This window comes from Eucyclogobius newberryi, unplaced genomic scaffold (genome assembly GCF_026437365.1).
Source record: "Eucyclogobius newberryi isolate DKJ021-1_F unplaced genomic scaffold, fEucNew1.0.hap1 SCAF_1, whole genome shotgun sequence".
Classification (NCBI taxonomy): domain Eukaryota; kingdom Metazoa; phylum Chordata; class Actinopteri; order Gobiiformes; family Gobiidae; genus Eucyclogobius; species Eucyclogobius newberryi.
This window is the reverse complement of record NW_027315723.1, coordinates 26,552,605-26,624,693: the sequence shown is the minus strand read 5'-3', so window position 1 is coordinate 26,624,693 and position 72,089 is coordinate 26,552,605. Positions and strand designations below refer to the sequence as shown.

General features: G+C 40.9%; 3 protein-coding genes across 7 annotated transcripts; 1 reads left to right on the top strand and 2 right to left on the bottom strand.

The window, feature by feature from the left end:
* Positions 1–26,916: 26,916 nt before the first annotated feature.
* On the bottom strand, positions 26,917–33,649 carry aldh8a1 (aldehyde dehydrogenase 8 family, member A1). Its single transcript, XM_072441898.1, has 7 exons — positions 33,407–33,649; positions 30,320–30,467; positions 29,534–29,689; positions 29,309–29,458; positions 28,260–28,516; positions 27,981–28,142; positions 26,917–27,534 (listed from the first exon to the last, which is right to left on the bottom strand). Exons 1-7 carry the CDS (start codon positions 33,551–33,553, stop codon positions 27,082–27,084), a joined length of 1,473 nt encoding a protein of 490 aa, XP_072297999.1. The 5' UTR covers positions 33,554–33,649; the 3' UTR covers positions 26,917–27,081.
* Positions 33,650–35,524: 1,875 nt separating this feature from the next.
* hbs1l (HBS1-like translational GTPase) lies at positions 35,525–52,583 on the bottom strand. 3 transcript variants are annotated; one of them, XM_072441868.1, is made up of 18 exons: positions 52,281–52,513; positions 51,789–51,854; positions 51,576–51,710; positions 50,848–51,090; positions 42,746–42,851; positions 42,429–42,664; positions 41,795–41,960; positions 41,129–41,246; positions 40,642–40,788; positions 39,924–39,998; positions 39,725–39,842; positions 39,449–39,517; positions 39,279–39,383; positions 37,231–37,321; positions 37,051–37,159; positions 36,288–36,388; positions 36,073–36,217; positions 35,525–35,580 (listed from the first exon to the last, which is right to left on the bottom strand). In XM_072441868.1, exons 1-18 carry the CDS (start codon positions 52,321–52,323, stop codon positions 35,569–35,571), a joined length of 2,085 nt encoding a protein of 694 aa, XP_072297969.1. In that variant the 5' UTR covers positions 52,324–52,513; the 3' UTR covers positions 35,525–35,568. The 3 variants fall into 3 exon arrangements, with proteins under 3 accessions (XP_072297969.1, XP_072297988.1, XP_072297978.1); XM_072441887.1 differs by lacking the exons at positions 50,848–51,090; positions 51,576–51,710; positions 51,789–51,854; positions 52,281–52,513 and adding an exon at positions 49,018–49,314; XM_072441877.1 differs by lacking the exons at positions 35,525–35,580; positions 36,073–36,217; positions 36,288–36,388; ... (8 more) ...; positions 41,795–41,960; positions 42,429–42,664 and adding an exon at positions 49,018–50,329 and having other exon boundaries at positions 52,281–52,583.
* Positions 52,584–57,509: 4,926 nt separating this feature from the next.
* On the top strand, positions 57,510–64,763 carry myb (v-myb avian myeloblastosis viral oncogene homolog). Of its 3 annotated transcripts, none has more exons than XM_072441848.1 (16): positions 57,510–57,633; positions 59,333–59,450; positions 59,633–59,704; positions 59,800–59,892; positions 60,441–60,661; positions 60,806–61,034; positions 61,116–61,184; positions 61,263–61,367; positions 61,669–61,905; positions 62,020–62,160; positions 62,380–62,498; positions 62,580–62,664; positions 62,743–62,838; positions 62,983–63,081; positions 63,409–63,492; positions 63,585–64,763. In XM_072441848.1, exons 1-16 carry the CDS (start codon positions 57,611–57,613, stop codon positions 63,690–63,692), a joined length of 1,899 nt encoding a protein of 632 aa, XP_072297949.1. In that variant the 5' UTR covers positions 57,510–57,610; the 3' UTR covers positions 63,693–64,763. The 3 variants fall into 3 exon arrangements, with proteins under 3 accessions (XP_072297949.1, XP_072297957.1, XP_072297938.1); XM_072441837.1 differs by having other exon boundaries at positions 57,593–57,633; positions 63,588–64,763; XM_072441856.1 differs by lacking the exon at positions 62,020–62,160.
* Positions 64,764–72,089: the final 7,326 nt, after the last annotated feature.

The following is a 72,089-nucleotide window of genomic DNA, read 5'->3' as shown; positions in this document are numbered from 1 at the left end:
CTGTGTCGTGCTGTGTCGTGCGGTGTCGTGCTGTGTCGTGCTGTGTCGTGCTGTGTCGTGCGGTGTCGTGCGGTGTCGTGCGGTGTCGTGCGGTGTCGTGCTGTGTCGTGCGGTGTCGTGCTGTGTCGTGCGGTGTCGTGCTGTGTCGTGCGGTGTCGTGCTGTGTCGTGCTGTGTCGTGCTGTGTCGTGCGGTGTCGTGCGGTGTCGTGCGGTGTCGTGCGGTGTCGTGCTGTGTCGTGCGGTGTCGTGCTGTGTCGTGCGGTGTCGTGCGGTGTCGTGCGGTGTCGTGCTGTGTCGTGCGGTGTCGTGCGGTGTCGTGCTGTGTCGTGCGGTGTCGTGCTGTGTCGTGCGGGGTCGTGCGGTGTCGTGCTGTGTCGTGCGGTGTCGTGCGGTGTCGTGCTGTGTCGTGCGGTGTCGTGCTGTGTCGTGCGGTGTCGTGCGGTGTCGTGCGGTGTCGTGCGGTGTCGTGCGGGGTCGTGCGGTGTCGTGCGGTGTCGTGCTGTGTCGTGCGGTGTCGTGCTGTGTCGTGCGGTGTCGTGCGGTGTCGTGCTGTGTCGTGCGGTGTCGTGCTGTGTCGTGCTGTGTCGTGCGGTGTCGTGCTGTGTCGTGCGGTGTCGTGCGGTGTCGTGCGGTGTCGTGCTGTGTCGTGCGGTGTCGTGCGGTGTCGTGCGGGGTCGTGCGGTGTCGTGCTGTGTCGTGCGGTGTCGTGCTGTGTCGTGCGGTGTCGTGCTGTGTCGTGCGGTGTCGTGCGGTGTTGTGCGGTGTCGTGCGGTGTCGTGCGGGGTCGTGCGGTGTCGTGCGGTGTCGTGCTGTGTCGTGCGGTGTCGTGCTGTGTCGTGCGGTATCGTGCGGTGTCGTGCTGTGTCGTGCGGTGTCGTGCGGTGTCGTGCTGTGTCTTGCGGTCTTGTGCGGTCTCGTGTGTGACAGGGGGTCTCAGGTGTGGGCTGCGGGCGAACCATGACTCAACATGAGCCAAAGCTGCTTCTTGGAAAAATAAAAACAAAAAAAGAGAGAACTCCTGGAAGCAGAACAAACATTTTAGGCAATAAATAAAATCTCTGATGACAAACGATAACCAGATTTTACACACAGCTCCCTAAACCTCTATCTTCTGCTTTTGTTAAATTGTGCCATGAATAAATCTGCTTTAAATCTTTCTCATTAAATGCACTTTTCGAGCTGGAGAGGTGTCGTACTTGTGAACGCAGGGGTTTTATTTCCTCTTATGAATACAAACATGTTGGAAGTGTTTGTGCAACTCATTATTTTAATTGTTTTTGCCCCGTTAAAAGGGAAATATTTCGACTGTGTTCCGTTTGACGCTTTCCAAACCGCGTGGTGCCCGGGCATAAACAGAGCATGCTTCCTCTCGCCTTAGTTATGTGTCTCCTGCTGCGTTTTATTCCGACTCCTATTCACAAAAACACCATCACAACAACAACTGGCCATAAAAACCAGGCTGCGTTCTCATTGGCCAATCCGAAAACTGCCCAAGCCAATCAGCTTGCGGGACGGGCTCGTGCGCTGGCGATGTGGGGAAACTACTTAGCGACTGGAAGGACACAAAATGATCACGGCGAGGAGAGACCGAGGACATGCGCTGCATTCGAAATGGTGAATGTGTGGCTGGATTTTGTCACACCACTAATGAGACAAAAGTTAGCGGCGCATAATGAAGTTTACACAGAAGACTTGGTACAATCGACAAAAGGATAGAAGTAAATCCTGCCTTGGCAACTGTCAGTCGCGCCTGGGCTACTGAATGTAATGTGCGGTGAGAGAACAGTAACAATTTTATCAACGTTGCGCCATGTATTCTATTTTAACAGAGCAATTAGTATTGGTAATTATCACCAATTAGAGAAGGGGAAAAAAAGCACATGCACTCACTATAAGAGCTGTGTTTTCTATTTTCTCACCACCGGTAATTCTGTGTAATTCAAAGCCTAAATTGTGTGCTCAGAGTATTCTCATGTGTATTCTGAGTCGCACCAAACTAAATGAGAACCAGAATACAGTTACTCTAAATTAGTGTCAAAGTTCAGAACATGAATTCAGTTCCTTCCCAACACTGATCATAAGCAGATTATATTCTTTTGGATCTTGTTCATTTGTATCATTAGCCATAATTGAAGTGTGTATTATTAATTAACTGATCAGATTTTTTTCTTTTCAGCCCTTGTCCGAAGTGTGGCTTCCAGCGTACATGTAATTAGTTTCTCTGGGTTGAGTTTTCCGTTGAAGATATAAAATACATTCATTAATCAGCGCTTGAGTGTTCCATTAAAAGACAGGAGGGTCGAGAACGAGAAAAGGATAACAGTGAATTGAGAGTAAGGCTATCAAAAAGACTTGTGGGGGCAGGTATTATTAATGCTATCAATATGTTACAATACGTTATATCAACAACCTTAAAAAGTAATTTTAATGTTTTAAGAAATTTAGATGTAAGAATTCAACTGAACAGCTTGTTTGGTTGTGTCCATTTGTCCGTATGAGCGTCAGAATCACAGTCTTGTGCTGAAGGCTGCACTAACCTCACTGTTACAGCGCTGTTAAATCACTGTTACATCACTATTACATCACTATTACAGCACTGTTAAATCACTGTTACATCACTATTACATCACTATTACATCACTGTTACATCACTGTTACAGCACTGTTACAGCACTGTTACAGCACTGTTACATCACTGTGACAGCACTGTTACAGCACTGTTACATCACTGTTACATCACTGTTACAGCACTGTTACAGCACTGTTACAGCACTGTTACAGCACTGTTACATCACTGTTACATCACTGTTACATCACTATTACAGCACTGTTACACAGCACTGTTACACAGCACTGTTACACAGCACTGTTACACAGCACTGTTACAGCACTGTTACACAGCACTGTTACAGCACTGTTACAGCACTGTTACACAGCACTGTTACATCACTGTTACAGCACTGTTACATCACTGTTACATCACTATTACATCACTATTACATCACTGTTACAGCACTGTTACAGCACTGTTACACAGCACTGTTACATCACTGTTACAGCACTGTTACAGCACTGTTACATCACTATTACATCACTATTACATCACTGTTACATCACTATTACATCACTGTTACATCACTGTTACATCACTATTACATCACTGTTACATCACTGTTTCATCACTATTACATCACTGTTACATCACTGTTACAGCACTGTTACACAGCACTGTTACATCACTGTTACAGCACTGTTACATCACTGTTACATCACTGTTACATCACTGTTACACAGCACTGTTACAGCACTGTTACACATCACTGTTACAGCACTGTGACAGCACTGTTACAGCACTGTTACAGCACTGTTACAGCACTGTTAAATCACTGTTACAGCACTGTTACATCACTGTTACAGCACTGTTACAGCACTGTTACATCACTGTTACATCACTATTACATCACTGTTACATCACTGTTACAGCATTGTTACACAGCACTGTTACATCACTGTTACAGCACTGTTACATCACTGTTACATCACTATTACATCACTATTACATCACTGTTACAGCACTGTTACACAGCACTGTTACATCACTGTTACAGCACTGTTACAGCACTGTTACATCACTGTTACACATCACTGTTACATCACTGTTACATCACTGTTACACAGCACTGTTACATCACTGTTACATCACTATTACATCACTGTTACATCACTATTACATCACTGTTACAGCACTATTACATCACTGTTACATCACTGTTACAGCACTGTTACACAGCACTGTTACATCACTGTTACATCACTGTTACACAGCACTGTTACATCACTGTTACATCACTATTACATCACTGTTACATCACTATTACATCACTGTTACAGCACTATTACATCACTGTTACATCACTGTTACAGCACTGTTACACAGCACTGTTACATCACTGTTACAGCACTGTTACATCACTGTTACATCACTATTACATCACTATTACATCACTGTTACATCACTATTACATCACTGTTACAGCACTGTTACAGCACTGTTACACAGCACTGTTACTGTTACAGCACTGTTACATCACTGTTACATCACTGTTACAGCACTGTTACATCACTGTTACAGCACTGTTACAGCACTGTTACAGCACTGTTACACAGCACTGTTACTGTTACAGCACTGTTACATCACTGTTACATCACTGTTACAGCACTGTTACAGCACTGGGACAGCACTGTTACATCACTGTTACAGCACTGTTACAGCACTGTTACAGCACTGTTACAGCACTGTTACATCACTGTGATGGGTCAGACAGAGGCTGACACAGAGAACAACACAATACATCCTGCAGACCAGTAGGGTTAGGCCAAAAACTCCAACGTCGATCGACACCAAACAGATCTGCGCAGCCATTGCTTGTCCTGAACACACCTACTGTCTATGATGTAAATACAAAATTCACTTTTTCTTCAAATGAGCCAAACCACAAAAATATAGCAGCTTTATAACATACAATAATGAAAGAACAAAATACTGAAGGTCTTTTGCAAGTCTGTGAAATCCTTGAAATGGAGATAAGAGGACAGGCTGAGGCGGCAGATGAGTCTGCTGCTGCTGAGGGGGCGGGGCAGAAAAGCTTGAGCGATGGTTCGTTGGACACAAGTTGTCATTGGATGTCTGGCAGGTGATTAGGGTTTTCTTTTTTCCCCATAATCAGACACATTTGTTTGGACATGCCTGTTCCTGATTGGCTAATCCACCTATCAATCACGCTCATCTGAACTCACAGAGAGGAAAACAGAGGCCAGACCTTTATCAATCTGTATATAAAAAACAGAGATATCATTCTGGACTTCCCTTCTCTTCTGTCTCTTCTCCTTCTGCTTTAGCCACTCCACCAGTTTTGAGGTCAGGAGCGTATATTGTTTGTGTGTGTGAGTGTATTAGTATTTGTTTAATGCATGTACCACAGGCAAGGTAACAAGGAAAGTGGAAACAGCTAAATACCTACATCGAGTAAGGCAAGTCCTCAGAAGCAGCTCAATGGCAAGTCCCGGGCAATAAACAGCTACGCCCTGCCAGTGATCAGACCCTGCAGGAATAATAAGTTGGCCAAAAGAAGAGTTAAAGACCACAGTTAAGAAACAAGAGCTCCTGACCATGCACGGAGAGTTCCACCGCAAATCCAGCACCCTGAGACTGTACACTAGCTGCAAGGAAGGAGGGACAAGTGAGTGTGAGAGCCACTATCCAGGACCAAACATCCAAGATTCATAAGTACATCAAGGCTCATGCAGATGACGTGCTCAGTGAATGTCTCAGACAATGGGGAACAGAGGATGACTGTGCAAAGAGGGCCCTGAGACAATCCAGCACATAACATTATTTTTTAAACTCTGTCTCTCACAGTGGAACTGCACCTATGATGAAAATTTCAGACCCATCCATAAGTTCTCCCAAAGTGGGAGAACTTGCAAATTCACGGGGTGTTCAAATATTTACTTTCCTCACTCTATATCCACCACATTGGATTGTTCACACAGTGTTCAGCCTGCCTTTAACCGTGTGGTCTCAGAGCAGGTTCAGCCACATTCCTTCAGCCTGTTGGATCGTTTGATACATCTCCTCTGTCTAAAGATGCTGATTCTGCTGTTGCGCTGACTCAAATGTCAAGAGCTGTCAGATCTGCAGATTGGGGCACAGCACTGGGCTTTTGAGTCAACTCTCCTGGCCCTGGACTCCTCTATTTATCTCACATTAGACAAACCAGCCGAGAAAACATAAACATAAAGGTAGAAAGCATGATTTTGTCTAATGTCTCAAAGCGGAATGATCAGTCATCTTTAAAAGCGTTTGAGGGCACCTCCACTTGCTCGTCTCCACAAGTTTCCTAGAAATGTTCAAAAGACAAGTATCTAAAACAGACACACACACACACACACACACACACACACGCTTATAAACTCAAAGAATTTGGATATATGAATGCAAATTGAAGAACAAGTTTAAACCGCAGTCGTTTAAAGAGGGCATATTACGCAATATTATATTATATATATTATGATTGATTCCTGAATGTTTGAGTATGGTAGGGTTCAAGTACAAGTAGGGTTCAAAAATGTTTTTCAAACATAAATACATGTAAATGACAATTTGCTTGTTTTGTCGAAACGTCAGTACAAAGAGGCGGAGCTTATCAGCGCTGCAGTTATGAACAGGAAGTCAATGGACTTGATTTTGCAATTTTGAATAGACAATGAACGAAAGGAAAAATGGTGATCTGCTTTTGTTGGAAGGTTTTAGACTCATCGTAAACACAAGGGGCGGAAAAACATAATATGTCTCCTTTAAAATAAATATAGTTCTGTTTCTCATGTTTTATGACTGTAATAATTACGCACGGCCACTTTAAACTACTTGATTGAAACCAAAAAGGAAGTTTTATCAAGTTCTTCCATCAACAGAATCATTGTCTCTCTGTTTGGGAAGACTTATGCATCATTTATTTGCAGATCTATTGTTTCAAGAAAACAATTTATAATAGAGAGTTGTACAGTGTGTTGAGGAGCGGCTTCCCTCCTGGAGCCGGGCTGTCTGTGCAGAAGTCAGTGGGACCAGGGCTGAAACACTGGGATGGTCTCAGGAAAAGACACTGCACACAAACGCTCTGACTGGACCGGGCTATTTAAAGAGCTCTCTCCTCGCCGCAGCGTTATCATGCTGGTCCCGTGCTAGCGCTGGGTCTAATCTACATCGGGTGAGTCACATCATGCTGCAGGATTTCTGGCCAGTTGAAACAGTTTCCCGGATGACACTATCTCTGGTTAACAATAGCATGGAGGTCATTAGTTATACGTGATTAAGATTGAGTGGTGTAAATGAATTAACCTAATGTCCCAAATTAAAAGATTAAACATTGCAGGTCACACAGATCATAGGCCTTGCATTTATATATTGAGCCTTGCATTTATATTTTGAGAAAACATGAAGGTTATTCTTTTAGATATCTTGTCATAATGTCATTATAATGGTATCTGATTGTCAAGAGAAAGTGTATTTTCTTTATCGTTGGTTATTTGACTTGTTACAATACTCGATTCTTACTTTTGTTGTCTTTTTACTTTGTTTCTTATATAATAAAGCCTCTGAGTGTGCAAAAAAGAGCTAAATAAGTTTGATGTATTATTATTACTATTACGAGCAGTGAAACATATAGAATGTTTGATAAAAATTATAAATTGTGTATAAAATCATACAAAACCACGCATTGCTGTGAATAATGGAATAATATTAATGGTGTGACATTGTTCAAGAAATTAAGAATGATATATGTGTGTATAAAAATGTGTATTAACTTTTAAACTATTGATAAAAATAAAAACGGTGTTGTAAATATTGTAAAAAGGTGCAGAAAACACAGTCTGCTCTGCTCCTTTCCATTCTTTTCTGTTTAACTTCATGATACTTTTGTTTGTCCGTTCTGTTTTATGTATTAAATAAATAAACATACCACTGTACAATTACACAAAAGAGCTGAATGTCCTTGTCTTTGCATTTTTATTCATGTAAATGTGTTGTATTCCTCCCAGGACAGCGTACACCTTCTAGCCGGTGCTGTGATGCCTCCATAATGAGCTTCATACTGTACCCACACTCTCAGAACAGGAAGTCCAGTTTTCCGATGACAGGAAGCAGCCCTCACCATGGAGACAGCAGTCTGCACTGGTGTCCCGCAGGTCAAGCCCCGCCGCTCGCCGACACACGCAACGCCATGAAGAAGAGCTGGCTTTAAAAGACATGAGAGGTCTGAAATAAAGGAGAAGAGGAAGCAGGCGATGCACTGATCCGTTTAGTGTTTATTCAGACCATAACCTGGAGCAGACTTTCTCTCAGACTTTAAATAGACAGACCAAACAGCAGGTCAGTGCTGGACCGTGACAAGGTGCTGACCCCCATCTGCTTGTCTTTTCATCTCCGCGCCCCTTTTAATCTGCTCTTGTTGTTATCACTTCTGCAAAGCATTCTGGGATTACTCATACTGAAGAAGAACAGCGCAGTGAAATCAAAGGTTAGGACAGAAATGACCTCTTTGCTTTTCATAAGTGCGGAAAGAAGGGACTGTACATGTGCTGATGGTAAAAGATGAACAAAAGTTTGCCAATACACATTTCTTACACTTGACATATGTGAAAAAAGGTTGTTAAAATGTCATCCGATAAAAGGAGGGATATAATTAAATGGATGAGTGGCAGTTCCTCTTCCCTTCTCCACACACCTACAATATGACTGCACTCCTGACTAAATATTCAAATGTACTGCACCGCTCCATATTCTATGCACAAGGCAACGCACACAAAAGCAAAAAGTTACTTTTCTCTGCTGGTGACCTATTTAAGAATAAATGACTGCAGGCAGAAATTCTACATTTGAATGCAGCCAGATATCTCTGTGAATGTGTTTCTTCATTTACCAACTCACACTTACAGAAATGAACATGGCAAATACACTTTATTTGTGTCACGATGAGGGATTTGTTGCATTGAACCATTCAAAAACAGCAGGAGAACAGAAACATGCATTCAAAATCAAGACAAATAACTATTAAAATACTATTAATACTATGTTATAAAATCGAACACAACATTGTGCAAGTAGAACAAAAATATAAGGCTACGTCACTATTATGTACAACAAGTGGCTCTAACTGTACAGTGCATGAGACAAATCAATCTTATCAATATCTAGTTGTTTTATGAAACTTCAGGGAACACTCAGCAGTACTTATTGTTTACTATCTACTAACTACTTGATTATGGATTATAGGATTTTAAGAGATTATTACTTTTGGCATCAATAGTTCAGTTGTATCATCTGGACTTGTTTCAACGTTTAAACACTTTTTTCAATCTGCGAATCGAGTCAATTCACAGATTGAGAACGACCCTCGGATGTCGAAACGAGTCCAGATGATACAACGGAATCTTTTTCCACAATGGAACACTCCTGGACCAATGAGGGATTACATCAACATGTTTGGCATCAATAAGTGAATAAGTGGCTGTGGCAATAGTTAAATCAGGGGTGTCCAAACCTTTTGACCACATATTTACACACATTAAATGCAGAAGGCCACAGACCAGGGGTTAATACAGTATATCATTTAGAAAAATATATGTTTTGCTGAAATGTAAAGAGGTTTAACTATGCCACTGCAACTTTATTCATCTTTGAACCTTTATATATCGTTATCACATCAAATTTTCTATGGGCCGCATTTGGCCCCCGAGTGATAATTTGAACATGCCTGAATGAAATGGACTATGAATATGTTTATGTACAGTGCAGAATTTGGACAGAAATAATGTAGTATATTGTAGTATTATGTATAACAAATGGCTGTGGTTATGTACATCTGTAAAACATAAATGTAGCAGTTGTTTTAATAAACTTCTTAAGCCGTACTTACTACGTACAAGAACTATTTCTGATATTGTTTGCAGTATAACTTTGCATGTATGATTTCAATGATTGATGATGGGTAATAGAAACTTCATACTTTTGGCATAACCAAAAGAAAGGATTTCTGTATAATTTTGATGTTTGGACATTTTCTTATCCATCAATACAAAGTCCCGTATCTTTATGAGAGGCCAAATAATATACTTTAGTCATTTCAAGTATTTCGTCTTATTTTCATCGCAAACAACACATCAATCCATTTCTATTCGATTTCCCCTGCACCAGATCCACTCACAGATCCGGCCTGAACGCCTCGTAGTAACCTCAGTCCCATTTGTCCACATTAAGAAGGGCGTCGACCAATCACTTCCTACAATGTGTTCCAATGTTTATACTCAGGCTCCACGCTGCCTCCTGTCCTCTCTCCTGTCTCCTGTCTCCTGCCCCTGTCTCCTGCCTCCTGTGCTGTCTCCTGCCCCTGTCTCCTGCCTCCTGCCCCTGCCTCCTGCCTCCTGTCCTGTCTCCTGTCTCCTGCCCCTGTCTCCTGCCTCCTGTGCTGTCTCCTGCCCCTGTCTCCTGCCTCCTGCCCCTGCCTCCTGCCTCCTGTCCTGTCTCCTGCCCCTGCCTCCTGCCCCTGCCTCCTGCCCCTGCCTCCTGCCCTGCCTCCTGCCCTGCCTCCTTCCCCTGCCTCCTTCCCTTGCCTCCATCCCTTGCCTCCTGCCCTGCCTCCTGCCCTGCCTCCTGCCCTGCCTCCTGCCCTGTCTCCTTCCCTTGCCTCCTGCCCTGCCTCTTGCCCTGCCTCCTTCCCTTGCCTCCTTCCCTTGCCTCTTGCCCTGCCTCCTGCCCTGCCTCCTTCCCTTGTCTCCTGCCCTGCCTCCTGCCCTGCCTCCTGCCCTGCCTCCTGCCCTGCCTCCTGCCCTGCCTCCTGCCCTGCCTCACGCCCCCTTCTGAAAACCAAACATCAAAATCAATGTACAGCTGCCCCAGCAGCCTCCTCCTTCAGCGAGATGACGCCACCAGACTAGTGTGTGACGTCAAAACACAGTCAGAAGTTGATCATTTATTGGGGGATCCAAAAAACAATGTACCCTCAAGGACAAGCGCACGCCCATAAGAGGGGAATGGACTCACACACACGCACCTTTGAAGGTAAAAGCAACGGTTCAGAGGAGGACAAACTTTGCACAGGGTTTTGTTATTGAGCAGGACGTGCCGATGAGACAAGGCAAAGGCGAGGTTTATTGATTCCACTTTTTAATGGTTAATATGTGATGGAAATCAAGTTACAAATAATGATATGAGTGATGAGGGTAACTATAGGCCAGTTAGGTACGTTTATGGCAACTGGTTTTACTAAGACGCATTAATCATGCAAGATAATTAAGATTTTGCTTAAAGTGTCTTATTTTTAGGTTCATAATTTCAATTCCTGACTTCCAACTGCTTTTTTATGTTTAATTCATGTTTAAAAATGTGTTTCTTGTAAATTTGCACAACTTCCTGTAATTTCCAACTTTTTTTTTCTTTTCATATTTTCTCCACAAATTGATTGGTGCAAAGCGATCTATATTTACAGCCAGCTTTATACCACAAAATAACGTAAAAACTAGAAAGTCATATGAATCTGTCATGCACGCTTTAAGATTAAATTCCCCTGTTATTGCACAGTTTGAGTCTTACATTGGCCCATATTTCTCCCGCTTTTTATTCCAGGCAAATATTCAGATTTTACATTAGACACGAGAAATACGGCTTCTTTTTTTTAATTTACATTCACAAAAACACAAAAACACAGGGCATGACACGCAACAAAGTCAAAAGTTAAAAGGAAAAGAGGCTGAGAGGGTGTAAAATGTTCAACTTATTGTTCGTTGAGTCAAGTATGGAGAATAATCGCATCATACTGTTTGTATAAGAGGCAAGGCAAGTTTATTTGTAGAGCACCATTCATACACAAGTAATTCAAAGTGTTCTAAACAATGACATGTAGACCCTGTGTTGTCGGAGTGTTCAAAGTTACAGACTGGAGCCAAACAAAGTGTACATCACACACTTTCAATATTTAAGTGACATAGGATCTAAATGCTAATGGTTTTAAGTCTTAAGAACAAAAATAAGCGTTAGTATTGAATTTCCAGGATAGAAACTAGTATGATTTACGGCAAAAATAAAAAAAAATAGCCTCAAAATTGTGTTGGAGCTTCACAAAATAACATTTGTTGGTAAAATATGTTATAGATCAATTGATAATATTAAAAAATATTGTTATGTTCACATTTATGCAACGTGTTTGTCCAGTAAAACATAAAAATCTGACACAAACAAACATAAAGAGTCTCATAATCTCCTATTAAATCAAATAAATCATGTAAAATCAATGGGATCATGGCTCTGATATCACTCGCATGTATCTCAGGTGTTTTCCTTCATCTCAATCTCTCCACTGACATCACATTCTGTTCCACTTCCTTTGTTTACACCCTTTCCAACGTATCTGATTGTAAGCACATGTTAGTGATTTAAATGTTTAAATGGATGCTAAAGTGTGAGTACATCCCCGGGACTAATTTGGATGTCGGACACGTGCTGTGCAGAGTGGCATTCATTATTCAGTTTGTCTTTTCCGTCTCCTCTCGCGTCCCGGGCGGCTGCTGTTGCATCCTGATGGCTTCATCCCGGGAGGCTTCACTGCGGGTGACTTCAGGCCATGTTGTGCTCGCTCTGTCTCTCCTTTTATTTAATGCCACAGTTGGTTTGGGTAAAGCGTGACTGGCACCAGAGGACGAGCTTCCTCCGCAAATACGGAATTATGCAACACTCTCTGCCAATATGTTCGCTCACTTCAAAACCTGGTGCCAAGTCATCCAATTAGTGCTTCAGCAGAGGGAAATCAGCCGAGGTGGCACATGTTATCAATTATTTTTAGAGCAGCTCAAGTCTGAAGTATGACACGAGGACTTCAAAGTGATTTAGGCAGACAAATATATGATCTGCAAAGGAAAAGTAATACAAACATTATACAGTCCAGTGTAAGATAAAAAACTGTGCTTGATAGATGTTGGATGTACAATTTAACAGATATATAGTGTACCTACTGATTTAATAAAGGATTGGTTGAAACTAAATGAAAAGACTTCCAAAATGGAAGATTTAGATTTTGTTAAAGGTACAGTATGAGGTCTATTATTTGAGATGGTGTAAACATTATAATAACAGTAAACATAGATATTATAATGATGTTTAATTGGTGGTTTAACCTGCTCTTTTCCTCCCTGTATCACATTTTAATACCACAATAATGATATGATGATGATGCTGTACGCGGACTCTCCATGTGACTGTATGGGGCAAGGCTTGGTCCGTTAGCATCCATTGAGCTGTTCCTCGTGATCAGTGTTTAGTGTCTTTAAGAAACTATTACAGCATGAGCTATACTCTAAATAGAAAATATAATGATCTACAGTAAATGCATCATTATAATGCAAAAGTGTGTAAAGTGTCAGTGAGTCTGAGCTCGATTGTTAATGCATGACATGTTTGATCACTGCAGAAAGAAAGACGAAACCTCAAGCACAAAAGAAGATGTTATTCACAAGTAAGAAACCACACACATATGTTTATATTCTTGTATTTGTAAACGGTGTGTAATGTCTTTTGAATTTGTATTCAAGAATATACAAAAATAGATAAACATGCACAAAATGTACTTAAACGTAATTGTAAAATTAAACTTAAACGTATTTAATGTACTTGGACGATTTTTCGGCGATTTGAGAACGCAGGCAGAAGTGCGCATGCGCACTCCCCCGTGCGGACTGATACAACACACACGTGCGTTTGTTTATTAGCGCAACGGAGCGCATCACATCGCTCGTCTCCCGTAGATTTTTGTCCACTTCTGCGTCAGCTCGAACTGTCTTTCTCCGTCTTCATTTTGCCCCGTACACTGAGGGAACTATATTATGATAGATCCATGCGCTTAGGCACGCGAAACGTGGGGACGAACCGCACGCGGCTGCAGGTGAGCGGTAGGTGCGTTTTATGATTGATACGTGGCAGGACAAATGATTTATCCACGCCACGAGGAAATATGACTTAGATTTGTGCCAAAAAAATCGTCCATTCAACCTTTAGGTCTGTGCCCTTCTTTGTCCCTCTACAACACTGTCAGATGAACGCTGACGTACGTCTAATCAAAGGGAACACATAGGATATTTTTACTGAACCTTTGGGGACATTTATGGGCAGAGTCGCAACTCAAGGCCGAGTGTGGGTGAAGAATCCCCGGAAAGTGTGTCTTTGTCACTGCAACAAGTCAGGAAACTCTGAGAAACAAAACATATTGTTACAGAGAACTGAACAAATGTGTGTACGTGCGTGCGTGCGTGTGTGTGTGTGTAGGTGCGCGGGGGTCAATGCTCTTCTCACAGCTCTAAATCAAACATTAAATAATAGTTATGAAATATTTAGAGCACGAGTGGATCAAAGGTTGTCAGAATGAAAGTAAAGTTAAACGGCTTCTGTGTTATTCATAATTCATAAGAGCTGACGCAAGTAGCCTCATTTGAGCTGTTGTTATACACTGTATGTGCCATACGTGAGTGTTGGCCTTGGACAGGGACCGGATGTTAATTCAAACAGACAAAAGTGGACGCAGAAGTCTCATGTGAAGCTTTTACCCACTTTGTGTGCTCGAGGCGGTGTGTCCGCGGCCGACCAATGACAGGGCAGGATCGGGCACAAGCCCCCAAAACAGCCAAACGATGGCTCAGGTGAAAAGACAGACGCACGTACACAAAGAGACAACAATATGCACACTCATATTTGAAAACAACCATGATTTGCACTTTAGATCAGGAGCTGAAACTGTGAATGAAACCAGACTAGTGCAAGGCTAAAGTAATAAGACTGCGAATCAAATCAAATGGTTCACATTTTGACTTCAACTTCACCAACCTTTTTCCTGATTCAGTTTTCTCTTCTGCAAAGTAAGATAGACACTTTGGATAGAAGTAAAATACAAATTATGGCCAAATGATCATGTGTGATTACAGTGTACTTTCCTGTTTCCTGTGTCATATTTACAGTGCAAATGACAGGAAGGCCTCAAACTGATCCCTGCATTTCATCACAAATACAAAGACAATTCATACACAACGGACACAATTTTGAACTTTTTCATCATCATTTTGTAACAAATACTTGAATGATATATTAATAGATTAAACTATTACATGAGGGTATAAAGGTAATATTTCTGCACTTGTGTGATTCATTTTAACAGCATTTCACATTTGTCTGATCAAACCTCAACTAAAATGTTTAAAGACATGTTTTAACTCATTGATGTTGGATTCTGTTGAATATTGTCATTGAGATATTCATTTTGTCAATATTACCCAACACTACATGTGATTTTTGATGCAAAATATTACAGTACATGTGAGTCTGTATGTAAGTCTGCGCTGATGGAAACGAGCAAAAGATCATTTAAGGTGAAGGGAAAAATAAAGAACATAATATAGCCCCATGACATTTGACAACGCAACAATACTGAAGGTTTTGAGTTCAAGTCCTGACTTTTAGCAAACAAAAATATTCATATAAAAAGTCTAGAAACATTCAGAAATGGATTGAATAAAAAAAATTTCACTCTTGAATAAAAAATCTGCACACAAAAAAATGTCTTTCAATTTCCCCCCTCTTTTATCTTTTGAACGTTTTTTAATTCAAATGTACACAATACATAATAACGGGGGAAAAGAGCTTGTTATTTTAAGTACACTTAAAGCACTTCTTCCACCGCTGAAGCTGTCATAAGTTTGTGTTCACACTTGAAGCTGTATCGTATCTCCTCAAAATACTTCTATGGAAAGTACTCTCAGATTAGAGCCTTGGATATTTACATTTCAGTGAGTCCAGACGTCTCCGACAGACGCTTTATTGAACAGAAAGTATAGCAAGTATAGCTTTAACAGTGGATACTTTTTACTTCACTACATTTGAGAGTACAGTATCCGTACTTTCTGCTAGAACTAGAAAGTACTTTCCATATAGGGCTGCAACTAACGATTATTTTACTAATCAAATAGTCTAGTGATTATTATTTTGTATTAATTTGTTGGTTATTTAGACCCTGAAAGACCAGTAAATATGAGATTTTTACTAAATTGGATCCAGAAAAGCTGAAGTGATGCCACTTCAGGACGTGCAGATGGACGATTTTTTATTGTGATCAATCGATTAACTTGTTTCACCCCAACTTTCCATATGGTTTGAGGGATTATTTATAGCATGCTTCTGGTGACATTCTACCAAAAGTCCAAGTCCCAAATACGAGCAAACAAAAATGATGTACAATTCACTAGAAAAACAATAATTTGATTTGAACAATGAATTATTACTAATCATTTAACAGTTCTCAAAATCTGTTGTTGCTGCTATTCATTTGCTTCTGTGTCTGTGCTTTAAGTTAAGTAACAACATTTAGCAATACTTCCACTGACCATCCCCTTTTTAACACGTCTCTGCTGCTCATTGACCTCATTTGTAAAATAAAGTGTGTCTCTGTGAACTCAGCTTAAAGGTCACACCTGTCCCGCCTCTTCCTGGTCCCTCCACAAACTGGGCCAAACTGACAACACCGTACAGTCTATGTCAATCATCCTGGTGCAATATTTTCTGTCCATACAACAGCTGTAAATAATAGTGTTATTTCTATTAAGAGCGTAAGAGTTTAATTTAGTTAGAGTTTTTTTTTCATAAATCATCCTTTTTTTAATTTATTATTATACTTGAGCTGTTTCTCGACTTAATCTGTGTTGCAACATTGGAATTTCCCCATTGTGGGACAAATAAAGCTTATCTTATCTTATCTTACGTGAATTCTACTTGTGCCAGGCTTTAGTTTCTTACACTGACACAGTTTATCCTCCGTGTGAGTGCTGAGCGGAAGAGTGTGGCCTCACTACATGTGCAGTATTTGTTTGCAAAGGCCTGTTAGGTAACCAAAGAAAGTAGGTCCTTCTTTCAACACACTAAGCTTTGTGTCCTTTGGGTGGCACTGGCAAGAGCGATCAGGAGAAAAGCTTTTCATATATCGACCATTTAGAATGAGAAGGTTCTAACTGTGTTCAGGAGATATTTAGGCTGAACGTTTTGACCACATGTGTCGCAAAAGCATAAAAGCGGTGCATTTATTCGATACGTGGTGATAAAGGAAACCGTGAGAAGGATCAAAATGGAGAAAAATATCAACACATTGTTATGTGTCATTTGCAGATAGAACCAGATCTGTTTGTCAATCAGAATGTCTCAAAATACTTATACTAACGTGGAGATTTATCTGAAATTAAGTCTGAAATGCCCTTTTTATCGATAAGTAATGAAATACATAAATTCTGTTAACGTCCCAAAGCATTTGAATGTGATTGTTCTGAACCTTATAACACTTAGAAATGAACATTGTTGCTCATAAAATCCTCAAAACTGCACCAAACTCTATGAAATTTGAATGCAGAGGTGACCCAGGAACAAGAATATGTAAATAACTCTTTAGGTCACTTTAGGTGAACATATATTGCACACAATTTCAGATGTTGGTTTGGGCGGCATTACTTTATTTACTTTGTTAATACATTTACTTTATTTTGTTTACATTTGAAACATATTTTGTGTGTAAGATTGGAAGGACAAAATAATAAATGATCCACAAAATTTGGTACTTTCATTGCATAGATGACAAAAATGAGAGAAACGATATCTGAAGGAGCATTATTGTCAACATTAAGCTTTTAGTCACTGGAAAGTTTAGACTGGGAAGAGGAACTAAAACTCTCACTCAAGCTGGAGTAAAATTATGAAGTTAATCTTTAATAATAAACAAATGAGCTGGTTTGCTTGGGCCATCTGAGTTTCTTAATGTAAGTATTAAAACCACATTGATCTGATTTGACATTGTTTGCTCCTGCATCAGTGACTCATTATTCTCAAAGCAGTGTGTTATCCTTTAGGTTGGTCTGCAAGAACTGATAGCAATAGTGTAGTTGTTATCACAGTTAAAGGTGCAGTGTGTAACTTTCGGGGCGTAAAGTCTGTCTTCTTGTCTCAATAGAAATGATTTTTGTCTTGTCTGAAATTATCTGACCTCCATTTTTGGTGTTTTATTGCTCGGAAAGACCTTAAAATACTGATTTGTAACCTGGCCTGGTGGAGTTCACTGCTTTTCTCAATAGATACGTTTAAAGGAGTCAAATTGTGCGTTTTCAGGTACTTTTCAGTATTAAACTATTACATAAGTAGGTAATTGTTTTACATTGTATTCATTGTAATCCTCAGTGTTGCTATAAAATGGCTTAACAAACATTATAGATCTAAAAGCAGTATAGTATAGACTTCCTTTTCTAAACTGCCTCTTTAAAGTGACATTTCTGACTATGCGGCCATTTTGAATCTACATGTGTCACTCAGAGTCTTCATTTTTCAAATACCATAATCACAAGTTGATTTTGCATAATATGTCACCTTTAAACAGGCGGCTCAAAAAGGCAAGGCAACTTTATTTGTAGAGCACAATTCGTACAAAAGCAATTCATATGCACAGCTAAGTCTAGATTTGAACATTGTCAGAGTAGAACCTGTCTCACATCTTCAGGAAGACTGTTCCACATTTTAGCTGCATAAAACTGAACTGCAGATTCCCCATGTTTAGTCCTGACTCTGGCACCAGCAGGAGGCCGGTCCATGTTTAGTCCTGACTCTGGCACCAGCAGGAGGCCGGTCCATGTTTAGTCCTGAGTCTGGCACCAGCAGGAGGCCGGTCCATGTTTAGTCCTGACTCTGGCACCAGCAGGAGGCCGGTCCATGTTTAGTCCTGAGTCTGGCACCAGCAGGAGGCCGGTCCATGTTTAGTCCTGACTCTGGCACCAGCAGGAGGCCGGCCCATGTTTAGTCCTGACTCTGGCACCAGCAGGAGGCCGGTCCATGTTTAGTCCTGACTCTGGCACCAGCAGGAGGCCGGTCCATGTTTAGTCCTGACTCTGGCACCAGCAGGAGGCCGGTCCATGTTTAGTCCTGACTCTGGCACCAGCAGGAGGCCGGTCCATGTTTAGTCCTGACTCTGGCACCAGCAGGAGGCCGGTCCATGTTTAGTCCTGACTCTGGCACCAGCAGGAGGCCGGTCCATGTTAAGTCCTGACTCTGGCACCAGCAGGAGGCCGGTCCATGTTTAGTCCTGACTCTGGCACCAGCAGGAGGCCTGTCCATGTTTAGTCCTGACTCTGGGCACCAGCAGGAGGCCGGTCCATGTTTAGTCCTGACTCTGGCACCAGCAGGAGGCCGGTCCATGTTTAGTCCTGACTCTGGCACCAGCAGGAGGCCGGTCCCTGAGGTCCTCAGAGTCCGAGATGGTTCATATGGCACTAACATGTCCAAGATGTACTTTGGTGCTAGGCCATGGAGAGACTTGTACACAAGCAGAGCTGCTTTAAAGTCTATTCTCTGAGCCACAGGGGCCAGTGCAGAGACCTGAGAACAGGACTAATGTGATGGATTTGGTTCTCCAAATCTGGTTTAGACACTACTGATTTTGGCAATGTTTTTAGATGGTAAAAAGCTGCTGATGTTATTGATTTGACGTGGCTATTAAAGTTCAAGTCAGAGTCCATTATTACCCCCAGATTTCTAACTTGGTTTGTAGGTTTTAGAGCGAGACTCTGGAGGTGACCGCTAACACTTTCTCTTTGTTTCTGTGGCCAAAAACGATTATTTCAGTCTTGTCTGAGTTCAGCTGGAGAAAGTTGTTTTCCATCCACAAACTGATCTGTTGGATGCAGTGACAGAGTGAATCTACTGGTCCATAGTCACCTGCCGATAGTGAAACATAGATCTGAGTGTCGTCTGCATAATTGTGATAGGACACATTTTCACTGCGTATCAACTGACCCAACGGCAGCATGTAGAGGTTGAACAGAAGGGGTCCCAGAACTGACCCTTGTGGCACTCCACAGGTCAGGGTCATGTGTTCTGAGACACAGCTACCAATTTCAACAAAGTACTTCCTGTCTTCCAGATAGGACCTTAACCAGTTTAGGGCAGTGCCAGTGATGCCCACCCAGTCCTCTAGTCTCTGTAAGAGGATCCCATGATCGACAGTGTCAAAAGCAGCACTCAGATCTAACAGAATTAAGACTGAGGCTTTGCACGTGTCAATGTTCAGGAGGATGTCATTTGTCACCTTGACAAGAGCAGTCTCAGTGCTGTGATGAGGTCTAAAACCTGACTGGAAAACATCAAATGAGTTGTTTATTGAGAATAAATCTGTGAGCTGTTGGTAAAAACATAAAAACAGCACTCAAAAGTTACAAAGTACACCTTCAAGTGTGTGATTTTAAACTGTGACACTAACAAGCTCTTTCTGTCTGAAGTGAAGAGAGAGAGTAGGAAAAAGATTCAGTTGTGGTCATCTGAACTCCTGGACAAATGAGGGATTACACCAACATGAAGAGAGAGAGTATTTATCCAAGCATGACCCATTGGGTTTGGTTGAAGTGGTGTGACCCAGGTCTACGTGACATAAAACTGCAGGTTTCACCCCCTAAAAACAGAGGCGGAAAGTGTACTTTACTTGAGCACATTCACAGTGGATACTTTTTACTTCTTGCCCCAAGGTTTTGAGTTACAATGGAATTAAAAAAAAAAAAAAAAATCATAAAAATTAATCAATTTTAGTTATTTCTATTCACTAAGAATTCACTCAATTCTGTATCAAAATCACTACATTTGACTCCAAAATCAGCATGAAATGTTCTGTAAAAGTACATTTTAGCACAAGTACATTGACGCTTAGTAGATTATTTCATGTGATACTTTTACTTCAGTATATTTTGGCAGTAAATAAATGTGTCCTTACTGTTTGCACACGCTGCCATTACGCCCTGATTCTTCTCTATTTATTATGTGAGGAATTGTCAGGAAGTGAATAAACGCAGACCATATAAGTCTTCCGGTACTTTATATATATCGCACAAAAAACTGACAAATGGATGCAGTAAAACAGACAAATGTGAAATGAGATTCTCTGCAGTTATCACACAACAGATGGGTTAAAAACGTCATGATTTATGTCCTTGCCCAAATATATAATCAGGGAAACACTTGCACGCTGCATAATTAACACTTTGGTACAAATAAACAGCTGCTGCAGTTTATAATAGCATGAGCTTGTTGTAATTCAGAGCTGTAAAAGCATAAAGTTATTGTTAAATGTAGTTATCTAGTTAGGCCTATTTGTTCGTTCTGGTCAGTGAACAGAAGCACACGGTGACATTATGTGATTTAAACTAGATGTACCATTGACTGTAATTAATCACTGTAAAGTCTGACTCTCCCATGATGATATAACTGACTGTAATGTTTGTACTGGAAAGAAATGTGTACATTTTATGACATTTGTCTGTTTCTGTCAGTTTTACAGTTGTTTATACAGTTTAAACCTGAAATTATATTCTTATTAAAATCTACATATTGTTTTTTAAAATGATATGAAACAGTTTTTTATTATTATCTATTTATCATTTATTATATGATTTTATGTTTTATTTTTTATTATGATTTTCTGTAAAAAAAAAGTAGTGGGCAAAAAAAGTTTTATTTTAGTTTTTATTTAGTTTAACAAACCATTATTTCAAAGGTTTACAGAAGTTTTACAGATATATATGAATGTAAAGTAATAATTGTTTAAAAAATACAGTGTAAGTGTAGTGTAGTCTTTATTTTTTGCAGTTTTGTCAAAAAAAATGTCTTTGCTGCAAATCCAACTGTTTTTTAATTTAAATGTACAGACTTATACTGTAAATTGTACTTTTGCACAGAGGATGTTTCTGTTCAGTGTTGTAGCTTTCTTTCATTCCTGAGCTGCATGTACAGATACACATCAGCAAATACAAAAAAGAGTAAGCATAAGAGCCACGGGACGACGACAAGCTGCTGTTAAATACATTTATTGCATCATAGGGTCAGAATACTTTATATTTACTGTCCTCAAATCTCCATTGGTTTAACATTCATTGAGGTTTGACTCAACACAATCTTTACAGGTCAAACACAATAATGTCTTTTATCAGTGATTCTGACGCAACCGGAGCAGCTTCAGGGCCCACCTTCTTCTTTTAGTATAATAAAACATTTTGTAGTGCATAATATCTTGTTTAAAATGTTTTCCTCATTGTTCTGTGGATTCATTCATTGGTCATAAGGATTAATATAAAAAAAAACATGTATAAACTATGAAATGTAATAGTTAAGAAGCAGCTTCTTCTCATGTTACATTATTCAAATTTATTTAACATTTATGTTTGTATTTTATCTGGAAATGCCTGATTCTTTTGCTTCATAACGCCATGTGAACGGTGTCAATACAGAAATGGACAGCGACCGAAATCCACTTATAGGTTTATTATTTGAATGAATTACAACAAAAGCTAATGAGAGTCATGTATCACAGTTGTTTCATTTTGAGTTCCAGTGGAAATCATCAGCTGTAAGCACTTTCACGCTGATCTTCTCATACATATTTGCTGTATTTCAGTTTACTTAACCTGTATGAACTCAGCACTTTCTCAGGGCTCCACTCTCCAGGGGCTTATCCAGCAAAAAGTGAGAGAAAAATGGGCAAGTGCAGTGGAAAATTCCCTTCCCATGAGCCAGAGACCTTGAGGCAAGTGAAGAAAGTTTTAACAAATTAAAAAGGCTCAATAAAGGCAAATATATCACTGCGCAATATAGGGCCGTGTTCAAATTAGGGTCAAACTAAGGACAAGTGTTGAAATACTGGAGTTAAACTGAGGACAAGAGGGCAATTCGAGTTCAAACTAAACTTGTGTAAAACGTGCTACGTGTGGATTATGTTTCCAGGGCCCCAACAATAAAACATGCAACATTACGTTCTTACATTGAACTATTTATTCCTCATTGGAACATTTATGCAGTATTGTGTGTCACACCCATTAAAGCCAGCACAACTCATATTGTAGCAGAAACGTAGCAAATAGTGGTGGAAGAAGTACTTTTATTTGTTAAAGTAAATAACCGTATTTTCCGGACTTTTTTCATAGTTGGCACGACTTATACTTATATTTATACTTATATATACTTATACTCCGGAGTGACTTTTATGAGATATTTTTTGTTATTTTCACACTTGCAACTGCATTTCATACTCCAGTGCAACTTATGTTTTTTTCTTCTCTATTATGCATTTTTTTGGCTGGTGCGACTTATACTCCAGAAAATACGGTATATCTTATCAAGTATTTCACACTTCACACAGATACATGTCTGGATTGTTGTACAGAAATGACAGTATGGTAATTGTCTTGTGTCTATTATATAAAACTTAATGTGGAATTGTAACTAAATGTGAACGTAAGGACAAAACACAAACGTCCTAAAACCCTCAAACTTCTGCCTCACTTCTGAAAGTCTCTAAAGACAAAAAGGTTCAGCACGTTTGGACCCGACCGCTCACATCAAGTTGTCTTTTTACAGATCACAAACTTACTGTGGAAAGTGCGTAACAATCTAATTCGTACACTTGCTTTCTAAATGAGGCCCCAGGTCATCTTCATTCTGTGTGTAAACCAGGACTTGAACTCAACACCTTTTGGCAGAATGTCACAATGAACATGACTAAAGATAAACCCAATTCAGCAGGTCTCAAAACAGTAAGAATAAACATACACTTTTCAGTCCAGGTTCAAAATGTAGTGCAGAAAGTACACGCGCTCGCTCTCAGTGAAATGTAACTGAGCAAAGTACAGATATCTAAAATGTTACTTTCACTTGTGTTTTGTTATAACAGGAGTATTTAGTGACGTCCACCAAACAGAAGGTGTTTTAAGGGTTTAAGATGTACTTTTGATCTCAATAAAGACAGTGTTTTGATTTGTTGTCCTTCTCTTGTAGTGTTGATCTCCAGAAGCTTATATTCCGCACTGACACTTGAGTGAACTCTTGTCTTCAGAGTCTCGTAGCTCCATGAAAGGGTCTTTTCCTTTGAAAGACCCAAATCTGTCCTGCCGAAACTGGGAGTGACCGCGTCAAAAAACAGCTAACTTACTTTGTCCCTTTCCCCCCCTCCTCCCATCTTACATTGGGAGACCCCCTCCTCACCCCTCGGCACCGGGCGGGACCCGTTTCGCCCACGCGCCATGTGGTAGGAAGGCAGCAGAGTGCAATCAGGCAGACTTGGCACAATAACCGCGGCCGCAGCCAAAACACAGTGGGCGGGAGAGACGCACGAGCTCAGTGGTAAATGTCACACAGCCCCCGGCGCCAGGGAACGTGATCGCAGCCACTCCGGCAGGACGTCCCATCACCGACGCGCTCAGGCCAACGCCACAGTGACGCCCAACGCCAGTCACGTTCACATGTTTGGGAGAAGGTGACGAGAGGCGAGCCGGGGCCAAGTGACGCATTCAGAAACGTCAGAATTATGGAAACAAATATGCATCAATTGGGCAAAAGTGGCATCAAGGTTTCTCCAAAATGTATCCAAAATGTCCAAAATGTAGTAAAAACAATGTGAATGTAGTGGGTCCCGGTGTCTTTTTGTGTTGTATTGAATTTGTGTTTATGACTAAAACTTCAAACTCCATTTCAGTTGTGAAGAAAATGCTCAATACTAATTTATCGAAATGTAGATAATGTTGTGAATGTTTGAAAGAGTTAATCTGATTGTCGAGTAAATTGTTTATAGGTTAAGAAAATCCCACGAAAAGAGCTGTTTAAAAAGGCCGTGGCTGGAGAGCCGCGGCGCGGTCAAATTACAGCGCAGTTTCAGGGACCGCTGCATTTTCCTTATAGCCCGTTATAGCCTCATGGCTAACCCTAACCTTAACCCTAACCCTAACCCTAACCTTAACCCTAACCCTAACCCTAACCCTTAACCCTAACCCTAACCCTAACCCTAACCTTAACCCTAACCCTAACCCTTAACCCTAACCCTAACCCTAACCCTAACCCTAACCTTAACCCTAACCTTAACCTTAACCCTAACCTTAACCCTAACCCTAACCCTAACCTTAACCCTAACCCTAACCCTAACCTTAACCTTAACCCTAACCTTAACCCTAACCTTAACCTTAACCCTAACCTTAACCTTAACCTTAACCCTAACCTTAACCCTAACCCTAACCCTATCCTTAACCCTAACCCTAACCCTAACCTTAACCTTAACCCTAACCCTAACCTTAACCCTAACCCTAACCCTAACCCTAACCTTAACCCTAACCTTAACCTTAACCTTAACCCTAACCTTAACCCTAATCCTAACCTTAACCCTAACCTTAACCCTAACCCTAACCCTAACCTTAACCCTAACCCTAACCTTAACCCTAACCCTAACCTTAACCCTAACCTTAACCTTAACCCTAACCTTAACCCTAACCCTAACCCTAACCCTAACCCTAACCTTAACCCTAACCCTAACCTTAACCTTAACCTTAACCCTAACCTTAACCCTAACCCTAACCCTAACCCTAACCTTAACCCTAACCCTAACCTTAACCCTAACCCTAACCTTAACCCTAACCCTAACCTTAACCTTAACCCTAACCTTAACCCTAACCTTAACCCTAACCTTAACCCTAACCCTAACCCTAACCCTAACCTTAACCCTAACCCTAACCTTAACCCTAACCCTAACCTTAACCCTAACCCTAACCTTAACCTTAACCTTAACCCTAACCCTAACCCTAACCTTAACCCTAACCTTAACCCTAACCTTAACCCGGCGTGGTCTAAAACGGCGCTAAAACGCGGTCAAATAGCGGCGCAGTTTCAGGAGCCGCGACGCGCGGCCGGCACAAAAATAACATGGCAATTTTGGCCGCGTGCCGCGGCTCTGCAGACACTCCCGTTTAAAAATACAAATGAAACTCATATTGTAAACTTTAAAATGAGGGTATAATGTGATATTTATGCACTTTTGTGAACTATGTGACTGAAATTTCACATTTGTCTGATAATTAAACCTCAGCTAAGACTTTTTAACACATTTCTGTTGGATTAAATGGATTTCTGTTGTCGGGATGCTCAAAAAAAAAAAAAACATACAAAGTAATAGTAGGTTCTTTGTTTTTACCATTGCAAAAGGGAAAGGTCCAGTTTTGTCCTTCTTATGCTTTTTTTACCTGCCTAATTTAGCATCTAGTTTTGATTCCAGTTTTAGTATTGATTCGTACTTTAGTTTGTGTGTAATCTGAAGGTCGTGACTCAGTGATGTTGTTATCCACAGACAACGCATGTTTGTTATGTCTGTCAGTGTTCATCTCCTGATCGCATCACCTTCTTCTGATAACATTCACCTCAGTTCTCCACTATCGACATCTTGTTCCCGAGGGAGCAGCGAAACCACATGCAAGTACCGTAATGCATGTCAAATAAAACTGCCATCGTCGGATTCCAAATGTTTTCAAGCTGAAATGATCACTGTAAAATGGACATGATCTTTTTTGTATACCGTATTTTCTGCACTATAAGGATTATAAGGCGCACTGTCAATTAATGGTCTATTTTTGATCATTTTTCGTGTATAAGGCGCATTAAGTGAAACAAAACGTGTACCACAAAAAATCACGTCGAGGTCAGTAAAGCACGACCAGCACTAATCCATATATAAAGCAAACTGGATTATAAGACACACTGTCGTTTTTTGAGAAAATTAAAGGCTTTTAAGTGCGCCTTATAGTGCGGAAAATACGGTAAATATATTGGTTGCGTTTGATAATCATATTGAAAGGCAGAGGTGGGTAGAGTAGCCAAAATATGAACTTAAGTAACATTAGACTCAAGCAGAAGTTTAAAAAAAAAGTAGTGGCCCGAATAAATAGTCAAGAGTAAAAAAGTATTGAAAAAATAAATACTTGGGTAGTGAATAAGACAAAATAACCACATTCAAAATAGGATTAATGATTAGAGTTAATGTAATCCGACAAGAAAAACATGGACAAAAAATCATATCTGGAGATAAGGTTTAAAAGTTTGAAGCATTTAATGTTGTTTAGATAAAGCTTTTGTCACTTAGACTTACTCACAGTGGGAAGTGGGGCTCAAGTAAGAGTACTGATACTTCAAATGAAATATTACTCAAAAAATTACTCAAGTCAGTGTAAAGTAGATTTAGTGATCACTGCCCACATCTTTTCCAATGGTAACCCTCCTTGTAGTAAAATGCTTCCGTATCATAAAAATAACAACATTTCCATTAAGTTTGAAAGAATTTACCGGTATTTATTATTGAAGTTGTGTATTATAGTCAGGTTTCTCCCTTCACATCAGACAGTTGAAGTAAACTAGGCCGCTCCAACATCGTCCAGTGTGAGCGCTTTAACGATCTCCTGAACGCTGAAACTACTTTGAACCGATAAAGTTTTGAACACTTTATATAACTTCAGTTTATTGGATACAATGAGCACTAGAAAGCGCAGGGAGAAAATCCAGCTCAATGTTTACAACTGGGATTACATTATTAGCCCGCGGCACATTTCTGAGCATGTGTTTGAGCCTCAGTTGGTTTGTAATTTACACTATGATGCAAGAGGCATTTAGCTCGTCAGTGCTTAATGGTGACACTCTTGATCTCGGTGAAAAAGTGATAGGAGTCTTTGCCCCCCTCACGTCCCACCCCAGAGCTCTTCATGCCCCCGAAAGGCAGATTCAGATCACGCACCAGCCAGCAGTTGGTCCACACGAGCCCCGCCTGCAGCCTCTTCGCCATGCGGTGCACCTTACCCACGTCCCGGGACCAGACTGTGGCTGCCAGCCCGTAGCGCACCCCGTTGCCCTTGGCGACAGCTTCCTCCTCCGTGTCGAAGGGACTGACGCAGGTGACCGGGCCGAAGATTTCCTCCTGCATCACCGCGGAGGAGTCGGACAGGCCCGAAATGACAGTGGCCGGCATGAAGTAGCCGTTAGCGTTAGCCGGAGGCAGGTCCAGAGCGTCCACGCCCTCGCCGCAGTGCACCACGCCCCCTTCAGACTTAGCCAGAGCCACGAAACTGCGAACCTGCAACAGCATGTGCAACACATTTATTGCGTCGTTACAGTCAGCTTTACAACAGCTGAGTCTGGCCATGTTCAGACCAAAGAATCTATGAGTGAATACAATATGACACTCACTGATCGACCACAGCCCCAATTGTACATTTAAAGTCCAAATAATTACTTTACACACAGGTTACACTTGCAACCAACACTATATTATGCTTCTGACATGATTGATCTATTTTAGGATGTTTTGGGGATTCATTATTGTTATAAAAGCAAGCTGTTTTTGTTTTTTCCCACTTGGCCTTTGTGTCCAGTGACTCATCACATGGTGAATGAATCCACAATATCTGGAGGAGGCACGACTCGCCGATGATTCACTCCAATCCAGATATTTTAATGAAAATATCACTCGTTTTTTTGCTGGGTTAGCCAAGTAATTATGACAAAAATGAAGTATGAAACCTTCTCCAGGTGTTCTTTGCTGATCAATGCTCCGTTGTTGTTGCTGGGGTCAGATGGGGCACCCGTCTTCCACTTTCTTGCAGCAGCCACAAACTTCTCCAGAAAAGTTTTGAATATGCTTCTTTCAACATAAATTCTACTGGTGCACAAGCAGATTTCACCCTGAAAACAGAATGAAACAGAGGTATAACATGTCCATCTTGTGTTCCAGTATGTGGTGTGTGTTCAGAGCGCCCTCATGTGGACATTCAAACTACTGCACCAGGATGATTGTCACACCTGATTGGAGAAACTGGAGCGGATAGTGGTCTCGATGCACTGCTCCAGGTCTGCGTCAGCAAAGATAATGGCCGGGTTTTTTCCTCCGAGCTCCAGAGAGAGTTTCTTACAGTAGGGGGCGCTGCGCTCTGTGATTCTCTGAGCCGTCAGTGTGGAGCCGGTGAAGGAGACCAAAGGAACGTCTGGATGACCCACCAGAGCATTGCCCGCTCTGGGGCCGGTGCCAAAAACCATGTTCACCACTCCAGGAGGCACGCCTGGACACAGAGCAAGGCACTGGCTGATTACTCTAGGAGCAACTGCTTGTCTCCATGGAGATGTTATGTCCCAGGAATGTTCCACAGCATGGCATTAAACTTACCTATCTATTTAGAAAACAAACACTTTCTTACCTCTCCACAGATCGGATCTGTAACAAGGCCTCATGGTTTTGCCTGTTAGTCTCCATGAACATAAGTTTAACTGTAACATCTTCATGGAGACATGCCAGTGGTGGACCAAAAAAGTTGCGTAATAGAAGAATCATGTATTATTTTGCATCTTTGCACTTTATAGACATAAGCAGGTGCTACTACTGCAAATAGTGCTGTTTGAAAAACCTTATTTAACCTGGAAAGTCCCATTCAAATGGGATTTCCCTTAATTTTTTAAGGGAGTCATAACATTTAGACTATCACAAAAATATGTTCCCTAAAAACACTTACAAACCATAAATCCCATTTCCCATAAACTGAACTATTGAAATCAATTATTTTTGTTTCGTGACCTTCTGCAAGTTATTCCATGCTGAGGGAGCAGAATATTGACATATTATAAGATCAGAAGTAAACTGAATGCATTTGAGAATGAATGTAGCTGGAGCTATGATTAGTTGGTATACACTGCCCCCTGCTGCCTGTGACTTTCATATTTTTGTTAAAAACAAAAAAAACAAAAAAACACAACAATAAATTAAATATATAAGTTCAATGGATACAGTACCAAAGTAAATTATTAAGCTGCACAAACACCTAAAAGTGTTGCTATGTTAGGTTTGGGCCCGTCCTTACCAGCCTTTTGCATGAGCTTGCACATCATCCAGGCCGTCACGGACGTCATCTCGCTGGGTTTGGCCACCACAGTGTTTCCCGTGGCGATGGCAGGAGCGATCTTCCAGGTGAGAAGGTACAAGGGCAGGTTCCAGGGGCTGATCAGACCCGCTGCCAGAACACAACACCACTAAGGACCAGCATAAGAGCCTTTACACCACCATAGACAGCGTGGTTTATTCTCACCCACACCCACAGGACAGCGGATGGTGTAGTTTAGGACGCCCAGGTGATCCATCTGACTGCAGTCCGTGGTCTGGTGGAGAACGGACGAGGCAAAGAAGCGGAAGTTGTGCGCAGATCGGGGAATATCCACAGTTCTGGCAAATGTCACAGTTTTACCTAGAACATTAAATATTGTTAATTTTTGTCCATCATTTTACCTTTTTTTTTTACACACATAATACATCTAGCGGTGGGCAATATTGACAAAAACGCATATCTTGTTAATTTCTTTGAGTATTTTGATAGCGATATTTAGATGATATTTTGTCAATCCAACAGAAATGTGCAAAAATGTGTCTTTAAAACTTATTTGTTCAGGTTTAATTATCAGACAAATGTGAAACGTCTGCAAAATGTTTAAGAAAAGAGCAGAAATATAATGTTATACTCTTATTCGAAAGTTTATAACACAACATTTTTATTTTTACTATAAAAGCTATACACAATATTCAAATCTACAAAACTACCTTCCATACATCATACCGTATTTTCCGGACTATAAGTCGCACCTTTTTTCATAGTTTTGGCCCGGGTGCGACTTATACTTATATACTTATACTTCGGAGCGACTTATATGTGATATTATTTGTTATTTTCACACTTGCAACCGCATTTCATACTCCAGTGCGACATAAATATGTTTTTTCTTCTCTTTTATGCATTTTTTGGCCGGTGCAACTTATAGTCCGGAAAATACGGTACATTTCGACATCCCGCCCACATCTAAATACACCTCTTGAACTGGACCTTGGTCTCTGGATTCGGCCTGAGCAAACTCAGACAGTTGCTCCTCGATCAGGTCGGCCAGTTTGTTGAGGATCTGAGCGCGTTGCTCCGGGCTGTGAGACGACCACTCAGGAAAGGCCTTCTGAGCTGCTTTTACGGCTGCTTCCACCTGCAAAACACAAAACATGCACAAATATGTCATGGTTCAAAAGCTGTTACAGATCCATGCAGGATGATGGGTTTGGGTATAGGAATGCTGGGAACTCTTTGACTCTACTTTAACTGCAAAAATATATTCATAAACTTCATTCAATACAATTTCTTTGAAGACTGTATTTTCTATCATTATTTCATTATTTCTCAAAACATGTTAACAACTATTTATGTATTTTTAGCATGAATGTTTTTGTATTAACAAGAAGAGCAATAATTATAATCATAAACTTTAACTTATTTTAAAGCGCTTTTGTAAAAGACCAGTTAGAAAGTGCTTCACGTTGCAGCTAAAATACAGGGCCCATAATAAAAGCACCAGAAAAACAGTCAAACAAAGAGGAAAACAAAAAGAAAGAAGCAGCAGAACAACAGCAGAACAACATGAGAACAACATGAGAACAACATGAGAACAACATGAGAACAACATGAGAACAACATGAGAACAGCATGAGAACAACATGAGAACAACATGAGAACAACATGAGAACAGCATGAGAACAGCATGAGAGCAACATGAGAACAGCATGAGAACAACATGAAAACAGCATGAGAACAACATGAGAACAACATGAGAACAACATGAGAACAGCATGAGAACAACATGAGAACAACATGAGAACAACATGAGAACAACATGAGAACAACATGAGAACAGCATGAGAACAACATGAGAACAACATGAGAACAACATGAGAACAGCATGAGAACAGCATGAGAACAACATGAGAACAACATGAGAACAGCATGAGAACAACATGAGAACAGCATGAGAACAACATGAAAACAACATGAGAACAACATGAGAACAACATGAAAACAACATGAGAACAACAAGAGAACAACATGAAAACAACATGAGAACAACATGAGAACAACTTGAGAACAACATGAGAACAACATGAGAACAACATGAGAACAACATGAGAACAGCATGAGAACAACATGAAAACAACATGAGAACAGCATGAGAACAACATGAAAACAACATGAGAACAGCATGAGAACAACATGAGAACAGCATGAGAACAACATGAGAACAACATGAGAACAGCATGAGAACAGCATGAGAACAGCATGAGAACAACATGAGAACAACATGAGAACAACATGAGAACAACATGAGAACAGCATGAAAACAACATGAGAACAACATGAGAACAACATGAAAACAACATGAGAACAACATGAGAACAACATGAGAACAACATGAGAACAACATGAGAACAACATGAAAACAACATGAGAACAACATGAGAACAGCATGAGAACAGCATGAGAACAACATGAGAACAACATGAAAACAACATGAGAACAACATGAGAACAACATGAGAACAACATGAAAACACAAGATCAACATGAGAACATGAGATCAACATGAGAACATGAGAACAACATGAGACCATGAGAACAACATGAGAACAACATGAGAATATGAGAACAACATGAGAACAGCATGAGAACAACATGAGAACAACATGAGAACAACATGAGAACAGCATGAGAACAGCATGAGAACAACATGAGAACAACACGAGAACAACACGAGAACAACATGAGAACAACATGAGAACAACACGAGAACAACATGAGAACAACACGAGAACATGAGAACAACATGAGAACATGAGAACAACATGAGAACAACATGAGAACAACATGAGAACATGAGAACAACATGAGAACAACATGAGAACATGAGAACAACATGAGAACAACACGAGAACAACATGAGAACAACACGAGAACAACATGAGAACAACACGAGAACAACACGAGAACAACATGAGAACAACATGAGAACATGAGAACAACACGAGAACAACACGAGAACAACATGAGAACAACATGAGAACATGAGAACAACATGAGAACAACACGAGAACAACACAAGAACAACATGAGAACATGAGAACAACATGAGAACAACACGAGAACAACACGAGAACATGAGAACAACACGAGAACAACATGAGAACAACATGAGAACAACATGAGAACAACACGAGAACATGAGAACAACACGAGAACAACATGAGAACAACATGAGAACAACATGAGAACAACATGAGAACATGAGAACAACATGAGAACAACATGAGAACATGAGAACAACATGAGAACATGAGAACAACATGAGAACAACATGAGAACAGCATGAGAACATGAGAACAACATGAGAACAACATGAGAACATGAGAACAACATGAGAACAACATGAGAACAACATGAGAACAACATGAGAACATGAGAACAACATGAGAACAACATGAGAACAACATGAGAACAACATGAGAACATGAGAACAACATGAGAACAACATGAGAACATGAGAACAACATGAGAACAACATGAGAACAACATGAGAACATGAGAACAACATGAGAACATGAGAACAACATGAGAACAACATGAGAACAACATGAGAACATGAGAACAACATGAGAACAGCATGAGAACAACATGAGAACATGAGAACAACATGAGAACAGCATGAGAACAACATGAGAACATGAGAACAACATGAGAACAACATGAGAACAACATGAGAACATGAGAACAACATGAGAACATGAGATCACTGATTGACTTGGAAGTATGAAGGTCATTATTTTGATCCATGGCTCTTGACCTCTTTCACTTCTCTTAGCATTAATTAGTGAGGTAGTAATTAGTAGACAGGCCAACAATATTTTAATATAGACTCATATATTATATCCATCAGCCGACTGGGACTTTTTTTTTTGCCAAACTTAGCAAGAAAACTCATGAGAAAACATGCAATTACAGCCTAAAGAGTAATAATTAGCGTGAGGCCTTTGACTAACGCTTGACTGTTGTGTCTCCTGTTCATTTAGGCCCTGCTGGCCCCTGCTGGCGCTCCGGGGCCCACCTCCTCGGCTCCACTGTCCGGGACTCTGCAGTAAACCTCTCCGGTGGACGGATCGTACGAGTCGATGTGTTTGTCGCATGGAACAAATTCACCTCCGATGAAATTGTCCAGAATCAGAAAAGGGGCTTTCTGCGATGTCACGGCCATGTTGTGTGAGAGAAGAGAATAACAGCTCAAAAAGAGAGTAAAAGCGCACAGTTGCAACAGGACAGAGGACTTCCGGAGAGAAAGAGAGAAAAAGAAAGACTTCACTCTAACGCAACGAGTTCAAAGAGTGAGATCAATCATTCCCAGAGCGCGCGCGTTTGAGGCAGTCTCGATTATAAAGCCACATTGTGAATAAGTTGCAGAATCAGAATCAATCAACATGGTCAGTTCGCATCACAATGTGTCCCCCTGAGACCCTGAACATGCATCTGTGATCTCTGCAGAGTTTTCACAGCTGATCTCTCGCTTTCTGCACGTCACAGTCTTTAAAGTGGGACTAGGTGTTGTTTTTGAACGCATCATGTGCTTTTCCTACTCGTTGGTGGCTGTTTTAGTGCAAACTATAGGGTCATTTGCAGATTTGTGGTGGAAAACGGTTCAAACAGAGTCGTGTTGCTCCTTGGGACAGGGCAGTGCGTCTTATAGAGGCTAATGACGTCACTGAGCCCATTACCCGCCTGTGTTTAGAGTTTTCAGATCTAATGGTGCTTAAAACACACAAAACCACATTTCAACTAGAGCTGGTAAACTGGGCAGTGCCTGGAGGACTGACATAGGGACGTTTTGACCCTTTGTGAAGATGTGTTGATTTAGAGAAGAGTTTTGAAGTAGATGTGAATTAGTTTTGCTCTGGCCCACTACTACTTCTACTTCTACTACTTATACTACTACTACTTATACTACTACTACTACTACTTCTACTTCTACTACTACTTCTACTACCACATTAATAGACAATCAAAGTCATTTTCTAGTCAGATGTAACCATTCCCTTCTCAGATGTGGCTGCATCTACACTCACAGACCACACCACTCAACACAGGTTATAGGTGAAGTGTCTTGCCCATTTACTCACTCCCAGACGGTACACAATGCTGGTAGAGTCGATCCACCGAGCATTTAATCGTGGTCAAAAGAGCCTCTGATTGAAAAGCTCCCACTGTTCTGACGTGTATTCATATGATCATTTTCAATATTGTTTAAATCTGATCTAATTTGACAGAACACTGACCTCTTGTGGCCGCATTCTCTATTGCGCCTGGGCAGACAAACAAGATTACGTCACCCAGCATTAGTTTGACAATACAGTACTTATAAACATTTAGATATAGTTTGACATTTAGCTGGTATTTTCCCCAAACTGAAAACATTCTTTCTGTCTTCTGCCACACGTTTATTTTGTGGCTCTGTATCTTTTGTATTTATTGATTGCTATTGTATGAGTGTATCGCTTATGGTGTTTTTTAGGATAAGTCAAATGAACTGAGCGTTTATTCTTTTAGTTATGTTTTGTTTCTGATTATTATGGTTGTCTCGGTCTCTGTGTAGCACTTTATCTAATTCACATTATTCACTCTTTATAAAGAAAAAAAGGACAAAAAGAACATGATTGGTGTAATCAAGATCATGTTGTAGTCTTGTTTTTCATCGACATTCAAAGAAACAGAAATACAGCTGATCTTGAAATAGTCTTCAAGTAGAGTCTTGATACCGGTCATTTAATTGTATCTCTGGGGTAAAAAGTGTCTGTTCATAATAAGCCCACTGGTTAAAGTACATATTTACATAGCTGTATGTGCCTCCTCCCTGTAGTATCTTTACACCATCTCTCCTGGAGGGCTGCGAGGACATTCTAGAAGTCATTCACAAGCAGCAGAAGTCCATGCAACAGTTAAAATGTAAATATAAACATGATGAAAACATTTCTGCTAAACCTTAGTCAGGCTCAATGCTCAGAGAGAATGAGTTTAACCAAGGCAGTTCATTTAAAGCGAGCGCCGAATTGTTTTGTGACGTTTGTCCGATGATCGTTATTGCTGTTAGTGGTGACCGGAGGTGTCAAGTGAAGCAGATGTCACGTCCCCCGTCCGCTGAGAGACATCGGTGATATTAATTAGGTTATTGCGACGAGGTTTTGCGCGACGAGTCCAAAGGTGCACCGACACCGGCAATCTTCATTCTCTGATCTGTGGAGAGAGATAAAACACTGAGAACTCCAAGCAAAAGATAAATACAAGCCTCCTCGAGCATTTAAAAAAGATAATCGTTGTTACTCTTTAGGATAGTGAGGCCAAATTGTCAATAAAGACTCACAAACGACATGATCTACAATGTCAATTATACACGGTAACTACATTATGTATGGAGAGTACACAAACAGGGGTCAATAACTTTTAGAAATGAAGCATAATTAAGCTTGTTACTGCCAATATATACAAGGAGAATCAATGCCAAACACCAATCCCAAGTCCTGTTTATAAGAAGTAGTAAGAGACCACAAGGACTCTTACTTTGAGTTGAAAATGAAACTTTATTGAAGAAAACAGGAGTATTTTTTATCGTGAAGCATCACCCGGGTCTCAAAATCAAGTTAGTAATGGTAATGGCACATATCACATATCTGCTGGGCCTGGTGTAATACTAAAGTAATAAACAGTTGTAAGTTGTCCTGGCGTTACCTCGGTGACGACGCCTGCTGCGATGGTGGAGCCGCTGTAGCGCAGCATGAAGCGGCCCAGCTCTTTGAAGTCTTTGTACAGCTCCAGTGCCACGGGTCTGTGCGTCTGCAGCTCCACGATGGCGTTCATGCCTTTGCTCAGACACCTCAAACACACACACATGAGGTCAGCCATGTCCACTCTCAGCATTTGAGGGAGAAAAAAACACTTCTTACTTCGGCTTCTTTTTGAGGACTTCCCCACTGCTCTTATGTAAAACACTGACCAGCTTCTTGATGGTGGCGGGTTCACTGACTGTTTGGTAATGCAGCAGAACCTGAACACAAACAAGACCGGTTATATCTAAATATTCAAACAACTTTCCCCAAAATGATTGTCCCAAAATATGAAGTCATTGCTGAAAATCCAGTAATTTTAAATTTGCAATACTCATCTAAAAGACTAAAGAAAAGAAACCAGTCCACAGACTTCTGGTTCAATTCTGCGGCACTGATTTCCACCAAACCCTTTAAACGTCGTCACAACAAAGTGTCACGCTCCGGACAACGCCCCAAGCACTTGATTTATTTTATTTGAGTCGAAATGGCAAAGCAACGCTGCTGGATCCTGCGTGTATCAAGGAGAAAAAAATGGAATAACAAAGCAAGTACAGAGAAGTGCATGGGGGGTTGAGGAAAATTAGATTTTGTCTTGAATGTAGGAGCATAAAGATTACTCAAACGTGCATGGATCACTTTGATTTTTCACAATTTAATCTCCTTTAATTGCTCTATTAAATAAAGAACATAAAAGAAGAATTGTTCTGGTATTGTATTTTTGGGCTCCTTTGTCCAAGTATTTCCCTTGTAGATCAACACAAAGTTGTTCCGAGTCTGATTTAAAGTTACATTTTGATTTTTGTGGTTTCATTTCAACAATGTAGAACACAAATGGTCCTCTCTGACAGCAACAGCAGCAGCAGGTTCCAAGCTCACGTACCGGGAAGCCTTTAGTTATCGGGAGTTCGATGTTGAAGAGGAGAACGCGCGCTCTGAATTTTGTGCAGCTCCGGATCGGCTCCTTGGGATCACAGAACACACAGCCAACACTGGAACGACAGAGATGAGAACGTTCATGAAGACATGTACGACTCTTTAAGCATTATTTTCCCTCTCGTACTTGATCTTGATGATGTCCATCCCTGTGAGCGTCAGACTGACATGATCTCCTGCTGCCGCCCAGTCCAGAGGCTCGTCGTGGAGGGTTATTCCTGTAAGAGCCAAGACACGAGTGCATCAGCCTCCACCAGAGGGCAGTCAAGATACTAGAGTTCAGCTTACACTCATGTGAGAATATAAGATCTTGTTCATTTCTGACATTTGTTGCAGATTTTAATGAAAACAGCAAACGTCACGATCAAGGAAATGAGAATGGAAACGTCTCTAACACCTTTAGATGTGTAGAGTTCTGAAAAAGTAAAACCAGGACTAAACGGGTCTGATCCAAAAAGCAAACACTGTTTAACTTTTACATTGGAACAATCTGTGATCAGGAATAAATAAAAAAAAAAAAAAAACATTTAAACAAAAAACAAAGAGCCACATTTAGAACAAATAAGAGAAACTTTGTCAGAAAAAGTCAGATAAAACTTACAAAATATGAATACCATTAGCACCAGATAATAAATAGATCAATGTGAGCAATGAAAAAGATCAGATAATAAGAAATGGATACCTTTCAAGTGACACTGTAGCTGTTACTGACTTTAATCTGACTTTGTTTTAACCGAGTCTGAACAAAAAGAACTGAGGTGGAACTAGCACAGATGAGCTGTATTGTGCCGTGTTAAAAGTCCTTCTCTGCTTTCAAGTTAACAATCTGCTCCAGTGGCAGATTTCAAATTGTGAAAAATCGAGTGTGTCATGTAGGGCCTCTGCGTAAAATCCTAAATAAGTACCGTTATACAATATTTTTGGGGGAATCCAGCTTAGATGTCAATCATGACGTCGACCTCCGCGTGCCATTGACTGACCCCACGTCCTTTAGTTGCCCCGGTGCCCCGGCTCCGTCCTCAGACTGACCTGGGCTCTCTTCGTCTGATTTCCATCGTATTTTTCCTGTGCATATTTTGATCATCAAAGGAGCGACAAAGGCCGACTGTAACAGCTAAATATTTTCCGTTTAATGTAATATGCTGTGGAAGCAATCGTCTGAGTCTTTGTCCTGCAGTTTGGGCTCCAGACCAGCGCCCTCTTTTGGAGTCAAGGCTTCCTTCAGGTGCCGCTCTTTCCTCCTGGATCTGAAAAGGCAGCGGAACCTTTTCCAAAATGTGGCATTACTCACTGCATTGAAGAGTTGTATGCACAAAATATTGTGCAATCTTTGAAATAACAAAAACTATTAGAGAAGGATTAGATTAGAATGAAGCCAAAGACAATGATGTCATAGCTGCAGGTCACATAAGCCCCATTCACACACGCAGCCTGACCTGGGAGAGCAGTGTGAATGAAGACAGAGCTGAAGTCACTGCATTTTAACCGGACTAAAGCAGGGAAGGACATGTGTGAATGAAGACAGAGAATTGCCATTGCTCATTTCCTTGGTTACAAGCTTGGTTTCCCAGGTTACACTGTGCAGTTAAAGGCGTAATGGACGAAATCTGAGTCTCATTTCCTCGTGGCGTGGACTGCCGATTAGTCCTGCCACGTATCAATCATAAAACGCACCTACCGCTCACCTGCAGCCGCGTGCGGCTCGTCCCCAGGAGAGCAGCATGTTTCCCGGTGTCCAAGCACATGGATCTATCATAATATACCGGTAGTTCCCTCAGTGTACGGGACAAAATTAAGACAGAGAAAGACAGTTCGAGCTGACTCAGAAGAGACGGGAATCTACGGAGACAAGAGATGCGATCCGTCGCGCTAATAAACAAACACACATGTAGCAACGAGGCTTTTATGTGCTTCCGCACGGAATGAGTGCGCTTGAGTTCTCAAATCAGCGAAAAATCCTCCAATATTCCTTAAAATTCCATTTTCATTTAATATAACGCAGCACATTGTTGTAGTGACATAATGTGGAGAAATCCACAATCCACTGGAACATGTGTGAGGTCAGAGCAGAGAGGTCTGGTATTCTGCAAGTATGTGTATGTATGTATATATATTTACATGTGTATAAGAGTATAAGTGAATATGTATACGAGCAGCTGTGACCGTGGTGTGTACCTTTGACTGTGCAGGTCTCATTAGGGGGCATGGTCAGGATCCGGTCTCCAGTCTGAACATAACCAGCCTCAATCTTTCCAGTGACACAGAAGCCTGAGCCCTGGTCTGTAAAGACACGACTCATGTCACAAAAACACCACAAATGTTTCCACAATGCAATGAATATGTACCTTTAAACACATCAGACACACACAGTCTGAAAGGTTTGTCAACGGACCTCTGAGGGGCTTTGAAGGCGTCTGTGGAAAAAAACATTCAATGAAAAAGAATATCTACAAAATATATCATGGCAATACATTTTTCCACTAAACAGCTATGATTTAAAAACAAAAAAAGAAAATCTGTATTTGTGGTAAATAAATTATAACACTGACCATAGTCCTGACTAGTCAACTGTTTGATTGAATATTATAATAATACATTTAAAGAGAGGTGAGTCTCATTACCAATCTGCTCCAGAAGACTAAGCCCCGAGTACCAGGCGGTCAGCTCCGACACGGTGCTCCTCGTGGTCAGGTTCTCTCCGGACAAACCGCTGGTCGGGACGTAGAAAACATCAGATTCCTGAAAAAAAGTGTATGTTTTAAGTCATTTCAGGTCCATAAGCATTCTGTGGAAACATTTGATTTAAAGAGTCGACCTCACCTTGAACCCCGCCTGCTTCAGAAAGTGGGCCAGTTTGGCTGTGATGTCCTGGAAACGCTCTTTTTGCCAATTTACCTGTTTTTAACGCAAACACAAGGGACATGGATTTCAATATTAACAGAATATTAAAAACATGAAATAAACACAAAAACACACTGTATTTTGTCAAAACTTGATATTTAAGTATGTAAAAATATACAGGTTTACATCTCTATAACATTGAAGTCACTAGTGTTTTAAAGTAAAGAATAAAAGAGTGTAAAATAGGGACATTTTACAAATAGGGAAATATACAAATTAAAAATGTGCTTCTGTTCCTATCCAAACAAAGCAAATTCAATTTATAATTTAGGTGAAATGGAGATTTATTTTATGTTTGGCTTAAGTTTAAAGTGCTTTTATCTTAGTACAGCACCAGTGGACCGAGGATACATCAAATACTGTTTCCACCACATGAACGCTGCATTACCCTTTCTTCTTAAAAACAGGTCAATTCATTTCTGCCCCATGATGTGTATTGTAAAAGCAGCTAAATCAAAATTCGTCCGCTGAGCTCTGTCCAAAAATAATTATGAAAACTGCGCACACGACTACACAATTCATGCATGTAAATACTGCCGCTGTGAGGGTTTGCGAGAGCTCGTTAGACAGATTCATACCAACGTTCTCTCTTCATGTTTTGAGAATAAGCATAAAAACCTATAATAAAAGTTTTGACCTGGTCCATTTTGTTGACAGCCACAGCCAGCTGAGTGACTCCAAGTGACCGCACCAGCAGCGCATGTTCTCTGGTCTGTCCCCCGGCCTCGAAACCCGCCTCAAACTCTCCTCTGCTCGCATCCACCACCATCACTGCCACATCAGCCTGGAAAAATAACACATTCACTCATTTGATTTCAAAGTAGAGCAGATAACTTTACAGATATTGCACCAGAAACCATTTACTCAACACACAAGTCCAAACAGTCATTTGGTAAAAAGAGAAATTGCACTAGTGCTGTAAAAGCAGACGCACACGCCCATGCACGCAATGACAACTTGTGACACCAACACCCAAAACCACTATTATTTCAAATCACGAAGACGGGTGGGGCAAGATTCAGGAGGATGTAGACAGGAAGACACCTAGGCTCTCCATCATATTTGATATTCAGTGTTCACGATCATTAAATGGCTGCATCTTTCATAAGCAGGGAGCTCGTTACCTGGGCGGCGCCTGTGATCATGTTGGGGATGAAGTCTTTGTGTCCCGGGGCATCCATTAGTGTCACTACTTTGGAATTTGTCTCAAACTTGGTCATCCCCACGTCCATCGTCACTCCCCTGAATGAACACAAACGCAATCAAGTCAAACACGATCAAAATATGGAACGACCGTCTCAAACAGAGGGACTATATTCAAATAGTAAAATAAAAAATCTGGTAAAATGTACTGTAAAAGGCGACGCACAGTCCCAAAACAGCACAAACACAAGCAATGAACTGTTGATTTGAACATAATGTCTCTAAACTAAATAAAATTATAAGAATGAGTGTTTTATAGAGTAGCTCTGTTAGGGCTACACAATGCGTCGCAAAAGTTGACGCAATAAATCGATTTCGCAACAAACAAAATATATCAAAAGACGCAAAGTTCCTCCAGGTGACAGACATGTACTTGAATTGAAGCCGATTTAATTCATCATTTTTCAGTCTAAACTTGATTTTGTCTCTGTTAAGAATGAATTGTGACAGAGTTTGACTTGTATACGACGGTATGGACAAAGTAGTTTTAATGTACCGGTAACAGTGTAAAAACTGTACGTCACAATATCAATATCGCAGTGATTAACGGCCGTATCGCACTCATTTCCGATACTTTTGGACCGTACCTGACCCGCTCCTCGCCGGTTTCATCCAGAACCCAGGCGTAAGCGAACGAGGCCTTTCCCGCCTTCTTGGACTCCTGCTCGTACTTGTGCATGGTGCGCTTGTTCACGTTACCGAGGAGATAGAGCAAATGTCCCATCAGCGTGCTTTTGCCGGCGTCCACGTGACCTGGAGACCAGAGTAAACTCTTTTACCTTGAGCGTTTGTCAAGATCGAAACACAAAAAAACAGAACGGGAGCGAGTTGACTGGGAGCATGGTTAGAACTTTGCTGAGATGAAAGGTCTTGCGGGCTGTGGGAAACTAAAATCCCCTTCACTTTTGAAACTGCCGTCACTTTTTGCTACAGCTCAATGACGCCGAGAAACAGCCACGACTTAAGCTGCACTGATGCAAACACAACACATGCAGCTTATGGGAAAATGTGGAGGTGAAAACACTTAATTTTTCTCCACTGGTGTGCAGAAATAATCATTTTTAACAGTCTTTACATTCATCTAGTTAATAAGATGCTACGACCTGCTATATTTTCCTTCAAAGTTTGTGTATCTAAAATATGAATTGTTTTGAAGATGCACTAAACTTTGCAACAGTGTCGATTCTCGTATTTCGTTTCTTCTTCTTCTGTTTTTCATACCTATCACCACTAAGTTTAGCAGTGGTTTGCCGCCCTGTCTCTTCTCCAGCTCTGCCTTCACGTTGATGCCCTGTCGGTTTTTCCCTGAGGATTTGCTGGGTGTCGGGACTGAGCTGGACTCGTCCCCGTTCCCTTTGGACGGAGTCTCCGGCGGTTTGGGCTCCGGGGCAGACGTCACAGCGACACTTTCAGGACTGCCTCCTCTACGCACTGCACCGATGCCGTTCTCCTCTGCGCTGAAGTGATACAGAGCGAGGTTAAAAACGTGCACGCTAGAAGATATCGGGGTAAAAGAGTCAGTTTTTCCCCATAGTTACCTCGGCACGTCAAAGCCCATGGTCTGCTTCTTTCCAGAGACGGTCATGCGGGCAACTTTCGGAACCACCTCCAGGTCCATCTGGTTCTGAGAAACTTCTCTTTTAGCTAAGGACACGGAATAAATAATAAAACATATCGATGAATGACTAAGAGGGAGAAGTACTTTTTCCATTACAAAGACTGACAATAACCGAGCATGTCACAAACGCTTAGTCGAGATGAACATGTGCCAGAAGAATTATTAGATTACTTTAGCCCTTGTTGTACTCACATTTCACACCAGCGGTGACAGAAGGTCAATTAAAAACATATTGCGTCCTAATTATCTTAGCAATTTGTGTCAAGACATTAATAATAATTTGACTGGTTGACTTTTGATTCAGAGCAGAGATATCTCATTGATATGACCGCTCTCATCGGGGTTACTGTTATATAGTTATACACGCTGGGTGTTTTTCAGAAAGTGATGATTACACAGTTCGATCTGATAAGTGACTTGACTCTGTAGCAGTGCAACTTGAGGTCACAGCTTTGTCATCCCTGTCTCAAAAGGCCAGCGGCACAAGTCATATCAGCCCCGTTTCTGATTCATTTAGAAGGAGGTGCAGAGCCGAGCCTCCTGCGTCTGTAAAGCACTCACATCCTGGTCCTCAAAGGGTTAATTTCAGAAGTGGCAGTTTGCCTTTACGTAAATAGAGCAGTGACAAGACGTTTTTTATGCAAAGATTCTTGTGTCGACTCCACAGAGGAAGGGGATGATAAATTAACAATATCTCAGGAGTCACTGAGACTGCATTAACAAAAAACAAGAATAATCCAGAGCCAATATGATGCCAACTGTTCAAATAGCAAAAAACATTTGTCATCTTCAATGCTGGGAAAAGAAAAACATAAAAAAAACACGTGTGGCACTGGTGTTACTTTAGATCTGGATTAAACCCAATAGAGGCCTGAATTTGTCCAGGTTTAAGTCGAGTATAGCTCTGTTGTTAGGTTAATTACAGAGGGCAATATATATTAAAAAAACATGATATTGTGAAAGTTGTTTTGAAGACATGCAAAATGTGTATGTCGCTTATAACTAAAAACGGTGATTGTATAAAGAGTATTACCCACCAAAGTGTAGAAATATCAGCTTTTACATTTGTAAAAGCTGATATTTCTAGACTAAAACCTCACACTAAAACCTCACATAATATATATAAAAGACATACATTGACATAAATATAATATAATATATCTGACTACTGTTATCTGGAACATCTGAGGCCGGCTCAGAAGACCGGACCACTAAACTGTGGTGCTGCCCCCAGTGGGCACTTTTATTAACAAAAAAATAAAAATAATAATAGTAAAGAATTAACACATGAATAATATTTTAAGAATACATCTTTGCTTTGAATATAGAATGCCTTTAAAAAATAGCACACTTTTTTAAACACCCGTTTAATGCTTTGATGAGGACGTTCCTATACATTACTCAAGTGAAAATTCACACCCAACTGGCTCAAAGCAGCTCAGAGAAAATGGGGTGAGGTGGTGTGATTCAACATAACTATTAATGGATGTTCTTTTCCTCAGTGCTTTCTGAATGACTGGCTGCGTCTTAAGAAAAGTCCCTGTCATTCTGAAACATTGACACCAATGAAAGCTCAAGCTGCCAGCTGAAAAGTTTCATATTTATAAAGTCATTCATTACAAACACATGAGAGGCTTTGGAGTGGATTCACAGGACGTGGAAACTACCTTTAAAAGGGTTCTTCCTGCAGCTGGGCTCCCCTTTAGTACCACAGCCGAATACAATCTTAGTCAATTAAAAACATTAACCTAATGCAGACCTCGACTGAGGCGTTAGACAGATCTACAAAACCACAAAAGCACTGCAGGAGTGCAATGTGAGGACTTTGTCCTTCTGCTTTCCCCAAATGCTTAATTTGGTCTTTTGATGGTTTGTTTTGTTGTTCTGACAAGGAGGAAACTGAAATATTGTGATTCTTACAGTATTGCACACACATCGAGGCAACTGCTGTTGTGATTTTTCTATAAAATACATTTTATTGAACAATGTGGGATAAAAAAAAATGATTCCTGCAATGAATGGAATTATTGAGTGAAAAGTAGAAACAATTCTTGGAAAACATACATACACATTTTAGCATAAAGATCATGACATTTTCCAGTTTCAGACACCACCACTAACTGAGGGACAGTTAGTGGCTAGTAACACAGACATCTTCATTACTTGATTCTTGGCCCTCAAGCTGGTTAGTGAACTGACCCAAATTACCAAAATAAGTACTTTTTTACAGCAAGTTTTAAAAAATCTACCAAAATAAACATTAAAGATGACAGGTTCTCCCGTTTTTTTCTAATTATAACTTAGTTTGGTAGAATAGCATCCATCCATCCTCTTCCGCTTTATCCAGGGCCGTGTCGCAGAGGTAGCAGTCTGAGCAGGGGGCCCAGACTTCCCCATCCACACACACCTCTTCCAACTCCTCCGGGGACATCTCAATATGTTCCCAGGCCACCTCAGCTGGCTCAATGTGGAGGAGCAGCATCGCTACTCAGAGTTCCTTTCATGGGACTGAGCTCCTCACCCTATCTCTAAGGGGGCACCCAGCCTCCCAGCAGTCCTCAATCAAGAGCTTTGCCTTCCGACTCACTGTATCACTGCAGCCGTACCACCGCCTTTTAATCTCCATCCTTCACTCACTCGTGAACAAGACCTCAAGATACTTGAACTCCTCCACTTGGGGCAAGGACTCCCCACCCACCTGAAGAGGGCAAGCCACCTTTTTCCTGTTGAGAACCATGGCCTCGGATTTGGGAGGTGCTGATTCTCAGCGCAGCTGCTTTACATTCGTCCCATTGCATGTTGCAGGTCCGGGTTTGATGGAGCCATCAGGACAACATCGTCTGCAAACAGCAGAGATGAGATCCTGTGGTCCCCAAACCGGACACCCGCTGACCCCTGACTCTGCCTAGAAATTCTGTTCATAAAAACAATGAACGGAACCTGGTAGAATAGCAACTGTGGCAAATATTTATCATAGTTTTACTTCTGTTAAGTTGCAGTTTGTGAGGAAATGTTGAAAAAAAAGAATAAATAAAAGTTAAAAATACAGTAAGTACTGCCGAGTTCTAAAACAGAATCCCTCCATCATGTCATCAAAAGGCCACGTGCCAGTGAAAAAACTGAATTTACACTTCACTGACACAACTGACCGTTTAAACCAGGGGTGGGAAAACTATGGCCCGCGGGCCACATACAGCCCATAATATTTGATTTTTTTTTTCCCACACCAATGATCACCGGCCGGCCCTCTGCCCATCCTCGGAGGAAAATAATTGCCCACACCTGGTTTAAACAAAATAAAAAGGTATTATTGTTTGTCAACTAATAACTATTGTGCTATTTATAAGGATGTTGGAGCTTGTTTACAGTATTGCTGCCAGGCAACAGTTGTTGAATTACACCTCTATTATGCCCATGTCAAACCAGGAAGTAATATTATTAACTTGACAAAAATTGTCAAACTTGGGAAAAAAGGCAAAATGTTTAATAAGAGAAATATAGTTATACTAAAACATAAAAGTTACAAATATAGTAGAAATTTTGATTTGATTTGACCCCAACACCTTTAGGTTTGCATAGACAATGATCAGTCTATGCAAATGACCAGAAACATGTTTACGCACCCACCCTCTGTGCCAAATTTTGCCCAGGGACAAAATAAGCAAACCAAGCTAAACTAAGCTTTTTAAACAATCAGGCAAGTTGGGTTGTCTATCCACCCTTCGCAAACAACTCATTGGACCTAATCATTTTTTGCCCTCAGGGAGCCCTTGTGAACTGTTTCTCTTGACAGGGCTTAGAGTGGTAGGTAAACAGTCAAGCCCTTCCATCCAGGATTTCTCTGGTGCAGGAGACCCTTGCATTGACTAAGACAAGGTGAGTCAGCCACACACCTTTGCCTCAGGATACAACTGAGCATAGGATAAGCAGAGTACGCCCAGGATATGCAAATATGGGCCCTCCCCTTTTCAAGTGGCTGACGGGATAGCAATAGTCAAGGAAAAGTGGTTGTGCAAGTAAAAGACGACAGATAGCAGGATGTGCTGGGGGCCGTGGTTACATTAGTGTCATTCATGTAACTGAAATGAACCATGGCAGGGATTAGATACTGTAGAAGTAATCGATAATATACAGTTCTATGTGATCTGAGGATCTCAGACTGGCCAGAGTAAGGACTAAACATGAGGAATCAATCTTTCAGTTTTATGTGATTAAAATCTGGAACAGCCGGTGAGACAGGCCTCTGACAATGTTCAAATCCTAGCTAAAAACAGGTCTGTTCAGCTGTGCGTATTACTGGATTTTTTACGCACTCTTCTTTTCAAAATGAATGTTTTTTATCTGAAAAATTGTGATTTTAATCTTTTCCTGTTCTGTAAAGCACTTTGAATTACATAATAAACACATGTATGCCTGTATATTTAAAAACCCTTATAGAGAAAAGATGTATAAAGAAAAGAGTTCACCAGGTTGGTCCTTTTCAAAAATACTCACTGACAGCACAAACTGTGAACCTCAATTATGGTTGGAAAAAAACTATAAACAAAACAACTCTAAATCCCACTTTTCATGAACATTTAAATTGGGATATTTTGATCTGCCCAGAGTGTAGGATCAGCTGTTTCTAGCACTGTACTCAAAATATGAATACTGCAATATATCATGACAGACTTCTTGGCAATATGTATTGTATTGTGAGGTATTAATATCCAGCCTAAGACACTTGGCCTGCAACCAGAAACTGTAAATGAATGGACAGCACCTGCCTGGAAGCTGCTGCGTTCTAAATGGTTGAAAAAGTGGAAATATGGTGACTGACAACTTCTAGATAGAAAACATTTACAAAAAAAGGTGTATTATTGATCAAAATCAGACATTATTTATTATTTTTGGACACTTTTGACAGTCTGTGTTGTATAAGAAATGTTTTTAAAAGGTATTTTCCTAATGGTACAGTCTGTTTAGTCTGGATGACGATCATCAAAATACAACTATGATTAATCATTGATGATTAGATTACAACGGTATCCAGAGGTATTACTAAATTATTGCATCAGAAAGCATGACAGAAAATGTAAAATTACATTTTCCAGTTGTGATACCACAAAACAGATTTTGTGCAAGTTCTCTCTGCAGAGACATGCTGCTTGTAAGTCACACAATGATTTGATCTGCAAGGGCCTTTGACAGAGCTGTGAAAGCCGAGAGACATGATCAGATTTTCCTACGTAGGTGTTGAAGACCGGCTGCGCTCCATCTAAGCTTATTGGCTGCTGTGTGTTTGAGGTGACATTTTCTCCTAAAGTGCAGCTTCCTGCCTAAACCCACACTCTGGTGTCTGAAAGTAAAGGACTCATCTACAGCTGGACAAACCAAACTATTAACACAGGGTTAATGTTACTGTAGATCCCTCCTCACAAAAGCATCCCGACAGACAAGCCAAGGAAACAAACTCCAGGAACGAGTCTAAACTGTGTGACTTGTATTCAGTACACTGCCTCATGCTGTTTAACCCAGAAGGTTCTGTTCACTTTGCTCTGGTCGCTACGCTTGCCCAGGAAGTTAGAACGATTCTTCTCAATCGAACAATAGACTCCTATAGAATCGGACAATAGAATTGCCCAAAAATATAATATAATATAATATTATATATATATATATTCAAAAAAGGAAAACATAGTAAAAAGCGCTAAAACAAAACTAGTTAGAAACACTAATACACTCATTTAATTAATTTATTTACATCATGTGATAAAAAAAGACCACTTTTCAGTCTGTGTTTAGAAATGCATACATTTTGTTCCGTTTGCTCATGGGAAACTCTCCAGGTGTCCCCAAAACCAAAGTGTCAGCAGTAAACCAGCACAATGGTTAAACCGATCCATATTCCAATGGCTGCTGCACACCTGCAAATTCAACCTCCTTTTGTCAAGTTCAAAGCTTTTGTGAGCAAGAAAAGAGGCCATGCACATGCTTCTATGTTTAAAAAAATAAAAAGTCATAAAACTTGTTTAAAATATGTTAAGTGTTAAAAAGAAATAGTGGAATTGGATATCACATACAATAGTAATGCTTGTATCATTCATGTTTTGGTCCTTCATATTTCTGTTCTCTTTGATAGACGAACACATAATACAGTGTTTATACCCTGAGAGTGCTGAAGCTGAAGTACTGATAAGCTTCCCTCTCTACCTGGTAAAAGCCTTGCTCTGGTTGGCCCGAACAATGTCATCTGGCGAAGGTGTATCAAACAGAAATGGAGTAAGGCCTTCAGTAGACACAATCTTCAGTCGTCTGGCATATTGCTGTTTCATTTTGCCCGCCAAAATCCTCCCTTTTGTTTTCTGGCGACTCCGGAAAGACAGCGTCAGGGCAAATAGTGAGGGTTTCGCAAAAACTGACGAATCAAGTCCTAAGCCTGAAGGGGACGAGGCAGGTGAAGGCAGGTTGGTGTCGAAATGGCGTTGTCCGAGTTCGTGCGGTTGAGAAATAAGCGCTCCCAGATCAATCAGCTGAGGGACCTTTGCCGATTTTTGTGGTCTGTGGTCGTCATTACACTTCCCTCCCATTCGCAGCGTGATGCTTGTCTCTTCTGGTTGAGCTGGTGAGAGCAGCTGCCCGAGGGAGTATTGTGACCCATTTGAGGTGGGTGAGGTTTTGCCTTTGGGCTCTGCTGCTGCTGCCTGTGGTACAGCAAGCAACTCGGAAAGGCTCAGTTGCTGCTGAAGTGCATTTGATTCAAAGTTTGTGCCAAGAGTTAATACCGGCTTGCTTTCTTTTCGTCGTTTTACCCCCAAATCGGACAGGGAGACTAGGCCACACGTGGATGAGGACGTTGAGGTAACTGGTTCAGTGCTGTGCGTGATGGCATTTTTGTTTTGGTGTCGTGATGCCAGCTCGGAAAGGGAGAGTGCAGGAGAAACTAAACTCTTCCCAAACGACAGGTTACTATGTGGCACGGAGACGATATTGACATTTTGGGGGCTCCGATTTGAGTGCTCTTGAATCAAACCTGCCAACGATAGACCCGACTTTGAATCTCCCATCAAACGATTGCATCCGACTTCGTTATTGTTGTTTTGTGAAAGAGAGGAAAGACTTGAGAAACCGGCAGGTGGAGTTAGAGACAGGGTTGTTGTAGTGGGCTTGTGGTTGGCCAGTGACAAAGTGTTCAAGGAGACCGTGAGGAGTGAAGGGGCGGAAGTATTTGGAGAGGACGACATATTTAAAGACGCTAAAGTTCCTAATGAGAGACTGCTGGGATTTGACATTAGCGATGGCGATGTGCCTAAAGAGGAACCACTCGGACTCGAGCCTTGAGTTATTGCGTGATCAGACATGAGCTGTGCCAGGCTTGGACCGCTGCCCATCACCGCGCCGACACTTTGACTTTCAGAGAGTTTTCCTAATAAACTAGGCGACAGGCCACTTGTTGTGGGTCGTACGATAGGTGTGTGTTTGGGTCCAAGCGACATATAAATGTGAGAGGAAGACAAGAAGGCTCCTTACCTTAACAAAAGCCCATCGCAGTTGATGAGAAGCAGAGGACAAGGAAAGGACCCGCGAGTGAACGTGAAACGGCAGATCAATCAAACAAAACAAAAGAAACAAGAAGGCACCTTGTTAATCGATTTGAATGCATATTTTATATCCATACGATTAATACTTCTAAATAGATAATAGTCAATATATCGATATTGGTGATATTGGACAGTTTTTCCCTCGATAATGATCTGATATAGACATTTTTTATAATAATCATATCCAAGATGCCACAGTCTGCGTGATCATGTGTCATTCCCAGTTTGTCCTCAGAGAATCATGTGTGTTTTGTTAAAGTGACAAATGAGTTAAAATGGAAATAGAAGAGCAAGGAAGCCTTAAAAATGTGTATTGGCTGAGAAATTCATATCGGACTATTACTAGTGATTAAAATGGATTGTAATCATGTTATATAAAGTTACAAAACAACATATAGCAATTGATTTATAAACTTGCAGATGGTTTTCTCCTTGGGTGTACCTTTCTCAGAGGTGGACTCTCTCTTGACTCTCTGTGGTAGAGGTGCCATGTCCACACTAACTCGTGCCACATCTTCGCTGGTACTCTCGGGAGCCGTCTCCATTTTGGACTCTCCGGACAGAACTGCATCCAGTGCCTTCTGTGGGTCAAATCTATGCTTCACAGCAGCTTCAGTCAGGACCGCTTCAGGCACTGCGTCGCCCAGCACCGTCCGCATGTGATCCAGACACGAATACAACTTGGCTAGAAGAGGGCAACAATCTGTTATTGCACTGTTATAAATAGTGATGAGTGATAATTAATTTGTTACGATACAAAGTAATGCTTTGGTAGGTATTGCGACATTGATCGACTACAGATATCAGTAAGTTTAGTATTAAAATGTATAGAATTTCTTAAACTGTAAAGAATTTCACCGTGGCATAATTTTTGTTCCAACTCAAGCTTGACATCATCTCAGAGTTAAGTTTATGTGATAAGTACAGATAAACTAAAACATAAAAAGTGTATTAAAAGAAAATTTTGATTTTTGACAAGGGTTGGACGGTTGTTTAGATGTTAAGGTTAATCGATAATCGTGATTATTCAGGTCACAATATAATCGTACAAACTTATAAAAATAAAAGTGACAATTTTAGAAGCAAAAGTATTTTTACTCATCTATAAATGAATGAATATTTATGAATCTATAAATAAATGTTCCAAATGCAGTGAAGACTTTGTCACACCTTGATCGAGAGGGTCCAGGTTGTGGCTGACTGAAGGAGACATAGGAACATCATCATCATCTTCACATTCTTCCTCCTCTAACGTCTCCTCCTTTGGGGCCTGCAGTTCTCGCCTTGAATAAATGAACTGATTTGCTGCAGCAAGATTCAGTCATTTCGTTATTATGTTATTTTGAACATGTGATCTGTGAACTAAAATCACTCAACACAAACCTGTTGCTGGAGAAATGCAGTAGTCATCCTCTACAGATTGCCCGAACATGTCATCATCATCCAAGTCTAAAAAACACAAATGAAGTGTTATTTCCATGTACGTGAAGAACGTGAATCACCAGAGAAGAAGAAGAAGAAGAAGAAATACTACGTTCATTCATGGTTTGCGTTGACGAAAGAGTATTTTCATTGGTTAGGAAACGTAAACAGTGCAACATTGTTAGCAGCAGCCCATTAGCAAAACATAAAACAGACTGGGTAGGTTACTAGGTAGTTAAGACATCACTAACCAATATTCCTCTATTAGAAATGTAAACCTGTTTTTTCGGGGCAAACTTTTCCATTGACAAGAGGAAATGTGAGATCAAAGCCTAAGTGACACGACATCAGCTAAGCGAGCAATACTGACCAAAGCTAGTTAGCATCGTAGCTAATCCAGGTTCGACTGTTTTAAGAGCTCCCTGCGGCGTATTGACTGTTTTAAATGTTTACCTTCGTCATAGTTGTAACCTCGGACATTTCTGTGTCGAGACATTTTGTTTCAAAGTGTCTCTCCGGCCCCGTGTTTCAGTGTTTTCGGCTCTCAGCTTGTGGTGACATGTGTCACAGTGCCTAGCTCCTCCAGCAGCAGAGGGGAAAGTGCAAAGCAAGCGTTTCACGTTTAACACTAAAACTATGAAAACATTATCCTGTTTCTCACTACTGTATAGTACTTTATATTTTGTCCAATCAAAGCCAATAATTATACGTGAAATGAAATAATATTATATGTAGCCTTTTCATTTTTACGTAACTTCCGGTAGAAATGCCACATCCTGTATGATGAACGCTTGCTTGACCATGAAGGAACGTTTTAAATGTTATTGGCACAACATATGCAGATTAGATATTATCCAATACAACAAAATAATAATTAAATAGCAATATGAAAAAGTCCATAACAGTTACTTTTCACAGTTCACTTTATTGTGAAAGCCTGCCTATGAATAGACCTTTTCTGGCGCGCCCCCTTGGAAGATTAAAAAAGAGTACCCATGCCTCCTTTGTATTTTCATTTTTCTCCTTTGGTGTTTTATGATGGTTGGTATCCAAGCGTTACATTACCGCCAGACTTTATTCTTTAGACTTTATTCCAGAGCTGGATCTTCTTCTTTGGTACTTTACGCCGTACATCTTAGGCTTTATTCTTTAGGCTTTATTCTTTAAACTTTATTCTTTAGACTTTATTCTTCTTCCAGTGACACAGAAAGTTACCAAAATAAAAGCAAAACCTTATAAATTTACCTTTGCAGGTCAAGCGCGGCGAGACAGAGGAGGGACAGAGGAGAGACAGAGGCAAACATGTGTGAGGGGGCACTGAGGCAGTGCTCCACACTTTGAGAAGCTCTGCATTATCCTGTTTCACACTACTGTATAGCACTTTATGTGAAATGAAATAACAAAATATTTAGCCTTTTCGTTTTTACGTAACCTCTGGATGTAATGCTATCTGCTGTGTGCTGAATTTCTTTGCTTTACCATGAAGGAATGTTTTAAATGTCAGCACAAAATATGCCAATTACATATTATTCTTTAATAAAATCTCTAAATATATATTTATTTTTTATTATTCGGATGTTATATTACAGACTTTCAATTCACTATTCTGTGGAAGAGTTCAAGGGTTTGGGTATGAAATTACATGTGAACAGGAAATGACAAAAAGGAACAGCTCCACAAAGAACGTGAAAGCTACATTAGCAAAGATAAGTGAGAAAGAAAAAAAGATAAATAATCATAACGATATTAATAATAATAACAATGATAATAACAATAATAATAATAAACAGAACAAAGAATATGTGTTCATTTTAGTTAAAAGCAGTGTTATTGGAGTCTTTAATAAATTTTTCATTTTAACCTCAATTTAATAGTATATATTTTCTTATCTTGTGTGTTATAATCCAGAATCTCTTCATTCTACTTCCACTCATTTGATGAACCTGCACTATTATCCAAATGCCCCATGGTTACAGACCGACTCATACGCCTACAGTATGTGTGGTTTTGCAAGCCCTGCCCTGATCTCATTGTTGATGGAAGAAGAAGAGACCAAAATGTTGTGCACAAATCTGATACATTAGTGATGTAGGCGAAACGTATACACTTGCACATCTGCACAGTGAAATTAAATATGAGGTTTGTAGTGTCTCCCTGGCTAAAAATAGAGCTTCAATAAAGGGAGACATGCGCTTAGGTAATTCCAAAGACCTTTTCAGAGTGAATAGCTCATGTAGCTGAGGGCCAGTGTGACAAACAGACGCCCTGATTGACAGGTTAGTGGGGACAATAGAAGAAGTTTTTATTTTTTGTTGCACTAAACACTGTTTGGTTACCTCTGTGCAATGCATTGAAGTGGGTGGAGGTTTCCCCACTAACCTTCCATTTCCGGCATTTTGACATCTTTTTGGGTACATCTACATATCAAAATAAACAAGAGCACATGTACATTTTTAAGAAGACACTCTTTACAAGGTCACACAACAGGTGCACAACAAGGAACTCTTTCTTTGCTGTGATGAAATGTTTCTGGGACAATTTAAAACCAAAGGCGACCAACACCTGATATGGAACAGATGAGGTGAGCTGTTTTGAGAGAGTGGAACAGATATCAAGATGACATTTTTTTGCACGGCATGTGTGTACAAATGAAAAGTGACAAACATAGCTAAACGTGTGTACCACAAGCCTGTTGGGACACACAAATCACGCATTCAGTGTGACTTTTCACACCTATGCACATGTTTTTCTTTTGAACCCAAATGTGAAATGCAGAAGGCCTACTTACTGATCTGGAAATACCAAAGGAATAGGAATATTACACAATGTACAAAAGGTTTAGACATCACATGGACAGATGGGTGGACAGATTGAAAGCATGATGAGCTTATTAGTGGTGGGTGTTTGTAGAACAATATATTTCATTCAAGAAATAGAATATTACAAAGGATATTGATGACAAGGCTCTCCATGCAAACAAAGACAAACATACAGATTATGATTCAAGACAAAACGTGAGTAGAGATGGGGAGGAGTGAAGGCCAGTCTTAATGGTGGCTTCAGCATGAGGTAATGCTTTACATAATTTGACAAAGGTCTGAGGTAACACAGGAGTCTTTCAAATAAATTTGCCACAGGGGAAACATGCAAAACCCATAGCCCTGACTTACACATAGACATAAGTTGACCCTGTTTATGTGTTCCATATCATTATTTTGCTGAAATGTATTTCCTGCCCACATGTCATTTCTACAGTAAACAATACACATTTGTAAGACCTTCCACTCCTGATGGGATTATAACTCAAGCCTGGGGCAATCATTAAAAATCATTCAAATGGACCTTTTCACACAAGGCTGTGCTAAGACAACCCCTGCCCTAAACCTGTCCAATCGTGCCCATGCAAATTTACTCTGCAAGAGTCAATGGGTCCCGGGCCTCCTGCTCTGGCTATGATGGACTCATTTGCATACCATGGCTCCCTTCCTTTAATTTGGTTTCAGATAGCAAGAGGCAGATTTTAATATAACCCTCGAGGGAAAACAAGTGGATTCTGAATGTGAAAGACAAGTTGTACTAAAGTTGCAATTGTTCTGATAATTTATAGAATTGAATCTTTATTCAATCCTCTCTTGGCGCCTCACTTGTTGTATAAATTACATGCCTGTGTCATGAGGGACAACTTCTATTAGCCATTGTATTCTATTCTGTCATATAATTAAAGTCTGCTTACAGACTGGATATCTAATTCCTCTTACAAGCAAGACATTGCTGGAACAATACAGTGTATACACAGGTGTAGCCTGTACCTCAATAGGATTAAAAACCACAGGTGATGGCACCAGGCAACCATGATACATTAGTCCAGTCCAAGTTTAGTGTGTCAGCATTCAAAGAGTAAACAGCAGCATCTCGCTTCTGTTTTCATAGGCAGTGGTTTGTGTGTGTTCATAGTTCAGTCTGCAGCTCAATAGTGAATTTTCAGCCTGTGACCGTGTGTATGTGTGTGCAAGGGCTTTTATTGGGCCACTGTGTTGACTGGTTTGGGACAAAAGGCTGATCTGGGATGATGATAATTACAAGTGACTAGGACAATACGGTCACATTTGGAGGAACTAATACAATAGGGAGACACTTTTATACAAATGAAGTAGCACCCCTCCTGCTATCTGCGCTGAATGGGTGACTAAAGAGTGCGCTTGAAGACCCCTGAACCAAAACAAAATGGTCTTTACAAAAGAATGTAATTTCCCCATAGATTTTACACTACCCTACTTTAATGCAATAGAAACAGAATGGTTACAATGGGAAAAAAAATGTCTGAACATTGAAAGTCCATGGAGAATTTACAATGAAAATTGTAATTAAACCTCATGTTCTAAAAATGTTCTAGCATCTATAGTCTACCTTATCAAAACTAAAAGTGTTGACCTGTGATCACAGTTACTGCACGTGGCCAGCTAACCTATAAGATCATACACCTATCATACAGGGCTATTATCACGCACTGACATCTGTGCAACACTAGTCATCCATCATTTCACAAATGACAGTTCATTGTTCTTCCAAGCGAAAAAAAAATACATTCAGCATTTTTTTTTACCACGAGCAGCTCAAGAAAATTGAAGTCAGACCTTTTGTTGACAAAAGGTTTTAGCGCGGACGCGCCGGCAAAGCGCGCCTCCACAGTACAGCGCCTCTGCTGTCAATGTGTCTAGTCTCACTGCAGGACTGACTGAGGGTTAGCTTGTTCTGCTTCTACATGTGGCTCTACCACACTGAGAAATGCTTCATTTTACCGAAAATGAACTTATGATTGATAACAGCCTACATGGAGACATTAGGACCAACAATCCGGACTTCAGCAGTCCTGAGTCTAAATAGCTATACTGAACTGGAAACGATTTAGTCTTGAATCCTTTTCCATGAGTAGGACACCACAACGGCTCACAGCATTTACGAAATGCAACATTTCTACTTGTGCAGCTGAGGCTCAGTGTTGGCCGCGGTGTGTGGAGCTGTACTCTGCACTGAGCATGCGCAGTGGGAGTGCGCGTCTCCCTCTCTCACTCACACACACACAAATAGTCGCACACACACACACACACACACACACACACACACACACACACACAAATAGACGCACACACACACACACACACTCATACACACAAACACACGCACACACACACACACACACACTCATACACACAAATAGACGCACACACACACACACACACTCATACACACAAACACACGCACACACACACACACACACACACTCATACACACAAATAGACGCACACACACACACACACACACACACACAAATAGACGCACACACACACACACACAAATAGACGCACACACACACACACACACACACACTCATACACACAAACACACGCACACACACACACACACACACTCATACACACAAACACACGCACACACACACACACACACACTCATACACACAAACACACGCACACACACACACACACACACACACACACACAAATAGACGCGCACACACACACACACACACACTCATACACACAAACACACGCACACACACACACACACACACACACACACACACACACACACACACACTGTAAATGGTTTTGTAGCGCCAAATCTAGCGGGACTCGTGAGGGAGGAGCCGCAGTGGGGGCTGCTGCTGCTGCAGTTTAAATTAATGTCAACCTGCCTCTCTCCTGAAGAACAAACCAAGCGCAAATAGCGAAAGTCTCAGCGCGCGGAGCCGCTCCACCAGCAGCATGACACGGCGGCCACGAAACAGGTGAGTCTCACTCATTCTTAAGGCAGAGTATGGCTCCTTTCATACACTTTCACACATGTGAGGTTCGAAAAGAACTATTTAACAATTCCCGTGTTGTTATTGGTGGTCTTATGGCTAAAGTTTACTTTAGCGAACTTTGTTCTTCATTTCTCACAACAGCCTACACTCATCTGCTTTTCTTGGTGGTCTCGTTTCTGCTTTTGTTTTGTGCTACATTTGAAAAGGACGTGTTTGAGTCGCGCGCCCTGACAGGTGCTGGTCATCTGGCATGTGCGCTGCCCGCGCGGCTGACAGCGCGCAGCCGGAGAGCAAGCTCTGCCTCTGATCCTCACGCGAGAGCCACGCTGCAACCCGCTTCGGCCCGCTACAACCCGCTACAACCCGCTTCGGCCCGCTACAACCCGCTACAACCCGCTTCAGCCCGCTACTACAACCCACTACAACCCGCTTCAGTCCGCTACTACAACCCACTACAACCCGCTTCGGCCCGCTACAACCCGCTACAACCCGCTACAACCCGCTACAACCCGCTTCAGCCCGCTACAACCCGCTTCAGCCCGCTACTACAACCCACTACAACCCGCTTCAGTCCGCTACTACAACCCACTACAACCCGCTTCGGCCCGCTACAACCCGCTACAACCCACTACAACCCGCTTCGGCCCGCTACAACCCGCTACAACCCGCTACAACCCACTACAATCCGCTACAACCCGCTACAACCCGCGAAAATGTGTCTAAATGCTGATAACCAGTGACACTCGCGGTCAGTTTTATCAGGCTGCGCTGATCGCTGAGCTTTACGCGCACCTGCTGCACAAAATGAATGCAGAGCTGGTTAACTGCAACAATAAAATCAATAGATACACATATCTGCTTCTCTCATTTTAAATCACAATGCTATTGACCTTCACCACGATCTAGTTTTTTGAGCCTTTTTTCTCTTAATGACTTGTTCTAGTGGTAATATGGTAATATGTCACGTCTGTTTCAGTTTATGAGCTGAACCCACCTCTATTGCTCATACCACGTTCCTCATCATTTCAGCTGTTAACTTGTTAATTTCACATGACAATAAACATCATATCACAATGTTCTCGATTTGGTTTGAATACGTTTTGTTTTAAGCTTTAAGACATGTCTCATTTTACCCCTAAATCTCTTTTTCATAACTTGTATATGATTCGACGTAAAGTGAAAATGACAAATTGCCCAGGTTTGTTCACCTGTCTCTAGAAGATCTACCTGTCTTGTGTGCTCCTTCCTGATTGGCTCATTGTGCTGCCACGATGCGCGCTTATGGCCGTAGGCTACTGTACAATGCCAGTGCAGGTCTGAACACGCCAGGGTCACGAAGAAATTATGATCACATGCATATGCCAATCCCTGTATCTGTGGAAACCAAATACACTGGAACCTGTCCTGCCTCCTCCTCCCACTGGCTGCTCTTTATTTCTCTGTCTCTCCCTATTTCTGCTCTTGTGGGTGTCTTGGCTAAACGCCTGCACCCAAACCTTCGAGAATGACTGGTTCTGTGTGTTGACACCTGATGAGTTAAACAAGAGGAGATGTTCTTTGGGGACTGTGCAAAGACATGATTAGAGGGTTTAGAACGGGGGGGGGGGGGTAATTTATTGTACATCGCACTTTTACACACAGTTTGTGCCCTGGTTTTAATGATGTACATGTCCCCTCCCAGTGTTTACAGCAGCGAGGAAGATGAGGAGGAGAATGAGATGTATGAACATGATTATGATGGGTCCATGGCCAAGACGGGGAAACGGCACCTTGGGAAAACGCGCTGGACAAGAGAAGAGGTGTGCACTCAAACCTGTCTCAATAATCATAGCTTACAATATCTTCAATCAAATACACCGGCATCAACATTGTTTAAACACATAATTGTCTTCAGATTACTCATAAGCCTGTGTGACATTGTGATATCCTTGAATGGAGCCTGGAATGTCCAACAAATCTAAACATGTTTTCTTTTTTAAAGGATGAGAAACTAAAAAAACTTGTTGATCTGCATGGATCAGACGATTGGAAACTGATTGCAAGCTTACTAACTGTAAGTGGACAACGAGTGTGTTTGACGGGAAATAGTTAAACCCTCAAAAATTAAAATGTCATTATTTGCCATTTAATTTGCCAATCTATTTGTAGAACCGAACAGATGTCCAGTGCCAACATCGATGGCAAAAGGTTCTCAACCCGGAACTCATCAAGGGACCGTGGACCAAAGAGGAGGACCAGAGGGTAAGCAGTGACATGAATAACACAACAAAACATGAGATAGATATCAAGTTTGCCTTTTTTTTCACCACGAGCCCCAACGTTTTCAGTAGAAAGTGACCTAGAGCCAATCCGTTTATAGAATGTATTATATTATTTGTGGTTTTGAAAGTCCAAATCAACAGTTCATTGACAATGGAGTTGCATTTCCATCCAGATGCAGCTTTAATGATTCGCACAGTGGCTAATGTTCCACTGGAAATTCCCTCATTGCAGCTCAGCAGGTGTTCATAGTCTTCACTGATAAAGATAGCGTAAAATGGTGGGAGTAGAGTTAAGATTGAAGCTCTGTACCACCTCTATTGACAAAGTATAACAAATGGTTTGTCACTTTTTCCCCTTTTCTTTCCGTTCGCTTCTCTGTTCTACTACTTCTCCTCCCTGTTATTGCGTGTGCCTTCCTCTTTCCCAATCCCCTACAAACTACTATTCATTTCCTGTCCCCTTGTGCTCTGCTTTCTCTCTTTTAGAAAATAAACACATCTACAAATCTTACCTCATCTTATCTCCAGGTGATCGAACTAGTCCAGAAGTACGGAGCCAAGCGCTGGTCCGTGATCGCCAAGCACCTCAAGGGTCGCATCGGAAAGCAGTGTCGCGAGCGGTGGCACAACCATCTGAACCCCGAGGTGAAGAAGACGTCGTGGACCGAGGAGGAGGATCGGATCATCTACCAGGCCCACGAGAAGCTGGGCAACCGGTGGGCCGAAATTGCCAAACTCCTTCCCGGCAGGTGAGTCTACAACTGAAAAGAGACGCTAGATGAATCCGTGGTAGCTGTGTTGGTCGACGATTTGATACGTTGCGGTTGAAGAATGGCAAAAGGGGTAACTGCAGTAGATATGTGTATCAACGTTCAATATTTTGTGCCACGCAGGACAGACAATGCCATCAAGAACCACTGGAACTCCACCATGAGGCGAAAGGTGGAACAGGAGGGCTATCTCCAGAGCGCGGCAAAGAACAACAGCTCTTCTCTGTCCATTAACCACAACTTTATCAAGACGCCCGGTCACATGATGGCCTTCTCCCACCACTCGCCCACTCACTCTCAACTGCCTCCTGTTAATCCACTCGGCTACACTTACATCCCTGACGCGCACAGAGTAAGTGCATTTTTCGACTTCTCCCAAAAACTGAATTTGCCGCTCAACTCGAATTAACATGTTTGATTTGTTTATTGCTAGGTACCCTTCCCTATGGCTCTACATTTGAACATCATGAACTTCCCCAAGGCCGGAACCGCTGCTATACAGGTATAAAACAGACCTTCCCGATCATAAAACGCATAGAATGTTTCTAATTGAGGCTAATTCAAAATGTGATATCCACAGAGACACTATAACGAGGAGGACCCTGAGAAGGAGAAGAGGGTGAAAGAGATTGAAATGTTGCTCATGTCGACGGAGAATGAGCTGAGAGGCCAGCCATCACAACCAGTAAGAACAAGTTATTTACTACTGTGACAGCTTGATTCATGAGCGTGTTTGTTCCCCCTGACATGGGCACAGTGCTCGGTGTTAGAGGGAGGAAACATCTGGGGGTCTGTTTCTGCAGAAGTGATGAAATGGGGCCTTATCTTGCCAGTTTGGTTCTTAGCTCAGCTCCTTGTGCAAGCACCCCCTTCGAACGCTGTACCAGAGTTTCCTTTTGCCCTCTGTGCTAATTCAGTCCAACAGTCAGTGTCATTTGTGTGTCTTTTTATTTGATCTGACTCCTGAATTTGCCTGTCCTTTTTAGATGCCCATGTCTTTCTCGAGCTGGGCCAATCAGAGCTGTGTTACTGACAGTTCAGAGGCAGTGTCGATACACCACCACCACACCGCCGCCCCAGCCCTTCCCCTGGACCAAAGCTGCCTGCCCGAAGAGAGCGCCTCATCCACGAGAGCCCACTCCAGCAACAGCAGCAGCAGCCACCACAGCAGCCCTGCCTTCTCCAACACAATGCCAGAGTTCATGGAGTCTGTCCTTGACTCTGTAAGTCTTTATTTTGTGATTAGCTGTGCTTAGATAACAGATTAGCATAGCCATTAGCATAGATGTTGTCAGCAGTGGGTGCTGACCCCTATACTCTCCCACCCCTGTTCCCAGAGGCTCTCCTCAGCTTACAGCTGTGGGCTCAGAACAGACAGGGCCATGCCCAATAAGAATGTACAGTCAACATGGGCTGGCTTCATCTGCTCGACCCCCAAGCCTTCAACAGCCCGAAAACTACCCTTTTCACCTTCACAGGTAGCTCAATTAGCTAGCTTGTAATATCAGTGTGATACAATCTCACTACCGCCAATCAATAACGACTTGTTTTTCATTCTCATCAATTTAATCTTTTTTAGTCTTGTATTTAGAAACATCACATCTTGCATTTGCCATTTTGCGTTTTGTTTTTTGTTAGCATACTATTATTTTTCATCATTGAACCTATTGTTTTGTTTTTTTCTGTTTGTTTGACAGTTCCTCACACATTCTATGAGCCCAGAACACTCAGACAGTGACAGTGTGCACATGGTTTCACCGGTGGACACCAAACCGCTCATTGACCACAGCATCAGGCCCCACAAAGACAATGACATGTAAGTGACAACTACTTTGTTTTGTTTTATTATGCACATTTGTGGCGAACAGGAGTTAATCAACTATGTATTTTGTTACAGGTTTAGGACCCCCAACATTCAGCGTTCAATCCTTGAATCATCTCCACTCACACCAACGCCGTTCAGGTCATCAGTTGGCATGCTGGTAAGGAAAGAATTGAATACAAAATATAACAAATCTGGTATCGTGATGTTGGGCTAACTTTTACTGAATCTTTTACAGAACTCTCCTTTGGATCAGCAGATGGTCGACACCATAAAGCAGGAGCCCGTGGAGAGTGCGATTGAGCAGCCTCCTCGGAAGAAAATCAAGCAAGAGGTATAAACATTTAACATACCAGCCCAAACCATACATTTGAAAGTGCATTTAGTTAGATGACATGGGCTGTTTCTGCTAAAATGAACTTTCTGTGACACATTTGAACTCAGGCTGATGGTTTTGCTGCTGTATTTTGGGTCATAGGTGGAGTCTCCGTGCGAGAGGAGCCCGTGTATGCAGTGGGAAGGACAGGACCTTCACACGCAGCTCTTCTCACCCACCGGACCCCCGCAGGAAGTGCCTGTAAGCAGACTTCACACTTACCGTATGCGTGATCTCTCATGCAATGCTCTACTCCATATATTTATATCTATTCTAGAGTGTAACTGTGGAGGTCAGGCAGGAGGTTTTCGTATAGATTATTCTGCATTTTCGAGACAAACCACATGTCAAAACGGATCATTTATAATTCCCATGATCTCATCAAACTCACTGAAATTGTAATAAATGAATTTGATCTGCACCTTCACTGAATATAGGCCTATGAAATGATGTGATGTCAAATGAAACACATTAATTGTACTCTTTATGTTTCCTGGTGTCTAACTACAGCGTTTTCCCCGTCTCCAGGACATGCTAACAAGTGCATTACTAAGTGAAGATGGACACAAAGGCTATCACCTATCTCACAGGCAATCAAACAGTCCACTACAGGTTTGTGCTAAAACAATACACGTTCAATATAACATCTATTGTTGTTAGTTTAATATCATTGTTGTTGACCTAAAAATGTCTTCTTCTAACTGCAGCTGAGTTCTTGGGAGCACATGGCCAGTCTAAAAGCAGAGGACCCGTCGCTGGTGTCAGAGCACAAGTACCTGAACACTTTCCCCACACACACACTGGTCATTTAGAGACCTCCACCGCCCGAGCCCTGCACTGCTGCTGCATCTACAGTCCCTCAGGTGAACTATCGTTCGGTACAACGCTGGGAGAGGCCCTGAGCCCATGGATGTTTTACACTCACAACCAAAGACTCTTTTTTATGTTTTTATACAGAGTTTGCTTTGGTTTTTTTATATAAATGTACATGTTTTGGTCTTTCTGCTGTGTATGTATTAATATAATTGTATTATAAATGGGAATTGGTGACTATATAATTTACATTGGGCTGTATCATTAATTCTTACGTATATTAATATAAGAACAATTTAATTTATTCCTTTTATTTTAATTATGTATTGTTTTTATTTCACTTTTCTACAATTGGCCGATGGAGCAGTGTTTTTAATAAGTATTTAAGCCCTGTTAGCATTATATTCAAAAATCTTATTTTCACTGATTGAAACTGACCTTTGTTATGAAACTATTTTTTTTTTACATTGTTTGTAATGGGTCTACTGATAATTTCAAGTGTTTGGACTTTGCCTAATGCCAACACTTATTGCTGAGCTAGAACTGCTATGCATGTTCGCACACCGTTACTTAACCAGGCCTGTTTAGTATTACCAAATTAGCAACAAGCTTATCATTTTAATTTCAACTTTTGGGTCATTTCTGGCCTTTACAGTATCCCTATGGAAAAGAATCCAAGGACAAATTGTGTGTTTTTGTATGTATGTGGACAGTATGTTGCTAAATTGACAAGTCTTGTTGAGCTTTACCCAGTCAGAGTAACGCCAAGCTGCACTTGAAAAGTGTTGTAAGAGAAACACAATATTTCATATGGTTCTCCAAAAGCCCATGTTAACTAAACTGTGTGTATGTTTTACAATGCAGGTACAATCAGTCTGTTGATCTCTATGACTGCAGTAGCCTGTGTCAGACACTTAGCAGACAATCTTTTTATATATGTAATGCCTTTTTATAAATATATATTAGCTTTTATGCAGAAACTATTTTATAAATGCATTTATACCAGCCAAGTTTTCATACTTTTATACTTTTCTACTGCCTAGTAATAAAAGTGTGCTGTTTTTATTACACCCACATGTTCAATGTTTATTTCATTTAGAAACCTGTCCTGATTATTCTTGGTTCAGAGTTCTTATATAATGGCGCTTTATGTTAAGTGAAGTAATGATAGCTATTCAGGAGTAGTTCCTCAAAGATAAACCACCTGCGGAGGTCAAAGGTGAAGTGTAAATAGTACAGCAATGCTATGGTTATAATTAGGCAATTATTGACTCTTAGTAAATGAGTAATTCAAACGGTAAAGAGTGTAATCTGTCCTTGGTATTCAAATTTCAGGTAATTGTAGTATTCAAATCATCCGACTTCACCTGCTCTCTCCAAAATACACACGGCTCAGAACACAAAGGTTTGTTATAAAGTTGTTAAGAGCTTATCATGAAAGTTCCCCTCCATCTGCTGATTGTGAATATAGTTGGCACATAGAGTTTATCACATGAAAAACAAATGGGGTTGAGACTGACTTCTATATGGAGAGACCAAACTCAAACGTGTAAGGAAGTTACAAAAGCCCACTCTAGGGAAACACTTTCTGTAAATGACACATTATTATCGGTCCATAACACTGAACTAAATGAGCTCCTCTCACGTCTCCTGAGACACGCCCTTACATCGCCAAATTGAGAGCTCTGGTTAATTTAAAACTGTCCCCAAGCAGCAGCCACCTGCAGCCCCCGACCGGATCCACCACAGTGCCCTCACATTTAGATCCCCATGTCAACTATAGGCCCTCAGGGATTAATACACACATACACAAGTATTATAATACATGGCGCTAACAGGATATGTGGTATACTAAACATGGTGCAACAGAGCTGTACCATTCTGTGGTATTAGCAGGTTGCAGGAGTCTTGTGGAGACAGGCCGCAGTGAGACGCAGACTTTCACTTTGGGAATTTCACCATATTCTTCTAAACCCCAAGTCAAACCTCAGGAGATTCACAGACACCTGCCTCCACTGACAGGTGCCGAATGTCTACAAAAACAAAACTATTTGAACTGTGTTATCATATAGGCCATCTCAAATTACTTTGTTTAATACCCTCATAAAGTGATGGCTTCACATTTCATACCACGCCGTCTTTTAATTCCTCCCTGATTTCTCTTTTCAGATCAAACCTGTCTGTCGTAAGCAGATTGGCTCATAAATTCGGTTTGCCGTGTCACAACAGATTTATAGGCGGATGTTGCAGAAGTGCTGGACTCCCGTGCAGTGTTGTACCTCTGTGCTGGCTCCACACAGATTATGTTTCCTCAGTCTGGTCAGTGTGTTGTGGTCAGAGATACTCCGAGAGGCAGCCGCTCCCTGCACCAGCGATCAGGTATAAGGGCTGGGCTGAGCTGGACGCCGCTGATAATGCTCCATGGGCCCGCAGAGGACAGGACATACTAAATGTGCCATCTTTGTACATTATTACTTAGTTATCAGCATTTGTGAGCTCCAAAACATGTTCACTGCAGAAAGTCGAGGCCAAGAAGAAACCAGGCTTAATTGTGTCTCAGTGTTTTGCATGAAAGATTAACAGATTAATGTATGCCTCAAGACTTTAAGAATAAGAAATAGGCCAATGTTTGTAGAATGATGAGAATGATAAGGCTTTAACAAAAAAACATTTTAATTATGCCTTTTAAATGGGAGAACGTCTTTAAAATGTTGCAGGAAGCTGAAAAACCCATAGTTAACGGCAGAAGGTAGCCTGTTTTGATGGTTAATTTTCTTCAGCAAGTTTATTTTTTGTTAAAATGTGCTTTAGAATAGAAAATGCATCGCCTATTATGATGCGTTCGAGTTCTCCATTTTCTGACACGCTCACATCTCGTAATTCCTTCTTGGAAACTCGGGCAACATTTTGGAACCACCGAGTCAGACACTCCAACACTGCTGCGTCCTGTGTTTGGATAACGCTTTACATCTGAGAGATAAAATATGAATAGTACTTGTGTTATTTTCTCTTTAGATGCTCCTGTGCTGCCGTTGGGCCTCTGCAGTTAGAATTACAATGTTGTACTGAATTTTGGTTGATTTGAGTACCTTTTTGGGTTTTATTGTTTGATCTGAGTCGTTACAGTCCATACACTAGTCGCTATGTATTGCTCAGTTTTTCTGACTTGATGCTGGAACACAGAGACACTGAGAAAATGTTTCACTGAGGTCCGATTTTCGACCCCCGAGGAACTGGAACGCAGCATTATTAATAATGGGTTTCAGGCAAATTCTTCCTTTCTGATTTGAAGTATTTTATGAGGACTTTTTCCCATTCAAAGCATGCCATTCAATATTTTGGTTTGAATTGTGCAATTGCTTTGACAACCGAGGACCGTTGTAATGCCAATCCTTCAAATCAGAAAGGAATCCTTATGTCAGAAATCCACGAATAAATAAACAAACCAATAATTCTAGGCCTGTTCCTGTCATGTTTAGGTTTGGGTTTAGTTTTTCCATCTGATTCTCATGCGTAGAAAATGAAGAGCTTGTCAGTGTGGCAGTTCCTGTTACTGCTGAAAACTAAGGCGAACTTAGCTGATGAACAAGTAGGATAAACATAAATGCTATCACATATTTACAGCATTACCTACACCTTCTTACATAACATAGCAAATCTGCAAAAGAAGAAGAAACTTACCATGATATTAGCACGTTTTCAGCTGAACTACGGTGGCTCTTGAAGTGCAAATGTCAAGGTCATCACGGAACAACACAAGGGAAAGCGTTGAACTGGGGTCCATATTTGTAAATCAATGGCAGTGACAAAAAGCTTTGCATATACTTGATGTAGCCTACACTTTGATATTTTGGTCTGATTTTGAGTTTAAGTTCACTGACCAAAGTTGAAGGGTTGAGCTTATTTCACAATTCTAGGGGAGACCATATTGTCACACTGCATTTCAAATACAAAAAATGAAATAAGATGAACTAATGTGTAATCTTTGTTTCCCTGAGATATCTCTGGAACACCTCATTTCATAGTCGCACATATGAAATTTAAAAGTTAACATGCAATATTTTGTTATACCTTTGAATAGAAAATACTGTGAAAATAATGTAGTAATTACATAATAGCTGAGAGATGTACAGTATACATTTTACATTCCTGTTTCAGAGATAGGAATGAACATGTTACAGAGTTGTAGACTATATATCTACATCTATTTAAATGTATTGTGTGTACTATAATTTGAGGTAATCTGTTGTTGCTGCTGCTGTTGTTGATTTTTATTTTGTGTCTGTTTTCGGTGACCTGCTTTTGAAATTTTGGACGAGACTCAAAACGTCCCATTTGGTCACATCCACGTGAGGAGCACGACACACGGGCAGCGAGCCACACAAAGAGTCTACGCGTGCACCCACTTACCGTCACAATCACCCAGCACACGCGCTCGGACACAGATTTAGCAGATAGAGCCTGCCATGTGAGGGGTGCGCAGATAGGGGTGAGGGTGAACCTGGGGGAGCGACACGGGGGACTGTTGAGGCTGCTGCGACCATGATTAGAATACAGTTACAGAGGGCCCAGATTTGGCTGCTGTTCGTTGGGCCGTTTGTTTGTTGTTGTTGTTGTTATTTTTTGAGCCGGGTGTGCTGCAGATGATGGACCGGAACAATGATGCAAACATTTGGAAAAATTAGGTCAGTGCGATCAGTGTGTCAAAAACCTGTCAAAAGAGCAGGCGCAGAACTGAAACAAAACAGAAAATCAAATGTGTGGTCCAAAACTTTAGAACGGGTCAGTGAAAGGTCATGCATATTTAGTAGATTAAATGCATTTAAAGCGAAAACTTGTATTCATATTTATTTATTTATTTATGTACCGTATTTTCTGAACTATAAGTCGCACCTTTTTTCATAGTTTTGGCCGGGGTGTAACTCTTATATTTATACTTAGATATACTTATACTCCGGAGCGACTTATATGTGATATTATTTGTTATTTTCACACTTGCAACCGCATTTCATACTCCAGAGCAACTTATATATGTTTTTTTCTTCTCTATTATGCATTTCTTGGCTGGTGTGACTTATACTCCGGTGCAACTTACATTTTATTTATTTATGTATTTATTTATTTATTTTACTTATGTATTTATGTATGTATGTATGTATGTATTTATTTATTTATTTATCTATTTATCTATTTATCTATTTATCTATTTATCTATTTATCTATTTCTCTATTTATTTATTTATTTCATAACTACAACCACTGGCCTATTGCATATACTTTTGGGATCTTTGGATGACAGGCATTTTAAGTTAGATTTTATTAGTTGGTCATAATTCCCAGAGATATGTCAGATTTAGTTCTTTATTACATTCTTACTACTTAGTTTTTGTTTTGTTTCTGTGAGTGTACGTATATGCCATAGGTGGGTAGAGTAGCCAAAAATAATACTCATGTAAGAGTGATGTTACTTCAAAATAATAGTACGTAAAAGTAAAAGTACAAAGAAATGGTCCAAGAAACTACTTAAGTTAATTGTAACTGTCTGGACGTAACATCTGCTTTAGATTTTGAAGTCAATGGAATTCGAAAGGGAAAATTAAATAATAAATAATTCACAGTATCTGGTATTTTTAAAGGATGGACGCCACTATGAGAGAAACTAAATCATAACAGAAGGAGAGGTTCAGATCATTTAATATCGTGAAGCTTTTGTCACGTGTAGATTTACTCACAGTGGGAAGATGAACCAAAGCTTTTACTCAAGAAGGAGTAAAAGTATACAGTCCGAAAACTACTACTTTCTTCAAAAAGTTACTCAAATAAGTCTAAATGAGTAAATGTAACGATAATGTAATGATGTTTCACACACTTTTGAAGTACACTTTGATTATCACGTTTGACCAGATGAATTCATAATTTTACAAGTCGACCCCTTCTTCATTGAACATATTTGTAGTTTGATACAAAATTAATAAGTGGGAAGTAATAGTGTAAGCAGCAGGTGTGGTGAACACTGGAGATGCTCAAACCACAAACACAAAGAGGCAGAAACAAGGCCATCCACATGGTGACAAGTATTTGTGGTCAGGTTTGTCACCAGCTTCCTGAACTACTGAGAACAGGCCTCTTTCCAAGCAATAACACACAAATATGACACATCCACTGCTTTCATAAGAAACTATGAACTTGCACACATGTAGAAACTATAGGAAAAACACTGGATACTTACTTCCATAAAACATAGGTAATTGATGTCAAAACTAGTATCAAAGTTCAATTCTACTACTTTTACTTCAATACTTTACTGGCAATTCCACAAAATCTAATTCTCAATCGACAGAACAATTTAACCTTGCTTTTGCATAGTTACATATTCAAATGTTTTATCTAACTTTAATAGCTGTTAGTAGGACTGCACCCGCACAACTGCCACAATAACACACTTTCAAGAGGGCATTTCTGGAGAAAATATCGTTGATGAATTATGATATTGAAAACAATTTATTCTAATGACACAATAAACCTAAAGCAGGATTATCCCCAAAGAACTACTGTAGATGTCCAATATTGTTGAAAAGTTAGTTTGTATCTGTAACGAGTCATGCATGTTATTTATTCAACCGTCTACAGCTCAAATCTGATTGTAGTATCAAAAATACTTAATAATTACATACCAATTACAATAATTACAATACCAATTGTTTCTCACTGGTACATAGAGAAAGTGCTTATGATAAATCTTGACCGCAAAAAATATTGTTACATCTTTCCTTTATTAACCATTAAGTCAGTATAGTAATTATTGCGACAGGTCTACACCAACAATCAAATCATTAAAATAGCGTACATGCCATAGAATGTACAGGATTGTAGTTTGTCTACACTTACTTAAATGAATGAGCGTACAATATTGGGGCTGTACAATATATCACAAACTGTCAATACCCACTGTTTTAAAAATGAAATCATTGAAGGGTTTTTATGAAGGATGTTGTTTCTTAATCAGTATAAACATTTGATTTTGTCTTTGTTTTGTCAAAATCAAAATTGATTATTACTGAAAAACATTTTACATAATTTGATTTCAACACAGGAGTAACTTACTTCATACTTCATAATAGTGTGTCACCATTAATAAGGAACATATAAATGTTCCTTATTAAACACTTGTTGTTAAACACATCGCAATATTTTCCAGTATCGTGCAGCTCTATAAAATATCCATAAATTAACCGTCTCTGGATATATTTAGAAAATATCTGGGAATTTGTGCATATTTTGGTCGGTGGAGAGTGTCATGTGGTCTTTTTGTCTTGGAGACTTAGTAGAGTCATAATTAGTCACACACACACACACACACACAAATGACGTGTTTTCCCGCTCGGCCTCGGTCCCCCTTCTCTATTCACCTGCGTAAATAGAGCAGAAGGAAGATCTTTTCAATGGAGCGCGGCGCACGAGACCCCGCCCCTCTCGACACCACTCCCACAAGTGCACACAGACCCTCGCCGTAGACTTTAATACACACACAGAACACATTTCTCTGCCCCAGTCTTCATATTCTGTCGTCTCTTGCCCGCCGACCCTGCCCATTGTTTGGCCTAAGTGATCGTGACAAGTCAATTCACATGGCCCGCTCACGCCTCAGCGCCCTGATTCAGGACACTTGTCACTGGGGTCCCCTCCGCCGTCAATAAACCTGCCCTCTGAGCGCCCTTCAAAACACACTCCCCTTTCCCAGCCCTTTGCCCTTGAACTAGACTGTGGGTTCTTGACAATACACGACAACAACAACTGTAAATGACACATCATACATGTGTCATCTGCTGGACGGTGCAGTGTTTTCCAAACAACAAGCCATGGATTAACCGTGAACTGAAGGCTCTGCTGAAGGAGAAGAAGAGAGCCTTCAGGTCAGGGAACAAGGAGGAGCTAAGGACTGTGCAGAAGGAGCTGAGGAGGAAGTTCAGGCAGGCTGAGGCCGGCTACAAGAGGAGGATGGAGGAGCAGCTGTAGCAGAAGAACATTCAGGGAGTGTGGAGGAGCCTGAAAACCATCTCGGGCTTCAAAATCCCCCCTGCCCAGACAGAGGGGGATCTACAGTGGGTGAATGATTTAAATGCTCACTTCTTGAGGTTTGATCGGTCACCCGCCCCTCCCCCTGCACAGCTGCATGCTCCCTCTTCCACAGCTGGACAATGCCCTGCATCTGTTCCTCTTCGCTTATCTGCCCCGGACCATCAGCTCCCCACTTCGCCTGGACTCACCCATCCCCCCAGCACACGGTCCCCCTGCCAACCACTGACTGTCACAGCAGCACAGGTGAGGAGTGAGCTGAAGAGGATTAAAGTGAGGAAGGCAGCAGGACCTGATGGCATCAGCCCCAGGCTCCTTAG

Excerpts from the sequence above, each read along its gene's own strand:
- aldh8a1 (XM_072441898.1), bottom strand. The coding sequence starts at position 33,553 with ATGGCCGTGACATCGCAGAAAGCCCCTTTTCTGATTCTGGACAATTTC. Across the intron at positions 30,468-33,406 it reads CGGACAGTGGAGCCGAGGAG|GTGGAAGCAGCCGTAAAAGC; the intron begins GTGGGCCCCGGA and ends TGTGTTTTGCAG. Across the intron at positions 28,143-28,259 it reads GCTCCAGTTTCTCCAATCAG|GGTGAAATCTGCTTGTGCAC; the intron begins GTGTGACAATCA and ends TTCTGTTTTCAG.
- hbs1l (XM_072441868.1), bottom strand. The coding sequence starts at position 52,323 with ATGTCTCGACACAGAAATGTCCGAGGTTACAACTATGACGAAG. Across the intron at positions 51,711-51,788 it reads CTGCATTTCTCCAGCAACAG|CAAATCAGTTCATTTATTCA; the intron begins GTTTGTGTTGAG and ends ATCTTGCTGCAG. Across the intron at positions 39,843-39,923 it reads TGAAGCAGGCGGGGTTCAAG|GAATCTGATGTTTTCTACGT; the intron begins GTGAGGTCGACT and ends ACTTTTTTTCAG.
- myb (XM_072441848.1), top strand. The coding sequence starts at position 57,611 with ATGACACGGCGGCCACGAAACAG. Across the intron at positions 59,451-59,632 it reads CGCGCTGGACAAGAGAAGAG|GATGAGAAACTAAAAAAACT; the intron begins GTGTGCACTCAA and ends TCTTTTTTAAAG. Across the intron at positions 62,839-62,982 it reads GGAAGAAAATCAAGCAAGAG|GTGGAGTCTCCGTGCGAGAG; the intron begins GTATAAACATTT and ends TTTGGGTCATAG.